Here is a 72089-nt window from a genome sequence, read left to right as displayed (position 1 = left end):
TTATTTAGGCCTACCTAAATAAGTAGATGAATTTTCAGGAGTGCCAAACAGTTCCCTTTGGGTCTCAATGGGACTAATTGTACTGCTCACCATTGTGAGTAAGGGGTTCATAATCTGCCCTGTATGACACAGAAGAATTATCTTTTAATGTATTTTTTCATCTCTAGTAGGGTTGTTGCACTAATTCTTCTATGGAGTCCTTTCCCTGAGACCACATGCAGTATCAAAATGGTACTGATCAAGCAGCTCCGGCTTCTCCCTAGGACAGAAAACAAAAGGAATAAAAATAGATACCTAATTTCAGCAGCTATAAATTCATCACTAATTAAAGACTAACTATGGAGTTTTCACTGGCTATTGTGGTGAAAAAATAGCAAGATAATTTACTAAATTTATTTATTCTTTTAGCTTTCAAAAATCTATTTAAAGATCAAGTAATACACAGTTCAGTTTAATAGGACACCATCACTATATAATTTACGCATTGCCTACGTTCATTAACTAATGAGATTATTTTTATACCACATAAAAAGGTCATAGTTTGAACGCATGAGATTAGTTTACAATATAATCCAGCCAATTGGTAGTACTATATTCCACAATGTAAGAACTGTTTTATACCACATTTTAAGTACTTTTTAAATTAAAATTTAAAACATATACTAATATAAATCTAAAACAAGTGAGTCATTTGAAGTGGCAATGGGATAAAAAACACTTAAGCTTGATACTGGTCACACAAGATTTCACTTGAGATGGAACATGATATATTCAAGAGGACAGCATGACAAGACTTATTTGGTCATCCACATGCCTTTATTACTCCTAGGGGAATTATGTGCCACTGCACATGTGCAGAATTCATGTGTCCCATTTCTCTGCAGAAAATACATTCTGTGGAGAGGCTTTGCCCACCAGGGGCTGCTGTGGCATCAGAACAGAGAGAGCCGGCTCACCAATCACCTGCCATAGCAATCAGCAGCTGATAGGGAGAGAGCAGAGGCTGAATTCCTCACAGCTCCCTGCCTGTGGGGCCAGGTGAGGAAGCATGAGATAGGGGAGAGAACAGAAAGAGCGGATACACAGGGCTGCTGGGGGGGGGGTCACATAGATGGGTTCAGAAGGACTAGTGGGGGGGACAGACAGGACTGGGGGCTGAATGAGAGTGGGGGGTGCAGGGCCACATGGGGATGGGGGCAGCTGAGTGGGAGTGCAGAGACTCCGGTGGGTAGTAGGGGCAGGGACATATGGGGACAGGGGTGCAGGGACACATGGGGTGGGGAAGGGGTGGATGAGTGGGGGTGCAGGGACACATGAGAACAGGGCCAGGGGGAGCAGGGATACATGGGGACTTGAGACGTGCATGGATATTGGGAAGGTGGGTGTAGGGACATATGGGGACACGGGGTGGCTGAGTGGGGGTGCAAAGACACATGGGGACAGGGGGAAAAGGGTGCATGGGGATGGGCGTGGGGGGTGCAGGAACACATGGGGACAGGGGGAAGGGTGGCTGAGTGGGAGTGCAGGGACACATGGATGGGGGACAGAGGGAGCAGGGACACATGGGGACAGGGTAGATGTGCCTGACTGATTGGGAGAGGCCAGGGGTCAGCCAGGGTCTGCATGGGGAAGGCTCCCCAACAATCCCTCTCCACTTCACCCCTCCCCCAGATGTTCCATATTTCTCCCACCCACACCCAACAAACCTCCAGGTTCACTCCCAGGCTCCTTCCAAGCAACTACATCCCTCTTCCTCAGCTCTTCCATGACCCTTGACTCACCCAAGCCTTTGAACAGCTTCTGAGGGGTACGGGAAATACGTTTCTGTATTGTAGTTTAAATGAATTATTACTCAAAGTTCTGTATTCATATACCTAGTAAGGAATCTATTTGTAAAAAAACATTCCCTGAATCTTTTTTGTTGTCTGTATTGTTACAGACATACTTGTTGCAAGGAATTTTGAAACAAATGACCAAAATAATTGAAACTGGTGTGACTATATTGTATTGTTTTGACAAAATATGCAGAATTTTAAAATATTGTGCACAGATTTTTTTGGGTGGGGGGGGCACAGAATTCCCTCAGGAATACTTTATGGAAGAGATGTAACTTGAAACTATTACTTAGGTGGTACACATCTTGGGAACAAGAGCTAGATCTTCCTGTGGGTTTCTTATAGGACTGATCTCACCATAGATGCTAGAGTGTCCAGGCCAAATTTAACCCTAGTGTAAACTGATATAATTCCATCCAAGTCAGTAAAGTTGCATCTATTTACACCCATTCTGAATTTGGCCCTTAATCCAGAATTTGCAGTCTCATACATCTGTTGACCAATTTCAGATCAAGACTGCCCTCCACTGGTTGCTTCTTTACAATAAAACAATATTCTCTTCTGGAGGCACTGGTTCCATCACTCCATTCACAAAAAGGTATGTGATCTTCTCGTGTATGATTTTGTGCTTGAGAATGTTGGAAGATCTGAAGGACTGCAGATTCAAGCGTGTTCTGGAGGCAGTAACAGGAGACTGAGGAGTAGAAGCTTGTCTCCTGCATAGTCTGTTACATGCTTTCCCTTTGAAAAAAGTCACTTGCTACCTGTTGTTGGCCAACCACTGATCACTAAAGCTTGTAGACTCTTTTTTGGAGGACATGGTAGTTGGAAGAGCCTCCTCCTCCCCCTCTCCCCACCTTGCTTTATCCTAGGTTTTTCTGGAATAGATAACTCCTGAGAAACTTGGAAAAGCTGAGGAGCTGTCTTGCTCACTTGTCACCTTTTCAAACTCTGACCCAGAAATGGCTTCTTATTTAGAATCTTCTCATTGAAATACCTTCAATGAGAAGATTGAAAAATACTTTAAAAACATATACGTGATGAAAATCTCATGGAATCCACGAATGTATCTGAATATAGGAAGCTGCAGTGGAGAGCTTTTGCATTACTATCCTTACTTTTTGTTCTTGATGGTCACCATTCCTAGTAAGAGAGGCTCATGGAAAGGCTTTCTGATGTGGAGTCAGTTTGTGTTTAAAATTCACAAGCTATTGAAAGCCTCCTGAACCAGAGCTATTTGGCTTACAAATACCCCACAAATGTGTCTGCAGAGTTTCTGTGTTCCTTGAAGACAAGCTATATCTTGCACAGATTAGAAGCTCTGATGACTGACAGAAGAGCTTGTAAATTCTGCAAGACTAATGAAGAACTGTGCCATCCATCAAGAGCTAACCAGCATTATCAGCTGAATAACTGAATATTCCACCTTCAATAAATGAATATTCCACCTAATCTTATCATTATGCACTAGTTCCCTTTGAGCACTATTGAATAAATCACATTTAGACTTTCTAGATAGATCAAGCCCGTTTAAAAAAAAAAAGATCTAACTTTACAAAATGTAAGGGCTTGTTTCTCCACTGCCTTGCACCTAATGTCAACATTTACGCCTGTGCAAAATGGGTGTAATACACTACCTGATCAGAATGATAATGTTTTACATTCACTCAGCACAGATCTAAATGACTACACAAGAATTTAACAAAGAAATTGATAGGTATCAGGCTTGCTATCCCAAGGGGGGACTCTGGCACACTTCAAACCAAATGCACTGCTTCAGGTAGAATAAACAAACAGATTAACTAACTATAAAGATATATTTTAAGTGATTACAAGTCAAAGCATAACAAGTCAGATTTGGTCAAATGAAATAAAAGCAAAATGCATTCTAAGCTGATCTTAACACTTTCAATGCCCTTACAAACTTAGATGCTTCTCACCACAGGCTGGTTGGTTGCTCTTCAGCCAGGCTCTCCCCTCTGATCAGCACTTCAGTCGCTTGGTGTGGTGTCTGTAGGTGTAGGTGGAAGAGTACGGCAAATGTCTCTCCCTTTTATCATATCCTTTCTTCCCTCTTGGCTTTGGCCCCCCACCTTCAGAGTCAGGTGATATTACCTCATCGCAGTCCCATACTGACCAAAGGAAGGGAGGTGACTCACTTGAACAGATCCTTTTGTTGCTGTGAGGCTGGGCTGGGTTTGTCTCATACCCGCCCTGATGAGGTGTGAACTGCCTCTCTGCTCTTGGAGAGTTTTTGCCTGGGCTTATTTTAAGCCATGAAGATACATTTTCAGCCTCATAACTATATATGTGAAATTATAACCTATAACATTACTGTAACAATTACTATAACAACAATGCTCAGTGCATCATGAGCCTTTTGAAGACACCCAACATAACAAACTTTGCATTGGATACCACACAATAATTTTACAAGGATGAATATGGGGGTCTTCTATGATGGCTCCCCGATCAGAAAACGGGATTCCGGAAGGAATGCTTTGGTTTGACCTGAGTCTAGGAGAGCTCTGATGAACTCTATCTTCTGGGTAAAGGTAGAGTTGATTTTGGCACATTCAGTATTAGTCTAAGTGCATCGAAAGTTGATCTTGTCAGGTTCATGTGCTGCTCCACCTGTGCTTTGGTACGGCCCCTGATAAGACAGTCATCTAGGTATGGGAATACTTGTACCTGTTGCCGCCTCAAGAAGGTGGCTACAACTGACATGCACTTGGTATACACCCGAGGGGTCGCCAACAGCCTGAAGGGGAGAACCGTGAACTGATAATGGGCGTTGTTGACCATGAAGCAGAGGAACCACCTGTGGGACAGTACTCTTGACATGTGGAAGTATGCATCTTTGAAGCTGAGGGTGTACCAGTCCCCTGGATCCAGGGAAGGAATAATTGAAGCTAGGGAGACCATGTGGAACTTCAGCTTTTTCATGAATCTGTTGAGGTTCCGCAGGCCTAAAATCGGCCTTAGCCCATGTTTGGCTTTCGGGATTAGGAAATATCAGGAATAGAATCCCTTGCCCCTGAATTCCTGAAGGACCTACTCTACCGCTCTGGCTTCTAGGAGTGCATGCACTTCCTGTATGAGAAGTTACTCGTGAGAAGGGTCCCTGAAGAGGGAAGGGGGTGGGCGGGAGGAAGGGAAGAGAATTGGAGAAAATATCCCAATTCTACCATGCATAAGACCCACTGGTCCGAAGTAATCTGGGCCCAGGCAAGGTAGAAATGGAATAGCTAATTCACAAAGTGGGGAGAAAGATCCAGGATTCTGCCTGGTGCTTCGCCCCCGGGCACACCTTCAGAAGTTTTGCTTGGGGGCTGAAGACTGCCTTGCCCAGCTCTGGCCCTGGTTGTAAGAGGGCTATGAAGGCTTTCGCCTATTACTCCTGCCCCGCTTCCTGTTGTAATCTTGTCTGGGCTGAGCGGGGTAGAAGCGTGGTGGAGGCTGAGACTTGAAATGCTTCCTTTGTGGGGTTGGTGTACGGAGCCCCAGGGATTTCAGTGTTGCGCGCAAGTCCTTGAGACTATTGAGCTTAGAGTCTGTTTGTTCCGAGAACAGACCTGATCCATCAAAGGGCAAGTCTTGAATTGTTTGTTGGACCTCGTGTGGGAGGCCTGAAACCTGCAGTCATGAGCTCCTTCGCATAGCTATTGCAGTGAACATTGTGTGGTTTGCCGAGTCTGCTGAGTCCAGTGCAGTTTGCAAGGAGGTCCTTGTGATAACCTGGCCCTCTTTGAGGATGGCTCCAAAGTTGGACCGAGAATCATCTGGGAGCAACTCTTTGAACTTGTGCGGCACCAGCAAGTGCGAGCGGTGCTGGGTAGCCGCACAGCCATCTTCGGTGCTGGAGAGTGGCAGCAGCCGGGACCCACAGCCTGCCATTAAAAAAAAATGGGCTCATGTGCCACCTTTGGCACGCGTGCCGTAGATTGAGGACCTCTGTTCTAGTGTATACTGTGTATACTGTACTTTATGGTAATTTTCGCTATATGCAATTTTCCTCTTACGCGCTGACCTTAGAAACTAATCCCCGCATAAGAGGTGACTCCACTGTATTCATTTTTGAAAGTCTATAATAAGCGATGCTTGGGGGGAAGGGGGGAAGCAAGCTGGAAGTTTCGCCTAGGGCGCAAAATATCCTTGCACCGGCCCTGGGTCCCATGTCTAGTATCTAAGATGCCTATCACTCTGGTGTTTAAGTGCCATAATACAACTAAAGGTAACAATAAGCTGTTGCTCAGAGCTGCCACCTCCTGTCCATACTCCCTACACTTATATCCTGACCAATTTCTAGTCAGCATCAGCCAAAATGTTCCCTTTCCCCGTTCATCTCCAGAATTAACTGCACACAGGAAGCATATTCCCATAAAAATAAGCAGACACAAATATTCAGGTGGCAAAAATAAGAATGAAATATGAAATACATGTGAAATTAAACCGTTTACAATATATTTTTTCTCTTACCAACAGTTATATTTCCATGAAATTAGACCCAATGAATATACAGAAAGAGATTTACTTCTCAAGAAATAGTATATTATGCAGATTAGTTAGTCCCAAGGTAATGATACATTTCAGATATCTGAAGCATAGTGTAGAATTTGTAAAATATTAATTAAAAGGAAAACTTGAAAAAAACATTTCTCTGGAGATTTTGTACCAACTTTAGTTTTAAGTAGCACCTAATATTGCTATAACTGAAAAGTTAGAGAAATGTCTTTTGCTATTTTTTCCACTTTGTGTATTTGACCCCCCTCTGTGCTTTTCACAGCCAGTTTAATTGTTCCCCCATGCATATCGTCAGTTAGATCAAGATGCTGTACACATTTGTTCATGTGTGTAAGTTTACTCTCATGAGTAGTCCTATTCAAGTCAGAGTGAAGTTATGCATGTGTGTGTTTTCAGGATAAGAGCCTTAGTTTCCTCCTTGCAAGGAAGCAGAAAAACACTTATAAAAATGTTTTGATTTAAAAAAAAATCAGGATATTATGTAAAAGATGATCTACTATAAACTGGATTTTGTAAAAAAATACTCAAACTTAAAAAAAATGCAAGCTGTCAATGTCCTTTTAGAGATGATCATTTTATAGGAACTTCTAAAAAAACTTCACATATGTAAACAAAAATTTATTTTGCAGAAAAATACATTTTAGCCACGTCTGGATTAGCACTGTAAATAACAAGTAGCTAAATGGCTAGAACTTCACCAAGAGACCCAAAGAAATTAATTTGGTGTTCCTTGATGACTCGGCAGATGGTAGCACAAATAGTCAGTATATTGATTCATAAAGCTCGAACATTCAATTGCCACAGTGAATTACCATTTTAATTAAAGAAGGTCAATCTATTTAGATTAAACCATGGAAGCCAAAATACAGGGTAGGATGTATACATGATTTGTAGGCAGAAAACTTCTGTCACTAAGGGTTTGATCTTGCTCCAATGAAGTCAATGGAAATTTTGTCATTGACTTCAAAAGAAGTAGGATCAAGTCCTAATGTAATTAGTATTTCATATGCGATGAGCACTAAGCTCTCCTTTCTTGCTCCTTTCTCAGACACTAATAACTTTATTTTGCTAAAGCAGTTAATGAAAATTCTGCACTACCAGAATTAAGATTAAGGAATTCTTGATTTAGAGGAACAAAACATTTTACAGATGAACAAATAATCCCATAAAACTATGATCAAGTGTTATCTTTGGAAATCTTGCTGCAAAGAGTCTAGCTGATTATATATAATAGGAGATATACCCATCTCATAGAATTGGAAGGGACCTTGAAAGGTCACTGAGTCCAGCCCCCTGCCTTCACTAGCAGGACCAAGTACTGATTTTTGCCCCAGATCCCTAAGTGGCCCCCTCAAGGATTGAACTCACAACTCTAGGTTTAGCAGGCCAATGCTCAATCCACTGAGCTATCCCTCCCCATGAGAATTTATTAATCCATTTAGAACAATGTGCAGCACATGTAGTTAAAATGCAAGAGAGGCTTGAAGATTAACAAACCAAAGGAAGGAACTCAATAGATAAGGCAAGAAATAGCTATGGTTTCTGCAGGAATTCTTGCTAGGTGTGATCCTGCAGTCCTTATTCAGGCAAAACTCCTGGGTGCCCAATGAATCTAGGTTGGGGGCAGATTCAGAAACTAGAACACTATTTACTAGAGCTAGGCAAGATTCAAGACACAATTAGGTCTTAGTTAAAACCTTTGGACAAAATCCTACAGTCCTTACTTAGGGCTGGCCTACACACAGAGTTTGTATTTGTTTTTACACTACTGGTCAGAAATAAGCTATGCTGGTATAACTGTGTTCACCCTAGGGGATTGCACCAATTTAACTATATTGGGTTTTGAGGTAATTAAATCAGTGTAAAAACTACATATAGACAAATGCTTAAACAAAACTCCCACTGGACTAGCTGAATGATGAGTCTGATTCAATATGGTAATACCTAATGGTTCCCATTTCAACAGGAGATTTGCCTGAGAAAGGACGGCTAGAACAGACATTATTAATCAGTTGTTACCCTAATGGGCATAAAGTAATTGCTGGAATTTCTGCTTAACAGAATTGTGTATTTAAAACATTTATGAATAAGTGAATCATTAACCACCTAAAAAGTGAATATTCTAAATATTAGAAAAAAGCGTGTTTAAAGGGATACATCTGCTAGCTGGCAAAGACATTACACATTAATTCAAATCAGATTCAAACATGCAAAGTGTCTGAATTTTCATACTAATGTAGACATTTATAATTTTTAAATAAAATAATTTTCTGTTACTTTATACCTGGCATACCTGTTAGCAGACGGAAAAGGGGTGGGTGAAAAGAATGTTTTTCCTTCAAGATATATGTATAACTTCCATGCTCATTTTGCCTTCTAGGTAACCTTTATGTTTAACACGTGAAAGCTGTGTTCGAAACTACTACAACTGGCACCAGTTCATTTTATTTTTGGCGTACGTTACTCCAAACTCAAACCAACAATCTCTTAATCTTTTGGTTACTCTATTCCATGTCAATAGCAAGCATAACGTGCTCAGGAATCTATGTTTTTACTCACCATGGTATCTAAGCACTCCAAGTGTCATTAAGACACTGGTGTTTAATGCGTGGCATATAATATGCAGCCTATGAAAGGTCTAATGTGTGTCTATAGGCAGTAATTCTCCTTAAACAAGATTCCCTGTAAAATTATTATTGTCTTGTATTTCAAAGGAAATATATAACACATATCTATATCTCAGCTTGTAATGTGAGGTTCCAGGAATTGTTTAGCACTCTCTTTCCAAGATAGGAACATATCCCAAGAGGCTCTCATTACTTCAAGTAAGTGACACATCCCTTTATTCTGGGCCACCATTTCCCTCTTCTAAGTCTCACCTATGGTATGCTTTCGGCTTTACTGAGTCATAGTATCATCCAAAGGTCACTTGAAGAGTGAATACATTATTTCTGTTGTGCCTCTGCAGTCTGAGCAAAAAATAATAAAAAAATAAAATCTTACTGCAGTTTTCTGGAAAAGATAGTTTAATCTTCAATAAAAGATGAACTATGATTAATAAGATTTCATGTTTTGTTATATAACAGCTCTCATTTTAGTTACATGGGGCACAATCTGCCCAGGCTTGGAAAGGCCACATGGAGCCTCCCAAAGACAATAGAACCAGAAGAGTTCTACTGTGCAAAGAAATTAGGGACCTGCAGGACTGCCTGCTGTGGACCCCCACAAAAAGGAGGTAGACCCCACATATAGATGGATCCACCAGCAAAAACTCATGTGTAGAGGCTTCTGCAACCTGCTCCCAGGCTGAGGGAGGAGACAGGATTCTTTCCTTCCCAAACTCTTCCACACAGCCTATTTACTATGTACCTGCAAGTCAACCTATCACCATTTTGGTGACACTGCCTATGTGCTCTACTTTCTTGAATCAATGTGTTCTGAAATCCTTGTCCATATCTTCATCTTCTCTTGTTCTGATTATTGAGACTCCCACTTTCCAGACTCCAATATGCACAGAATGTCTTTCTTCTCCCATGTACACAAATACATAACAACATATCTCAGCCTTAAAGCCTTCCAACAGTTCCACCATCCCCAACCCTTCTCTGTGCATGACTCTATGTGGTGCATGCAGTATGTCCTTGACCAGTAGAACCATACCAATTTTACTGTCAAGGGCCCTCTGCACTTGCAATTGTAAGGGCAGAATTTTTCCTTGATTGTCTTCACTAAAATTTATGCCAGCTCTTCTATCATATCTCTCTGGGAAGTGTTTTGGGATGCTAGTCAGCATACAATTATCATTTCACCAAAATATCCTTGCTGCTGCTGATAGAAACTTTTATCCTCCAACATCACATCCGTTTATGTATGTATGTAAGCAAGCCAGTTTGATTCTTAATGACCTCTAACTCCAGTACTTACCACATTTTTAATATAGAATAATCAAATAAATAGTAATTTTAAGGAATTAAGGTATTGTGTCCTCTGAAATGTTTTCTAAATATTCCAACAATTTTTTTAAATAAAATCAGGGATAGCCTCAAAATCAGAGATCTTATAACAATGTTTTTTTCTCCTGAATCAGAGTATTTCACATAGTTACATTTTTAGTGAAGTAAACTGTTTACAAAAATTGAATTTTAAAATCATTCTTGCATGTTGAAAAGTGAAGCAGGGCAGCAGAAGAAATGGAGCTGTTAAATGCAATGTTTATTTCTCTCAGTGGATTTTACAGTAGCACAGTGTAAATAGATTTCAAAAACCAACCCCCCCTTTTTTTTATTTGAGGAGAGAATGTAGTTCTGTTACTAGGACTCAATTATCAGTGAATCATGTTAAAATGTTGTTCTTTATATGGTGTGGATGAATTTGAAACCTCCATTCATATTTGAAAGATATCTGCTGTTATCTGGAGATTAAGGTTGGTCTTGTGGTTAAACCACAGGACTGGGGAGTCAGCTAATCCAGATTCTATTCCTGGCTCTGCTGCAGACTCCCCCTATGACTGTAGTCACTTGGGACTACATTTTCAGAAGTATCATCTTATTTTGGGTACTTCCGTTTTTCATTGCCAAACTTTAGACATTTAGGACCTGATTTTCAGAGGTTCTGAATACCCAGATGTCCCACTGACTTCAGCTAGAGTTATGGGTGCTCATTCCCCCTTCATATCAGACCTGAGGATGCCTCATTCTCCACTCCCGGCAGCTCATGTAGTTTACCCCTGTAAAAAGTGAGTGTAAAATGCTACCACTGGCAAAAGTGAGTGGAGAAATCTAATTTGGTAGCATTTTGCACAGGTCTAAATAACTAGAGTGTGCAAGGCAGTGGAGAGTCAACTCCTGAGGGCTAGAAAAGAAAGTTTTTCCCCCCTGTAACAGGGCATAGCAGGGCCCCCTTTGCTCCTGCCTCTGCTCCAAAAACCGCTCAGAGACCTGGCTCAGCAATCACTGGAGCAGTTTATTTACAGTGTGAAATCCCACCCTCTTCTTACCATACACAGCATGGGGGTTTTGGGCTAAAGGACTGCCCAGCCTCTGCGGCCACAAGAGACAAGCTTCCACTCTCTGGCTTCCCCCCTTTCTGTCTACTCCCTTTGGCCTCCTTCCTCTGAGGCTTTTATGCAGCCCCAGGCTAACCACCTGGCAGCTGTTTCCCCTTTGCCAATCAGGCACAAGTTTCTCTAGCCAGCTCCAATTTCCCTCCCTTATGACAGAGGGCTGGCTCAGCAGTTTGTGTCCAGCACCCTGTCATACCACCCCAAGAAATGTTAAAGATGTTTTCCCCCTCCACATATAAATATATATTTTATTAGAGGTCAAAGTCTCTATCTCTAGAATCATATGGTTGGATCTACAAAAGAACATTGCCATTTCCACAGAAAGGTTTTGTGTAGTTCAGCTCCTTCCAGCAGAATTAGTTAAAATAATCCAACCAGAATTAGTGTAACCGAGAAAGAAAAATGAGTTAGCTTTAGAATTCTGATCAAAGTCCTTCCCTTTATTTTTCTCATAATAGTAATTTCAGTACAAAGAAAACACATTCATCTACAACCAAAATGGCATTCGGCAAGCAAACATGAAACTATATTGGCAAAACACAATAGAGATATACCCCAATTTTACAAGTCTCACAAGATATTCAGAAACTTCAGCAAAATCAGGATTACATAACTTTTGGTTTCAACACAATTTTTGGGCCACAAACAAGTGGTTGTTAACAGGGCAATTTAGATTTTTGACATTTGAGAAACTCAGAGATGTTTTATTGTAATGAGGTGGTCATAATCTGCTAGGGCAGGAGAAGCCACCCTTTCTGTCAAATGGCTTATAAAAATTGTAAGTAGTCACACTTGCTGAACATTTCAGACTTGTTTTATATACTATTTTACAGTCCACCAAATCCTATGTAATGTTTAGTCAATTTTAGGGGTAGTTTTGTGTGGACTACAAAATGTATTGTTTAGTGAAGTTTAGATTAATGAGGTTCTTTTGTATTAATATGTTAATCTTGGCAGCAGAATAATACAGCACAGTAAAAAAAAAAGAAGATCAAAGCAATGAAGACTAGTTTGATACGGAAACATTTCCTGTTAACACTTCAGGTGCAGATTCTCTCCCCCAACTCTGCTCAAAAAGGTTAAAAAATGGCCTCAACTCCAGAGCAGGCAAAGAGCAAGTGTATGCAGCTTCCATGCACCCCTGCACCCTCAGGTGTAAAGGACATGGTGGGGAGTGGGGACAAGGGTTGGAACAGGGATGGTAGTGGTGCAGCTGCAGGGTACTGTGCTCCATTAACTCCAAGTTTACAGACAGTCTCTTAGTAACCATTACCAAATGGCAGCATTTATAACACCTTGCACACTGCTCTGAACTAGGTTGGGGCTGACCAAAATATTAAGGGAGCTGTCTGTACCCCCTTTTCATTTAGTACAGCAAAGAACTCTGGGACAGCAGATAATTTGGCCTTTAGAGTTTATTCTCCTGTTTATGTGTGCAGGTAACTCCCATTCACATTAGCATGGTTTCTGTGTGTATGCACATCAAGATAGCTCAGAGAGACCTCTTAATATGAAAGTCCATGAAAATCCATTCGTATCCATACAGATCAGGTGTAGTACATTACCTGATAAGCTTCAGCATTCTGCTTAGTCATTAGGTTTTTATTATCTTCTATTGTGAAGTCCTGTTTTCTTGCAAAAGCCACAGCACCCTTTCTAACCATCACACAGTGAGTAGTTGTCTCCATGACTTTATCAGTTACAGCAAGTGGTGTTCTGATTATTTTTCAGAATGAAAATTACCATTTTTACACTATTTTTTATGCAATGGTTCTTTTTTCTAAATCAGCGCAACAACAAAAACAAGGGCTAAAAATACCTAAAATTAAAGCCAAGACATACAAATATTAGGTTCCAAGAATAGGAAGGGTATCATTTTTATTAAAATTCCTCTTGATTTTTTTTTATATGACTTTCAAAGCAACTAGAGCTTCTATCTTGGCCTAAACATAACAAACACAGACTAGATACAGACCAAATTTACACTACACACTTAATATTTTGCCCTAACTTTATATATTCCTAGGTTTTCTCCTGCAAGATTTTTCTGCCCTAGACCCTTTGACCTCAAAAAAGATATTCTACACTATAAAGTAATGTGGAAAATACGCAGCTCTCATAAATCTTGAGTTTGGTTTTGGTGTTGTATTTTGAACCACACTACTTTATTGGTAAATGAGTTGAGTGGTCAGCCTCAGTTGCTAGTTAATATTTCAGGATTGATGGGCGTTAGGTTTCCATTAAAAAAAAAATGCTCTAAACCAGTTCCGCAAGTAGAGATGGGTGAAATTTTTCAGACAAAACTTTTTTCACCATAAAATGCACATTTGGGTCAGCCAAAACATTTTTCAAATTCATGTCAAATTCTCCCAATTGTTTTGGTAAACACTTCTCCACCAAGCAGTCCAAAAAAATTCCCCCAAAATTGCATGTTTTGACATTTTCTAAAAGAAATGTTTCAAGTTTATTTCAAAACTAAGTTTACCTCAGTTTCATTTTTAAAAAGTTAAAAAAATCAAACATTTCATTTCAGGTCAAAAACAATTTTTTTTAACTTTGTCAGTTCACCAAAAAGTACTAAAGCTTTCATTTCAAGTCAACCTGAAACTTTTTTTTAAATAAATTTCAGCTCAGCTAGCTAGCAAACCAAAAAATTAGTTATTTGCACAGTTCTAACTTTAAGGCCCTCACTTTTATCCCAAGACTTCATAAATTTTTTTAAAAGTATACATTAATATACATATATATACACATTTATAAATAAATGTACAGTCATGCCCAGTCAAAGCTGCTGCTGCTCCAAAATGGCCAGGATGTGGCCCTTCCATTATAGCTCTATCACACTGAATTATTCCATCCTACTACATAACTCCCTGTCTCTTCATCATTCTCAAAATCTGCACATAATTAGTTTAAAAACCTGTCAAGTATTAGACCCAAATTCTGTTTTTTTTTAAATCTGAATGTTCCCCAAGATTGCACTTAAAAATTTAGTATTTTAAAGGCATCAAAGAACAACACAATGGCCACTATTTATTTAGAACCCCCCAAACCCACCCCCCAAATTGTGCTTATGTGCCTTTCACTATGTTTAACTAGAAAACACTACCTCCAATTTTGGCCTGACATTTCCAGTAATACAATAGAAAAAATGAGGATCTGATACCACATTTCTTGTCCATCCAAAAATTTCATTGAAGTCAAGGGGAATTTGGGGTGTGCAAGAAAAGCAGATGTTAAGAAGCAAAGTAAGAAAACATGTTTATTTCATTCTTTATTTGGAACCCACTGAAAAATGCAAAATATTTGCCAAGCAGAAAAGCGCCAAACTGTTAGGGAAGGACATTCTATTTATAGATTTCTAAGACGATATTGAAAATATGAGAGAGTAAATATTGTACCAAAAGGGTAAGAGTACCAAAGTCCTTTTAACTATATAAAGATAGCTATTTAAAACTTGCCATTGTGTCATTTTATATTTATAAACAACAAAAATGAATAGTCTAATAAATTCATTATATGTAAAGCATCAGAAAATGAAACTGTGATGGAAACATGTTCAGTAAAATGATCATTTATCCCTCCCTTTGCCTGTATTGAGCTCAACTAAAGACTAGATTTAATACACTGATAACACCAACTATTTCTGATGATACATAAGGTACCTTGCCTCACCTAGTTCCTTGTTAGAACATGCCTGGTGACTTCATTCCATATTTTTCAAATGAGTAGAAGTGGATCTTTTAGGTTTGCAGATACCTAAATAACTCAGAGGACCTAGTCATTTCTCCTAGGTATTTGGTTCATGAGGCAGGAGTGTTGTAGAGGGACTGTTTGGATATGGGTGTGTTGTGGAACTCTGGGCCAGGGGGTGTCCATGGCGCTCTCAGGCAACGGGGGTTGGGGGAAGGTCCACAGGGGTGAGACATTGTGGAGCTCTGGGGCAGTAAGGAATTTCCATGAGGATGGATTGTGGCCCTCTAGGGCAGTAGGAGGGTGTATCTATGGGAGCACTGGGAGGGGGGGGGGGGGGAGGGGAAGAGGGGTTGTGGCACTCTGGGCCAGCGTATGTGGGGGGATTATGGAGCTGTGGGCCAAAGAGGGCATGTCCATGGGGATGGGGGTTGTGTCAGGCTGAGGTAGAGGGGTGACCGTGGGGGACAGGTGTGCCCACAGAGGTGGGGGTTGTCAGGTGGCAGGAGAGGGTATCTCTGGGGGTGCAGGGGTGACAATGGGGGCAGGGGTGCCAGCCGTGTAGGGTGCCCAAGGAGCGGGATGTCCATGGGAATGGGGGCTGTGTCAGGCTGGGGCAAGTGGGGGTACCTATGGGGGTAGAGGGGTGACCATGGGGCAGTATTGGAGCTGTGCGTGTATGGGGGTGGGAGGTGTCTATGAGGGGCGTGGTGGGGCTGTGCGTATGGGAGGGTTGGGGCAGAGCAGTGCCCGTGGGGGTAGGTGCAGTGTGTGTGCGTGTATGGGGTGGGGTAGGGGAGGCGCCCATGGGGCGGGGGTGGCTTGGGGCCGGGGGAGCAGCGGGGGCGCTGACTGTCCAGAGCAACCCCGCCGTGCCCGGCCCCGTTCATCTCTCACGGCCCCCTGGCCGCAGCCAGCAGCCCCGCGCCCCGCAGGAGGGGCCGCCGCCATGACAACCACGAAGGGAGCGGACCCGACGGAAGGCGGCGCGCCGCTAGGGGTCGGACCGCCGCGGGAACTGCAGGCGGCAGCGCCGAGCCGGGCGCTGATTGGAGGCGGCGGCGTGTCAGTCAGCGCCGAGCGGCGGCGGGTGACGCACGCGGAGCGGAGCATGGACGCGCTGGGCAGGAAGGTGGTGGTGTGCGACAACGGCACCGGGGTGAGCGGCCGGGCGGGGCACCGGGGCACCGGGCGGGGGACTGGGGCTCCGGCCCCCCGCGGGCTCCAGGGGCAGCGACGGGCCCAGCTCCCCGGGGCGCCGGCAGCGGGGCCGCCCCCAGCGCCTGTCACTCGGCACCGCTCGCTGCGGGCGGAGCGGGGAAGGGGCCGCTTGAGAGACACCCCGCCGGGCGAGATCCGGGCCCCGACCCGCCGGGCGAGATCCGCTCCCTTTTCTGGCACAGGCCCGCTGCCCGCCTCACCCAGCCGGGATCTCCTTCCTCTCCTTCCCCGCGTGGGGTCCCCTCTTCCCGCCACCGTCTAGCCGCCGGGCTCTTCCTCTCCTGCCGGCTGCTGCCCGCCCACTTCCCCGGCATTGTCAATACGACCTCGGGGCAGGATCCGCTTCCCCTTACTGCCCCCCCCCCATGAGATTTCCTTCCTTCCTGGCCTGCCGCCCGCCCCCCCACCCTGCTGGGATCTTTCTCCCCTCCCGGCCTGCCTGGTCCTACGGAGTCTTCATCCCGGCACCGGCCTGCCCTCCCCCCCGCCAGGATCTCCTTCCCCTTACTGCCCCCCATCTCCCAACCCGCCTCCCCCAGTGAGATTTCCTTCCTTCCTGGCCTTCCTTCCAGGCTGGTCCTATTGAATCTTCATCCTGGCACCGGCCTGATCCCCTCTCCCCCCCCACAGGATCTCCTCCCCTCCCCTTGGCACTGCCCCCCCCCGCAGGATCCTCTTCCCCCTCCCCCCATGATCTCCTTCCCTCTCCCTGCACCGACCTGCCTTCCTCCCAACTCCACAACCCGCCCCATAGATAAACCCTCCTACTGCCCTAGAGTTCTGTATCCTGCCCAAGTGAATTTCCTCCCATCTCACTCCCCTAAAGGACCACAACCTAGCCACATGGAAATCCCCCACTGCCCCAGAGCTCCACAACCCCATGGATCTCTCCCTCCCCACTGCCTGGGGGCTCCCCTAGATGGGATCCCTTTCCCCTCCCAGTACCAACCCACCACCCGCCCTGGCATCCCATACCAAAGCAGAAAAAGGTCTGTAACGTGGAGCTGGAGCAGCTCCCTAGGCTACTGCCAGCGCAGCAGGAGTTGGGCAGTTCTGAGATGGTAAAAAGGCTTCTGCCCCCATCAGCTGTAGCTTCTGTTGCTGCCACCGTAAGCAGGGTTTTGCTGGGGGCAAACTACCTGTCTGATTATTTTTTACAGTATAGATGCAGCCTAAGAACAACAGGGTAACTCAGTGCTCTGGGCCTCTCCACCCTTGGGAGCACATCAGTGCTCACTGTGCTGCTTTGGGGTAATGTGGATACTTGTCCACTAAGCCCAGTAGCTCACTTCTCTCATAGGCTAAAATTGACTATTGTTGGCATTTCTTGGTGTGTCTGTGTATAATATTAAATATAGTGTGTATAAAAAGAGGATAAAGAGAATGAGAATATTTAGAGTTGAAAGATTTTCTTACTGCGAGTTGTGCTTTTACAGGCAGAATGAGATATTGGAAACTAATAAAAAATTTGTTGGCTTTAGACTAAAGTAGCCTCTAATATTGGTAATTATATTAATGCCCCTGCATTGTTTGTTTTAGCATGCAGGCTAGCCTATCTTCTTGGAGTGTCTTCAAAAAATTCTGTTCAGTGATGAGGGCAGAAAACAGAGGTTGGTTTATGTTAAATGACTCTAGCTCACTAAACTATCAGTGTGGATAGAACCAGATAATCACTATGCTCTCTAATGAACTCTGACAAGAAAATGATAAAAGACAAAAACAGCATATCATTATGGCTAAACACTTTTCACAAAGTGATCACTCTGTCAGTCCTTATCCTCAGAGGAAACCTGCACAACGCTTTCAAAAGATGAGCCTGTGAGCTTAAGTTCATAACTTTGCTAAATGCTAAAAATCATGGACTGAACAGAGACACTGGTCATGTCTATGCTACAAAATTAAGTCAACCTAATTTACATTGGCATACAACTGCTGCAGTAATTACATGGTTTGTGTGTGTCACGGCACTGCTGCATGTCCCTTTTGTGTCCCATCTCATCTATACCATGAGCAATGTGTTCATAGGTGTCAAGATACTATGGCTAGATCGGAGCTGCAACTGCATAGCTTCCTCTCCCCACGCACCCAACAAATGCAGCAACTCTGGTGTACTCCAAGTGGGAGTATGAAAGCCGGCATGATCAGCTGGGAACATATGATGTGGGTTGTCCACGCAGAGCAAACAGGAAATGGAATTTCAAAAATTCCTGGGGCTTCAAAGGGAGGGGGGTGCATGCCTATGTACCTGGCTGCAGGCAGCATAATTTATGTGTGAATAATCCCCCAACCCCGAGCGACATAAATTACACTGACATAAGTGCTAGTGTGGAGAGCGCTATGTTGGCAGGAGATGTTCTCTCATGGAGGTGGTTTTATTATGCTGACAGGAGAGCTCTCTCCTGTTGGCGTAGAGTGTCTTCGCCAGAAGCACTGCCGTGGCTTTATGTGTAGACAAGCCCTATGTTGGTGTAGCTGGTGAGTTATGTCAGCGGGAGCAACAACAAATTTTTGTGTAGATAGTATGTATTTAGGTCAGTGTAAGCTGCCTTGCATCAATCTCATTCTATAGTGTAGATCAGACCACTGGATTTATGGTTTATTACAACAATCTATAACCCACTAACAACCCCTCCCCTTCCTTAACACCCCTCTAGTCATAGGGAGGAAACGGGCCATTTCACTTCGAATGGTCCCTTGAAATATATATTAACTACGTATGCTAAACAGTCTGTTCCATCTTGTGTTTAGCTGTGATACTCTGAGCTCTGGTCTACACTACAAAGTTATGTTGATATAACTATGTTACTCAGGGGTGTGGAGCAACGTAGTTGTACTGACTTAACTCCTGGTGTAGACAGTGCTAGGTCAATCCTAAGGCTTCTCCCCTAAACATAGCTACCGCCTCTGCAGGAGGTGGAGTACCTATTACGCCAACGGAGAACCTCTCCCCTTGGCGTAGATAGCGTCTTCACTAAGCTATGTCGCTGCAGCACTCTAAGTATAGGCAACCCCTTAGTAACTTTCCCAGACCAGAAGAGCTCTGTGGAGCTTGAAAGCTTGTCTGTCAGCAGCAGAAGTTGGTCCAATCAAAGATATTACCTCATGCACCTTGTCTCTCTAGATCACTAAAACACAGAGTAACTCTTTAAAACTTTTAGTTACAGACTTAGAGCTGTAAACTGCAGAGTGCCAAAAATTGGGTTTCTCTCCTCTTTTCCATTTTTTGGTAAAGAAGGCCTGAAAGGTTGTGGGGCTTTGGTTTTTCCCCTCTCATTAGAAATTCAGTTTTTGTATACCTGGGAAGACTTTATGAACCTGTCAAGATGAGGCTCTGGTCTACACTACAAACATATGGAAAACTCACACCCCTAAGCAATGCAGTTATATTGACCCAACTCCCAGCGTAGACGGCACTATGTTGACTCGAGGGCTTCTCCTGTCGACATAGCTACCGCCTCTCAGGGAAGTGGAGTACCTGTGTTGACAGGAGAAGCTGTCCTATCAGTGTAGGTAGTGTGTCTTCACTAAGCGCTAGAGCAGTGCAGTGCTGTAAGTGTAGACAAGCCCTAGGAAAAGAGGTGCTCTTTAAAAACAGATAAGGTAACTCAAGTGAGCTAACATCACTTGAAACCATCTTTAGCACATAATGTAAGTACTGTTTAGCACCTTTACCGCTATGTTGGTTGATGATATTTAGGGCCCTACCAAATTCACGGCCATGAAAAATGCATTACAGACCGTGAAATCTGGTCTTTTGTGTGCTTTTACTCTATACTATACAGATTTCACAGGGGGGACATTTCTCAAATTGAGGGTCCTCACCGAAAAGGGAGTTGCAGGAGGGTCACAAAGTTATTTTAGGGGGGTATTGCCACCCTTGCTTCTGAGCTGCCTTCAGATCTGGGTGGCTGGAGAGCAGCGGCTGTTAGCCAGGCACCCAGCTCTGAAGGCAGTGTCCTGCCAGCAGCAGAGCAGAAGTAAGGGTGGCAGTACCATGCCATACTATCCTTCTTTTTGTGCTGCTGCTGGTGATGGCTCTGCCTTCAGAGCTGAGCTCCTGGCTAGCAGCTGCTGCTCTCCAGCTGCCCAGCTCTGAAGGCAGTGCTGCCACCAGCCGGAGCACAGAAGTAAGGGTAGCAGTACCACAACCTCCCCTACAATGACCTTGTGACTCTCCCCCACCCCACCCCCCAAAAAACCAAAAACCAAAACCACAACAACAAAAAACTCCTTTATGGGTCAGTACCCCTAAAATTACAACACCATGAAATTTCATATTTAAATAGCTGAAATAATGAAATTTATGTTTTTTAAAATCCAATGATTGTGAAATTGACCAAAATGGACTTTGAACTAGTGAAACTGACATCAGCAAGAGACAAGAGCCTTTGAGTCAAGCAATTGGGAAGGAAATGACTTACAAAAAAGGAAGTCTTAACACCCACTTAATGCCAAAGACTAATGAGCATTTGAGACAAAGGATATCTTTGTTAAAGTTTCAACATCCCTGCCATGTAAATTAAAACATGATCTCGCACAATAAACATCTGAAACCTCCAAGAAAGTGCTCCAGGAAAATTAGGGAAAGAGGCCAGATTTGACAGTTCCAGTACTTCAAAGGTTAATTTTTATTTTTTTTTGGAATGGCAGGGCCTAAAACCTGTAGATCATCTCTATACATCATACAGAAATGTCAAAAGAATGCTTTGCAGGTTATCTTTATAAACCCTTAAAGCTCTTGAGGGCCTGATCCTGAGAGGTTGATCTCAATGGGAGTTTTAGATGCTCTCAGGATCTGTCTCTTTATCGTGTTTATTTGTAAATTTGTTGGAATATGTTAATTATGGAGACAATGACCATGACTTACTTATACTGCATACTTGAAAAGAACTATAGTAAAAGAGCTGCTTTTGGTTTTGGTCCAAACTTCAGTCACTTAGGCCTGGTCTAAGCACAGTTTTTGTACCAGTGTAACTATTTTGGTTAGGGATGTGATTGATTTTTGGTAAACTGAAGTAACTATCCATAGAATTCCTAGTGTGGACACCATTATACAAGTGCTGCTTATTCCCCTTTCTGTATGGGAACAGATGTACCAGTGTGAAACAGCTTTGTACTGACTATACTGGTATAATTTTTGTGTGTAGACAGTCCCTTGGGCAAATGCTTAATTTTAACACATAAGTAGTCCTAGAAACATGCTTAATTTTAGCGGGTTAGGGGAATAATTACTTGATGTCATTTAGGTCTGTAACCTAAATTATGTCAGAAAAATAATTTTTCAACATAAGAAAAACCCAGTTTTTGAGAAGAATAAACTGAGCCATAAATTGAGTTAAAGCCATAAAGTTTCACTATCAAGTCAATATTGTAATAGTAAATGTTATACTATGATAGACAAAGCTGCCTTATTTTAAATAAAATATTTTCATGATAAGATGAATGAATACACTATGATTAGCATTTATAGAATCATAGAATATCAGGTTTGGAAGGGACCTCAGGAGGTCATCTAGTCCAACCCCCTGCTCAAAGCAGGACCAAACCCAACTAAATCATCCCAGCCAGGGCTTTGTCAAGCCTGACCTTAAAAATCTCTAAAGAAGGAAATTCCACCACCTCCCTAGGTAACACATTCCAGTGCTTCACCACCCTCCTAGTGAGAGAGTTTTAACTAATATCCAACCTAAACCTGCCCCATTGCAACTTGAGACCATTACTCCTTGTTCTGTCATCAGGTACCACTGAGAACAGTCTAGATCCATCCTCTTTGGAACCCCCTTTCAGGTAGTTCAAAGCAGCTATCAAATCCCACCCCCCCATTCTTCTCTCCTGCACACTAAACAATCCCAGTTCCCTCAGCCTTTCCTCATAAGTCAATTGCTCCAGCCCCCTAATAATTTTTGTTGCCTTCCGCTGGACTCTTTCCAATTTTTCCACATCCTTATTGTAGTGTTGGGCCCAAAACTGGACACAGTACTCCAGATGAGGTCTCACCAATGGCAAATAGAAGGGAATGATCCTGTCCCTCCATCTGCGGGCAGTGCTCCTACTTATACAGCCCAAAATGCCGTTAGCCTTCTTGGCAACAAGGGCACGCTGTCTACTCATATCCAGCTTCTTGTCCACTGTAACCTCTAGGTCCTTTTCTGCAGAACTGCTGCCTAGCCACTCCGTCCCTAGTCTGTAGCAGTGCATGGGATTCCTCCGTCCTAAGTGCAGGACTCTGCACTTTGTCCTTGTTGAACCTCATCAGATTTCTTTTGGCCCAATCCTCTAATTTGTCTAGATCCCTCTGTATCCTATCCCTACCCTCCAGCGTATCTACCACTCCTCCCAGTTTAGTGTCATCTGCAAACTTGCTGAGGGTGCAGTCCATGCCATCCTCCAGGTCATTAATGAAGATATTGAACAAAATCGGCCCCAGGACCGACCCTTGGGACACTCCGCTTGATACTGGCTGCCAACTAGACATGGAGCCATTGATCACTACCCGTTGAGCTCGACGATCTAGCCGGCTTTCTATCCACCTTATAGTCCATTCATCCAGCCCATACTTTAACTTGCTGGCAAGAATACTGTGGGAGACCGTATAAAAAGCTTTGCTAAAGTCAAGGAATAACACTTCCACTGCTTTCCCCTCACCCACAGAGCCAGTTATCTCATCATAGAAGGCAGTTAGGTTAGTCAGGCATGACTTGCCCTTGGTGAATCCATGCTGACAGTTCATGATCACTTTCCTCTCTAACTGCTTCAGAATTGATTCCTTGAGGACCTGCTCCATGATTTTTCCAGGGACTGAGGTGAGGCTGACTGGCCTGTAGTTAAACTCCAGAAATATAACATAAAATGTTGTATATGAACTACCTTAGCAATTGTAGCCAAAATGCTTTAATTTTCTTCTTTAAAAATCTTGTATAAATTGATTGGAAACCTGCAGTTCTTGTAATGCTTACTGTACTATGTGATTATTGTGGATCTTATTGCAATCAGTCTTTAAGAAAAGGTAATTTAAAAATGTGTTTTCACAACACATGTAATGTAGGAGGACCTTTAATAAGGTCAGCAGCAGGGTCTTATCATCCACCTCAGACATTCTAGATTTTATGATTTTTGTTTAGAACAAATAGTAAGTTACTTTAGGTCTGGAGTGTTGTCCTAATTATATTTAAAATTCTTTTGTCCAAGAGATTTACACTACTTTAAACTACGTTAACAGTGAGACTTGATGAGGTACAAGATTGTTCAGTATAAAATTGGTCTCAAGACAGGTTTGTGAGCAGATGTAGCCTGTGTATTTATTTTTATTTGAAAGAATATTTATACACTGTACGTTCTTACCACTTGATGACTCACTGGGAAGTGAGAGCACCAATTTGAACCACAATGCTAAGAGGAGGAAACTATATATGGTAAAATTATTTCTTATACACCGGATTCTTGCACACACCAGGCAAACTAAGTAACTATTCTTAAAACACACTTGTAAGTATATGTACAATAGACATTTGTTCTGTGTATTATAATATATGACATGTACATCTTGCAAAGATGTTTTTCTATGAATAGTTCTTCACTATTTTGTAAGATGTGATGTTGCATTTAAACGTTGCTGCTGTTAAACATTTACAATATGCTAAGTTGTGCTGAACTTGGAATTTGATAACTGTCCCAAGGAACATAAGGAACATACACTTCAATTTTGGTTGCATTAGGGAGTTTGTTTGCCAGTGGAAAGAATTGCGAATATCTGGGGTCTTTGAGTTTTTTAGTAAAATGAAAAATGGATTATCCTTGACTAATTACAGTTTTTTGAGTGTATTGGTTGTATAGTTTGAATTTCTGGAAAGTTCGTAATAAGCTGCTGAAAAATAGATGTTTGTGATTTTATTTTATTTTTTTTGCTGGCGAGTATCTCACTTTTCGTTTTTACTCCTTTAGCAAGAAATCAAAAACATTCTGGGCCCTTTTCTTTGGCGACATTGTTACTCCTTGTGCTGGCTCCTAGAATATCAGCTATATGTCAGCAGTGTACATAAAGTGTTATAACTTTGTAGCCATAGTGTCAAATTGTTCAGTAGTCTGAAGCCGCTGAATTTAAATTTGATGATGAAAACTGTGCTGCGATATGAATCTCATAATTAACTTCTAGGAATCCTTTTTTAAAAAAAAGGCTGACCTCCTTCATTCACCAGATCTTCCTGTAGCCTAGGGAAAGGTTCCCTGAAATGGAGACCAGGAGTTCAGGTCTCATCTAAATGCTATTTAAATTCCTATGCGACTTGCCAAACTTATTATTGACCAAGGGGCCATGAACCCCAATCCAGAAGATGGGGGACAAGCCGCTGAAAATTCCCTTCCCCCTGTTTTTAAATAGGTTAGCAGAAGGCTTATGCAAAGGCACTGTGAACCCAGATTTCTAATGTGACAAGCCTTGCTCTTATCCACTGTTCTTCACCGCCTTTCAGAGTGACTAAATAAGTTTAGCTGTACTATAAACCCCACTCTTCTTCCGGAGCCAGGGATAGAACCCAGGATTCCTGATCATCAGTATTCTGCTGCTGACTAGTAAATAGTTGTGTAACCCTCTGGGATACCGTATGTTAAGTCCTTCTCCAGGCTGATCTAGAAAGGAACTGGCAGTTACTCCTATAGTTCAAATAATAAGGACCTAAGCTGGAGCTCTCAAGGTGCAGCAGTTCAAACCTTGCTGCTGATCAATGTGGAGGTATGGTTGTGTGTGACTTGCTCTGTGAAAAGACCACTTTAGAACAGTATTGTAAACTTAAACTATGATAATTTGTAGATTGTAAATGTATGAATCACCAAAACACACATTTCACCTTTCACTCATTTATTGGACATTTAACTTTTGTCATGCTCCTGGTAGGTGTAGCTGTGCTGTATATCATCCTCTGCCCAGTCTGCAGAGAATGAGTGTTTGTGACAGCCCTCAGCTTAAGAACTTGGCCCTGTACCCAGCACAAGCTGTAAAGACTCATGCTTTCGATTTTGGAGATCATTGTTTCAATACATAGTCTTGGCCAACATGGCATCCATCACACTTGCAGGTCTCTCGTGTTGGTGTGTTTTGAAGGTTGAGAGGTATGCTTAATACTGTCATGGGGGGTGGAGGGAAAGCAATAGGCAGATTTACTGGTATAGTGCTGCTGCTTGTGGCTGCGTGTAGTTTCTGGAGTCCATGAGAGGCTCTGATGGAGTGTTTTGGGAAGTGAGTATTTACATAGACTCCTTCATAGAAGTTCCCTACAGCCGACCACTGCTAAATCTGGAGGATTGTGAATAAGGTGTTGCAGGCACACAGTTTACTGAGGCATATCAGCCTTGAAGCTGCTTCTGAAAAATGTGCAGCTGTATAAAAAAAACTAAGACATTAGTGAACAAAAATTACATTTAGTGGCATGTAACATTTCAGCAGGGCACACTCCAGCCATCCAAAACCTTAGAAGCATGGAAATAAGTTATGGAGAAAGCACTTCTTTCTACCTGCATGTTGCAGACTGCACTTTCGATAATGCACTTCATTGCTCCATAAGGTTTCCATCTCCAACAGATTCCCAAAGTAATACATACCCCTACTTGATCAAACTTGAGTGACCTCAGCTGTGTTAAGGCAAATTGACTTTCCCACTGCTTTAAATGGGACCATTGTACTCATCTGTTCATGTAATTAATATAAAAGCATATGAGGTCACATGCATTTTTGTATTAAAGTGCATGTTTGATCAGATTGGGCTAATAGGCTTGTGAGGCTCTATTTCCTCATTAATTAGACTGGCTTCATAGCTTTCCAGACTCTCTGATACTCATGGAAATAAGTGCATTGGCAAAAAGATTTTGGGCTCCAACCTGTTCAGCCCGTTCAGAATACGGTTGGCCATTAATTGCAGTCATGAATAGGAGCAGCACTCGATGCATGTGTAGACAACATCTGTATAAGTCCTAGATATTGATAGCCTCAGAATAAGCAGAAGGGCTGACGAGCCCTTGCCTTGCCATTTCATACCATATTGCTGAAGGAGACCTTTCATCTTTGGAAAGGAGTCGGGACTTGTGGAGAGGAGTTGGTAAGCTCAAGAACACTTTTCCTAACCCTCAGACATGTCAAGTTGGCTCCACCGGCAGGGAACACATTAAAAATGGAGGTGGTTTACAAGAAGAAAAGCGAGGGTGACAAAAGTTTTCCCCTGCATCATGTTTTCCCGTTGCTGAATGCAAATTGATTTTGCTAAGTAAAAGTGTAGCAGCTACTAGGTAAGGAGCCATATTAAATGAATTGTAATTCTTGCCATTGTATTTAAGGTTCTTAACTTATATCCACATTTCCCAAACTTATGAAAGTGGAGCCTTCCTTTGGGGGAGGGTGGAAAAAAACCCAAAAGTGCCTCCTGCCCAAGCTCCTGCCCACCCCCCCCCCCCCCACCCCCCCCCCCCCCCCCCGGGAATGTTAAAGGCCTCCTGTTCCTTTTAATGTATAGATCTTCGGGCACCACCATTTCTCCTCTTCCCTCAGGGAAGTACTGGTGTATATCTTGACAATATATTTCCCCTCCTTTCTTACATGCTTTGAGCAATGTTGATATTTAAAGTATTCTAAGTGGCATTTGAGTTAATATCAGTTGACATGAATAGGACAGTTCACACTTTAGAATTCAGGCAGAAATTACTGCATCAGTTAGCTTTCAAAAAGTGATCCAAGTGTTTCTCCACAACCGTAACAGCTAGAGACTTTTTGTTTTTATAGACACAGCAGAAATGCTAGAGAAAACTTGAAATCTGTCTGCTCCCACGGCTAGCCACTCCCACCCCCCAAAATAAAACAAAAAACACCCTTTCCCAGGGTAGCATGTCCCACATCTTAGAAAATGTAGACTTACATTAAGTTCTTTCAAGTATAATTTTAATAATGCCTTATTACTCTTGGGGCCTGTCTACACTGCCCTGCAGTTTGGACTAAAGAGGTGTGAATAGCAACGCACACTAAAGTGTTGTGCTATTGCTCCCTTATGGCGACGCAAACTGAAGAGTCCCGAGTTCGCAGCAGAACTTTTCAGTTTGCACCTGCAGTATCCACACCGGGGAGTTACAGCACAGCACTTGTGCACTGCTATTCACACCCCATTAGCCCAAACTATGGGACAGTACAGACAGGCTCTAAGGGTTTGAGAGGTAACCTGCTTGCTGCCAGAGGACCCCCTGAAAGATGATCAATGTAGAGTTGTAGAATGATGGGGGAGTTGAGCCAAATACAGTATAGTTAAGGTCAGAGGTCTCACGCATATCTCTATCAAATGAAACAGGAGGTATCTCTTCAAAATTTCAGATATGTGCTTAAAAAAAGTTTCTAAAACTACTTAAAATGAGTATTGAAATTCTAGGCAGAGACTTGTAAATGTACATTTGGGCCTACAAATTTCCCCTAATTGTGACCTCAACTATAAAAAGTGAGTGTACGTTCATTAGATGTCACAGTAACCTATGACAACAAATATTGGTGGGAAAAGGTGCAAAAGTGGGACAGACTGAATTAGTTCAAGCAAAAAGGTCTACGGGTATTACTCAAGGACTACTTAAGATCATTCTTGGTAAAACAAGAAAAGTGTGGCAGCGGAAATCAGTAAACCAAAATGGGTGTATTGGAAACTAGGCCTAATTGTTGGACAAAATAATGAGAGGATGGTCTGTTCCAGCCATCACTGCCTTGTGGGGTCCTTAACGAGAGAGACTTTGGGGAGAATAATTGCTCACTGGAGTGAGCTTCACCATGATGGCTACCATCCCCACTGTCTCCTTGGAGCTCAGATCTTCTTTATCCTGTTCCTGAAAGATGTCCTGACCAAACCGGGCCAGATGACATCACTACCATCACGAGTCTCACATCCCAAACACCACCTGGGATGTGAGACTCTCTTCTCCCACCTCCCCCAATATGTCTTTTTCCTTCCTTACCTTATTTCTTCTCTTTCATGTCTCTCGCTCCTTTTTCCTTCTGTCTAAGAGGAGTCTGGCCCAGACTGCATGTTTTGCAGCATTGCTGTGAGCCTGTGACCCGAAAGAGGTAGCTAAAAGCAATGCCCTAAATAGGCCTCTGCTGGTATAAGTTTGCCAGGTCTCAGAGTGGGTAATAAGTCTCTGTTCTGTCTGTTTTTTCAGCAGTGAGGATGCATGTGAGAGTCAACACCAGAGATAGAAGCTGAATTTTCTCTCTTTGCTATTCTTTTCTTTCACCCCGTGTGTGTGTTTGTTTTTGTTTTGTCGTCTTCAGAAATGGGATCGGGCTTTAACAACAACAGCAATAATAGCTCCAGCCCATCTCAACTAATTTCTTTGTTTTTCCCCAAAAGGACAGTAGTTACCTTCTTTACCACTGAAGAGGCTTCCCCCCTCCCCAAAAAAACAACCCCCCACAAACCTCTCAAGCTATAGGGAAAGGGAACAAGCGACGTTGTTAAAACGAGAGCCCTATTTAATGCTTTACATTTCAAATGCTTTTACTGTTTTTCCTATTTCTGGGTATCTTTAATAAAAGGATTTTTAATGATCTGTTTGCCATGGAACGCAGCAGGCTGAGGTCACTGTATTCCAAACCTCGAACCTTGTTTCAGACTGTTTAAGGTTGGATAGGATCACGTTAACACCTTGAACTCTTTTGGCCCCTTTATTACATCTAAATTGATACAACATGACTTACTTGCTTAAATTCCTTACCTGCATTTGAAATTTCCCCTCTAAAGATTAAAATGTTTTTAATAGTAATAAACAAATGTGATGCATATATTAACTAATCCAATTATTCAACTTTTTTCTTTCCAGTTTGTGAAATGTGGGTATGCAGGCTCAAATTTTCCGGAGCACATCTTTCCAGCTTTGGTTGGAAGACCAATTATAAGATCAACTGCCAAAGTGGGAAACATTGAAATCAAGGTAATGTTTTTTCCTATAACAGATTAAAGCATTCAGGGTAGCCTTTCAGTTGTATACAGTAGAACCTCAGCGTTAAAAACACCAGAGTTACAAACTGATCAGTCAACCACACCCCTGATTTGGAACTGGAAGTATGCAACCAGGCCGCAGAGACAAAAAAAAGAAAAAGTAAACACCAGCGGTTCTCAAACTGTGGGTTGGGACTCCAAAGTAGGTTGCAACCCCATTTCAATGGGGTCACTGGGGCTGGTTTAGATTTGCTGGGGCCCAAGGCAGAAGCCCGAGCCCCACCTCCTAGGGCCAAACCCAAAGCCTGAGGACTTCAGCCCTGGGCAGAGGTGCTCAGGTTACAGGTCTCCTGCCTGGGGCTTCAGCTTGGTCCCCCCTACCCGGGGCAGTGGGGTTCAGACTTTGGCCCACCCAGGCAGGAGGGCTCTGGTGGGATCAGGCTTTGCTCCCCTCTCCTGGGGTCATGTAGCAATTTTTATTGTCAGAAGGGGATCACGGTGCAATGAAGCTTGAGAACCCCTGCAAATGTAAACTACTAACAAAATAAAAGGTAAGGAAACAGTTTCTGTGCTTGTTTCATTTAAATTAAGATGGTTAAAAGCATCTTTCTTCTGCATATTAAAGTTTCAAAGCTGTATTAAGTCAATGTTCAGTTGTAAATTTCTGAACGAACAACCGTAATGTTTTGTTCAGAGTTAAACGTTTCAGAGTTATGAACAACCTCCTTTAACAAGGTGTTCATAACTCTGAGGTTCTACTGTAATACATGAAAGTATTTTCTTCTTCTTTTATCACGCCCCCTCTAGCAGTCTTTCCTGTGGTTCACTGCTCACGTAATGAGCTTTAACAGCTGCACCCTTTCGGGGCATGTGGTGAGCAGAAGGGTAGATTAATGTTACTGGAAGCTGACTGTCAGGGGGCCAGTGTGCATAGGGGGCTGGGGCTCTTAGATCTTGATAAGGGATTTGGGGAAATGAGACAGCAGTTGATCAGATGGCTAATCCTTGCTGTCCAGTCTTAGTTCAAGATTCTGAGACAATGATGAGTTAATGGCTGTAGCCTATAATTTTTATTGTTCAGTATACAATTTAGTTGTAAGCAAAACCATCTGTGAACTTGCATGAGATGCCTAACTTTGCTTGTATTTATTTTTCATTATGTTTTAAGTACTGATGGTAGACATAGAGCTTTCCACAGAATAGAGAAACAATCCCTGCTCTGAGGAGCTTACAGTCTAAAAATATTGTAATATTCCAGGTTTAAAAAAAATCTAATCACCTATCATTGAGTTGAAAACCTTCCTTGAGGCATGTGGGAGCCTATGTTTCCAATCCTTCTGACTGCAAAGATACTATTTCAGATTTAAGTAGATGCAGGGCTGACTTCCTGAGTGTGCAGATAAAGTTTGTGTCTTAGCTTTGTGAGGCGGCAGCAGCAATGGGCTTCACAAAGCTATGAGTGGCAGAGTGAAATCAACAGAACTCTGGTCAGTTTCACTCTTGATGTTTGGAATCCTATATACAGCACTGAAACTGTTTCCTGCTGGTGTTTAGGGGAAAGTATGAGCATTAGTAGAAGGTGGCATTAGAATGATTCAAGGGGAAGAATGACAAAAAATGCAAAGTAAAGGTCTAGACCGGAAAGGTGTAAAGTAGCAGAGATCTTTCATTTCCTCTCCTGAATCCCTCAGCAGCCAGGAGGTTGGGTAGTAGAGGACTTTTCACCTTCACAGTAGCTGGGAGGACATAGAGGGAGAATGAGAGAGCGCTTCTCATTTCTAGAAGCTTGAGGGGGGCAATTGAAGGTTCAAATTTTTCCCGATATCTACTTGCCAGAAGCTGAAGTGAAAGCTAGATTCCCCAAGCAGAGTCCAAGTACAATGCTGGCAGAAATCCCCTCACCCTACACAGTGGTTAGAAATGTCTCACCAAGGAATTTCCCCTGGAGATTGCTGATATGGACCCATCTTCTTTCTCCTTTGTTTCTACCTTAGGCTAGAAGCTTTAGTGTTATGGGTAATGGGTCTGATACGTTTTTCAAGCCCTGACTTGGTCAGTGCTGCTAGCCCAGTTTAGGATGGCCTTTGATCATCTGAGTATTTGGCTTTGTATGAGTTGAGGCTCTGGAATGGGGTTGAGGGGAGTGTCATATATGATGTATTGATGCTTTTTGCATCTAACCTCTTGTATCATGTCTCCCATTCTAAAGATGGAATCACTCAAGGATATTTTAATGAAGAATGGGACTTGGACTCCTGATTTATTTTGTAACTACTTTACAGCACCTGTCTACTTTATTGTAGTTGCTTTAAGACAAGCCCTCCGCTCCCTTCCCCCCCCCCAAAAAAAAACCAGGTCGGGAGAGGCAAACAACCACCCTACAGATCTGTCTCAGATCTTCTTTCCTGGTGCATATGTAGGATAAATTCAGTAAGACAGCACAGTGAAACTGTCTGAGGACCATTTTTTCCCCTCTGGATGTCATTACATTTCTGCTGCTTTCCTAAAAAGATATTTTTGGCAGATAAATTATACTAACATTTGAATGGATTAATTCCAGCTACACATTAAAAAGCATTGTGGCTCATTCAGTCAACTCTTGAGCAAACGAAATTGACAAGAACATCATCAGTTTAGCTCTTTAAAAATATTCAGAAAAACTAGTCAAATTCAGGAACTGAGTGAAATGAGCCCTAAAACAGGGTTTTATAAAAGCAGCCTAACCCTCCCTTGCCCATTATTCCTGTCAGGAGAGCAAATGAGGACATAAGGAGACACAGCTACATCACAGGTATATGTATGCAAAGGTGTGGTTTTCACTGGAACAGTTTCCCCCAAAATTCCAACCAGTTTTAAAACCTGTTGCGCTAAACTGATTTAAAAACTGCTTGAAGCTGTAATGCAAACCAGGCTCCTGGCAGCTTGAACCAGTTTTACTGAACCAGCTTCTAAACTACCTTCGGCAGTTTTTGAAACTGGTTTGGTAAAAATGGTTAGTTTAAGGAGCCTAAACTACGCTGCACTTCCATCCAAAGAGATTTTGATGGATCCATTTTAAAACTAATTAGAATCTTTAGGGATACTTCCTTGGAGTAGAACAGGCCCAACTATGCACTTTATCCCATTTTTATTCCTAGTCCATGCCCCACAATTTTCTTCCTCAGTTCCTATCTCAGAAATCCATAGAGTCGGGTGGCTGTAGGCTTTGAGTGGGTGGAGAATATAGTCAGCATTCACCCTGTGCTCCTCCTGCTACTGGATGTGGATTTTCTGGCAGCTGCCTATGCAGAGTACTTGCCCTGATGTTATTGTCATGTGTAAATAGAGCAAGTAAACACGCCTTACTGGAGCTGATATTTTTCTTAATAATACGCTATTGGAAGAGTTGGTGACAGGAGACCTGGGTTTTGATCAAGTGAAAATGGCATTCTAGTCCCTGCTTGTCCACAAAAGTACGTATCTTGCAGTGTAGCACAATGTCTGTTAATTCTCCTAGCCCCTCTCCAGCATAGCAGGGTTCTGCATGGCAGAACTGAGATGCTGAGCTGTCTAGGGAAGTGTGCACAAATCTGCCTGCACTGTACCTGTTTCAGATCACTGCTATTGCTGTGTCACTTCATGAGCACTTAATTCAGTTAGAATGAATAAATAAATAAATAAACATTTATTGTTTATGCACTTTATGCACTTTATCAATTTGATTCCATTTAGTTATGTAGCTATTCCATAATTCAAAACTACAAAGGAACTCTCAAGTTTCTATTTTAGCTTAATATTTTTATAACTGTTATAATAAAAATTCAACTCCAAGGGTTGCAAGGATGAATATTTTATGGAAAAAAAGGTGGAGGAAAGCAGGGATCCTGGTAGCAATGTGCTGGCATTAGTTACTTCCAAATCCACCACACAGTTAGTCTACTCCAGATCTACCACTCACGTTGGATACAATTCAATTTCAATGGGATATCAGCATATAAAAGATTTTGCTTCTCAGAAAAGATGCAAAGACCCTAGTATATCAATAGCGTATTGTGAATAAAAATGAGATGTCCGTCACTAACCTAATGGAAACAAGTTAATCACAGACAGAAATGACTTCTGAAAAGAACAGCAATGTCGTTGACAGTGTTAGCTTGGCCCTAACTACGCTAACTCAGAACACTTGCAGCAATACATGCATCTCTTTTCTGCTTTATATCTACTGTGTACTTAAAATAATTTGAATGAGGATTTCCTTTAGGCCTTTTCTGACTCTCTTGCTTCTACCTTCTTTCTTCACCTTTCTTGACCTGTTGAAGTAGAATAACAAAAAGATGGTAAGTGAGGTGCCCCTGTACTGTTTGTTTCCCATTTTTTGCTTTATGGGACGTAGTAGCTGTTGCATTATTTTGATGCTTTTTAATGTTTTGTCTTGTCCCACATTTTACATTCGATTACTTATTTTAAACTTTGTTCATTGCTTTGATTTAGTAGCAACTAATTCCATAAGAATCTTGTATATTGCTTCTGATTGTGACATGACCTGTAGTTATGTGCAGATGCAAGAATAATTCATTTTTCTATGAGATCAACATGAATGTAATAACATTAGAAAATGCTTTATCTAACATAACAAAATAATGAAGATAGGAAAAAGATCATGGCTTTTCCTTGACCTTGTCCTGTTCTGAGATATACACCATGCACAGAACAGATTTCAGATGGTTCTTCTTTAACTAGCGATTGTTAAATACAATCAGAATGTTGTGAATTTGTTGTGATAGAACTGATGTTGTCACATGGTTACTTAGTGGTATGTTTGTTGGGGTGAGTTTAACAAATAATGATCTTCCTAAAGTTTAGGGGTTTAAGTTTCTAATTTTTACATAAATAGTCCATTCTATGAAAACTGTTCTATAAAACTAAGAAAACTGATTAGGGGACTCAAATTAAAAATCATGTTAATAAAATTATTTCTTTACCAGTTACTAGTAACTTCTTAGATTATTAAAACTAAAAATAATTTAAAAGTTCCAGTTTGCTTCTCATTATGTCTTTTTCTTGTTTCTTAGCTTAAACAGAGAATCTGAGCCACCTTCACTTCTCAGTGGCACAGTGATTGGGTTGTAAACTCTGCAGTAGACTATTTGGTCAAAAGCAACCATTTCATTGTACTTAAATATTATAATAATGGAAACACTTATTATTTTGCTAGATTGTAGAAATGCGATCTTTAAAAAGAGGATATATTGTAATTCATTTATTTAAATATGGTGGTAAATCAGGCATTAAGGCTCCTTTGGAAGAAGATGGGCTGTAGTGGGAGGCAAAGGTAACGTTTTATTGTACCCACTTGCCTCAGGAAATACCTGGGGAAAAGGAAAGGGTTTTCTTATATAATCAATTTAGAAATTGACTCTATGAATCACAACTGGGTAATACGTGTATTTTGTATAAAATATACTGGGGTAGGTTTTTTTGTTTTGTTTTTTGATGTGGAATAAATGGGATTTATATCCATTATCTGTCGATCCTCATAAAACTTTACTGGCATAGGCTTAGTTAAACCACTTTTTATTTTAATGTTTAGTGTGGTACTTCCAGTCCCTTATTTGCTTTTGCTACTTGTTCTGTATGCTTATGCAGCTCTCATTATTCCTGTTTTGGGAATGTGCACAGAAACTTGCAGCATGCATGGAAAATTGTTCTGCCAACCCCACCGACTATCTTTTATGTGCTTTTTCACATCTCAACCTATTCAAGTGAGTATTTGATGAAGTAATTTTGGAGATCTCAATGAATAAAAGTCTATACATACTAAGGTTTCTTTACTGTTCCACCGTGACAAAATGCAGGGTAGCTTCTTACTAAGGTAAGTTTGATTTAAGGTTATGAAGTCTTCCAAATATGGGTTGTCTTAAAAGATCTAGAATGGGTCTCAGCCAGATTAAATATTTTGAGCAGTAACGCCTACTTTTTATATATAAACTAATATCAGGGCATGGGTCATTAAGTACATATAATCAGATGCAAGTTGGAATATCTTTTATTCTTAACATCAAAAACTGCTAAAGAATAATGAAAATTCTTGCAATCTGACATACAAACTTCAATACTGTAACTTTGTAGGATCTTATGGTTGGTGATGAAGCAAGTGAATTACGCTCAATGCTGGAAGTTAACTACCCAATGGAAAATGGCATAGTCCGGAACTGGGATGATATGAAGCACCTCTGGGACTACACATTTGGACCAGAAAAACTTAACATCGATACGAAAAACTGTAAAATACTACTCACGGAACCTCCTATGAACCCAACGAAAAACAGGGAGAAGATTGTAGAGGTATGTTTCTTGACTTGAATAAGGAAAACGTATTTGTGGAGAGCAGGAATTGATGATGGCAGGCACTAAATTTTGTCTAAGAGGTCACTGCTTTTTTAAAATGTAAGATAACCCCTCAAGGCAACATTCTTCCTTGCAGAAAATGAGAGAATTGATTACAGCCTAGAATAGTCACCTTCCTAGTTTATCCAAGGGCAAACAAGCCTACTTAGTCCTAAAGTCTAAACAGACTAGCAGTCCCATGCAAGTTTCTGTACTAGGAAACCACTGATTCAGGCACTGAAGTTCAAGTATTCCTGCATGTCCCATCCCCATTGACACAATAAAGTGAGCTGATGCCTAATACATAGGAAAGGTCTTCCAAAACCCAGTTTATCTTCCTTCACCGCCCTTTCTCAATGACTTAATCCTGCAGTATTCTGAGCAGTGCTTTGCTTCTTTGGTCTAAAGTTCATACTTATCTTTAAGCATATGAGCAGTCCCATTGACTACTGGATATTAGATTAGTGCCAGAGTTCTCAGCACTTCTCAGGATCAAGCCCTAAATGAATTTGACTCCAACTGAGAGATTAGCAGAATTTACAAGGGAAATTAAGTTGGTGGCTTGGAAGCAAGGAGTGGTTTACCAGGCAGAGTGCACAGTGTTGCTGTAGGCACCTGAGACATGCTAAGAAAGAGTTGATTTTTGCCAACAATCCCCCCTGCCCTCCAAATCTGTAATAGGTTCTAGGGACTATCTAATGACAGCCTTTCTAGGAAGGAGGTCCTGCAACTAGCTGTTGGGTGCCACAGTGCTGTCTGGCATGGGTGAGGTATTGGAGGCTATGTCTACACTGCAGTCAAACACCATAGTTGGTCTGTGCCAGCTGACTCGGGCTCGAGGTGTGTGGCCACTTAATTGTGGTGTAGATGGTGTAGATGTTCCAGCTTTGGCTGCAGCCTGAGGTCTGGGACCCTCCCACCTCTCAGGGTCCGAGAGCCTGGCCTCCAGCCTGAAGCCAGATGTCTATACTATAGTTAAACTGCCCCTCAGCCCAAGTCAGCTGGCACAGGCCAGCTGTTGGTTTTTAATTACAATGTAGATATACCCTTAGGCTGCATCCCCAATCCAGCATTGACTTAGATGGGCAAGTGCCTCATATAAAAGAAATGTCTCCTTATACAATTCGTATTTTTAACAATTATCTGTCACAAAGGCTCACAGTTTTGAAAAGGTAGTAATGTGAGAATAGCATAAAATTTATTGGCTTTCTGTCACATTAACAGAGGTCTATGATGCTGGAGAAAAGACTAATTATTCAGTATAGTTTCAAATGTGGCAAAGAATACCTTCGTAATAACCTCTTCTTTCAAAGTCTTTGCTGCAGGAATAAATTGATTATTAAAAAGGTGATATTTTAACTGAAAACTTTCCAAGACTCTGTAGAACGTTAGTGTTAACGGATATGAAACTAGAAACTGACTAATATGGTACAATAGACAGACTGAACAGTTCTAACAAATATATGGCTGCCTTCGTGGCATGAATGATTGATTGAATTTCCTCATCAGGTTTCTCGACCATTCAGAAATCTTTCAAGATGTGGTGGTTTTTTGTTTTTCTAACTTATCCAAAGACTCTATTGTGATTATTCTAGTACAAAATGATCTTGTTCAAACTCACCATAACTTCTGAAGTGTGTTTTCTAGTCTGTTGTTTCATAGAATTCATTGGATGGGGGGGGAAATTACAGTACTTTATTACACCAATTCAGAGAATGTAAACCTTAAATATGAGCAAGGGAATTAAGAATTTTGTGTGTGTGTGGAGCATTCCAGCCTTTTTATATAAACACCTTTATAGTTTTTTGAGTGAAGTGAAAACTTTAATTCTTCTAATGCCTCAGCTTTTGTACTGGATCACAGCATGATAAATCAAATCTTTCTAGTTTTAAAAGGTAATATTATAGAAAAGAATCAAAACTTTATCCAGTTTTTTTCTATTTTTGAAGCTAGAGTTGAGAGGCCAATCCAAGATCAGATGAAAGACTTGAGTTAAGAGTTTCATGATATGCAATGAAGCTGTAATAATTCTGGTATATTTATCATGAAATCCTTGGTGCAATGCAACACAATTGCTTCTTAAAGAAATGATTAATTGAAATGAGTTTTTATGAAAAGTCATTTTAACCGTGTGCACTTAACGTATCCTGATAAATCTTAACAGTTATTTTAGTCTGCCTGGCTTTTGTTAGGGCTAGTCTACACTGGCAATGCTAAAGTGCTGCCGCAGTTTGTTTCAGAGCATAGCTAAAGAGAGACAATTTCTGCTTTGCTATTCAGTGTAATTAGCTTTATAAGTGTCTTGGTGTAACTTTTATCTCAACCTCTGCATATCCATTAAATTCTCACACCTGTAACATCCCCTCTCAGGAACAGCCCAATTGTCTGCCTTTCTGTGGTGTATTTTGTAGTGGTGGTAGAAGCATTCTCTGGCATTGTCACCCTTACAACTCCATTGTTTAGTATTCTGGATCATTCACTTTTTCTAGCTTCCAATGCTTTATTTTTGGGCTCCTGCCATTCTTGGAGAAAGACATTGGACTGGCAACAAAACAATAACTTTAATAGAAGCAAAGATTTATTTTGAGGAGAATATTCTTGTTGCTATTTGGCTATCGTATTTGTCAAATGTGGCGCGTGCCATGCATGTGGCGAGACGGCAATTATAGATGTCAAATAAAATAAGTTTAAAATGTCTGAAATAAGCATAGCTAAAAACAGAAACCGTATGCGTTTACTGTAAAAAGTATATCTTTCCAGTAATATCAGGAATATAGTGGAACGTGCGAACGCAGTAACTAATCCTGTAAGCATACTCTGGTTATGGGCAGATAGAAGTTGTTACATACCTTTCTCGCATTACAATCTTGGTTCATTTTATGAGCAATATAATTCATAGCTTGGGAACAGCAGTAATTCTGTGTCAGCTGAGGTCTAGAAGCTCAGATAGCTTCTTGTTTTGCTTGCTGTTCTTTCCCACGCTCCCTTTTGAGGTAGAACATTATTTCTGCCTTGTAACTTACTAAACTGCTATGTTTGTGCACATTAGATCATGGCAACTACAGAACCCCACCCCTAATTTGTGGTATCTTGCACATACTTTAATGTGCAAGGTAACTAGATATTCTACCAAACTGCCTTCCACGTCACTTAGTCAGTTTTTTTAAGAACCCTACAACAAGGTGCTCCACAGCCTGATCTTTGTACATTTCATACTCCTTGACTTCTGTCTTCCTGTATGTCACGCTCACGCAAATGTTTTGGGAAAATGTATGCTGGTCTTTCCAGTATTGTTTGCAGTGTACTTGAATTAGCAGGCTTTGGATAGTCAAGATCTCTGCAGCCATTCCTAAATATGTTAGTTGGATTTTAAAAATAAATTAATACCAAGTGTCACAGCATTATTACATTGCAGAATTAGCCTAGTTACTGTTAAAAAATGAGGTCAGTAAAAGTAAATTTTGCTCAGTTCCTTTTTTTGTAGTGTTGACCCTGTGAGGGACGTGTGTTGAGTTGTTCTGGGATTTTTCGAGGGTTTTTTTTTTGTTTGTTTGTTAAATGGGGTCTGTAACTCATGGAGTGTTTTACTCTCATACCATAGAACAGCAGTAGTATGGCCTGGGGGGAGATTTTTATACGGGAAAAATCTAAAGGCTTATACAGTAGAACCTTAGCGTTTCGAACACCTCGGGATGGAGGTTGTTCGTAACTCTGAACAAAACGTTACGGTTGTTCTTTCAAAAGTTTACAACTGAACATTGACTTAATACAGCTTTGAAACATTCTACTATGCAGAAGAAAAATGCTGCTTTTTATTTTTTTTAGTAGTTTATGTTTAATACAGTACTGGATTGTATCTGCCCTTCCCCTTTGTCTCTGCTGCTGCCTGATTGTGTGCTTCCGGTTCCAGATGAGGTGTGCAGTTCATTGGTCAATTTGTAACTTTGGTATTCATAACTCTGAGGTTCTACTGTATGCCAGAGAGTGGTGGGGGCAGAGGAAAGAAAATACTTTCAGAAGAATTCCCCCTTAATTTCAAACTTGTTTTAAAACATTTAGACATACTTTGCAGATCATTAAAACTATGCCCAATTCTTCAGCAAAAAAGCTGTGAAATATGATTGTAGGTCTTAAACTGCCAAGGAACAAATTTGTGAAACTGGCCAGTCTTTTAAATGGAGCCATGTTAACAGCAGACTTTTTGAAACGATGCCAAGGAGAAGTTGGAAAAAGTCAGTGCTTGATTCATTTAGATATTTTAAGAGAAGTGAAATGTCATCTTTTCCTGGAGCTGTTTGTTTTAAATAGTCAGCTGTCAGAGCATTTCTGGTTTAACCAGTCTGTAATGCTAAAAGCTACTGAATTCTTATCAGTTTCTTCTGCTCTGGTAAAAGCATATTGAGACAAGGGGAAGTGGTCAATTGCTTGTGAGTCACGGCTGTAATAAACTGCGTGTTTTGTTCACTCAGCCTTTCTTGCCTTTGCTGTAAACTTGTCAGAGAACTACTCTGTGAAGCACTGTCCTACAGTCTGTGGAGTCTGTTTCTTTAAATAGTCAAATTGTATTTAAAAGTATAAGCTAAAGGCAAATTAGCAATAAACTACGTAATTGTATTTTAATGGTTAAGGAGAGCTAGAGCACAGGATAAGAACTCTTTTTGATATTTAACTTGTGTATGTTTTGATGAGTGCTGTTTCTTAGAACGATACACGTTTGCAAGCTATAATTAAATATTGTGGTTATTTAGCCGTACGATTTCAACTGTGGCTGACTTTAACAAATTGCTTTTTTAAATCCAGGAAGTCTGTGTCATTTATACTTGCTTATAGCAGCAGGACGTTAATGTGTTTGAAAGAAAAGTTACCTTTACTTTGTATTATATGCAGTATACATTTTTCTTAAAATGTTCTATAATTTAAGAATCCTTAGCAAGGCCTCAAATTTACATTATTATTTTTAAATAGTAATTTTTGGGTTCTTTTTATTTGCTATCTGGTTTCTCAGGCTTTAGGATACATTCACTTACATTTTCAAAATTTTCTTCACAACCATGTACCTTTTTTATAATGAAACTTGAGAATCTTATGCAATCTCTTCATTCCAGCAGCTGGTGCTTTAAGAAAAACACCAAATATTGAGAGACTGATGATAAAATCATGAGTTGGCCACACTGTAGTCCATTCTATCTTCACCAAGAACAGGGAACAGGAAGGCAGAGATGTGTAAAATAGCTTCTGATACTGGCTCCGATGCCCACAATTGGTGCTGTGTATAGATTTTTTGTAAGGGGCTGCCCCTATTTCTTACATTTCAGCCCTATGTTTTATTTCTGTGTATTGCACAAAAAACAGTTGAAGGAATGAGTCAAATAGATCTTGGCAACAGAAAAAAAGTTAGTCGAGCTTCAGAAAGTGACAGGAATGTCTACCTTTAACAAACAGTACGTTCCGTGCCCTGAAGAAGAGTTCTGTGTAAGCTCAAAAGCTTGTCTTTCACCAACAGAAGTTGGTCTAATTAAAGCTATTACCTCACACGTCTCTCTAACTTCATTCCAAAGTTAAACTGCAGTAATGAAGTACATGGCTGCCTCCCACTCCTCAGTTAGGTGTGGTTGTCGTTTGTTTGTTTGTTTGTTTGTTTGTTTGAAAAACAGTTCAGTTCACTAAAGCTATGGAAAAAGTGGTGTGTGGGTTTTATTTACAAGCATTAAACCCTTCTCTTTCTCCCTCCCTTCCCCCCCCCCATTAAATGAATGTGGCATGTCTTTATTTACTTAGGGCATGGCTACACTTGCGAGTTAGAGCGCATTAAAGCAGCCCAGTGTGCTCTAACTCACGACCCGTCCACACTGACAAGGCATGTAGAGCGCTCTGACTCGCGCTCCTGGTACTCCACCTCGGCTAGTGTAATAACGTTTGATGCGCCCCCGCTGGAGCCCCACTGTGCCAGTGTGGATGCCCTGGTCTGTTAATGCGCTCTGATCGGCCTCCAGAAGTGTCCCACAATGCCTGTTCTAGCCACTCTGTCATCAGTTTGAACTCTACTGCCCTGCCCTCAGGTGACCAACTGTCAGACACGCCCTTTAAATTCTCTGGGAATTTTGAAAATCCCTTTCCTGTTTGCTCAGCCAGGCGTGGCGCGCTCTCAGCAAATCTTTCCAGATGACCATGCCTCCACGCGCCAGGCGATCCCCAGTATGGAGCAATGGTGAGGTGCTGGACCTCATCAGTGTTTTGGGGGAGGAAGCTGTCCAGTTCCAGTTGCGCTCCAGCCGTAGGAATTACAGTACTTTCGGGCAGATATCAAGGGATATGATGGAAAGGGGCCATGACCGGGACGCTCTGCAGTGCAGGGTTAAAGTGATGGAGCTGCGGAGTGCCTACAGCAAAGCCCACGAGGTAAACAGCTGCTCCGGTGCTGCCCCTGCGACCTGCCATTTTTACAAAGAGCTGGACGCGATACTTGGGGGTGACCCCACCTCCACTCCGAGTACCACCATGGACACTCAGAGCCCAGTCCAACCAGGCAGGAGGAGGAGGAGCAAAGAGGGAGCGAGAGTGCTGAGGAGGAGGAAGACACCCCGGCATCCTTAGATGCATTCAGCCAGGAGCTGTTCTCAAGCCAGAAGGAAGGTAGCCAATCATGGCGGCCAATGCTTGGGGAAGGAGAAACACCAGAGGAGGTTCCCGGTAAGCGGCTTTTATTTTGGGAAGGAAGTTATTCGGTGTGGGCTCTTGGGTCAAGGAGGGTTAGGCCCGCTAAGATGCCGAATAGGGTATTGATGTGCTCTCTTACATCGTGGTCATCGGCCTCAGTGATCTCTTCAGAGGTCTCAGCTAGAACTTGGGCAATGCGTTTGTGCAGGTTTTATGGGAGAGCCACTGTGGTCTTTGTCCCAGTCAAGCTAACATGTCCACGCCACTGTGCCTTGTGGGGCGGGGGGACCATTGCTGCACACAGACAAGCTGTATATGGGCCAGGGCAGAAGCCGCATTGTAGCAGAAGACCCTCCCTTGCTTCCCAGGTCACCCTCAGCAACGAGATATCTTCCAGGATGAACGCCTTTGGAAAATGTGGGGACAGTGTTCAGTATAGGGCCCCCACTGCAGCTGTTGGCTCTCCCCAAGGCACAGAAACCCAGAGGACAGTACAGCCATGAAAAAATCAGTCCCCCTTGACCCTGTGCTGACTCACCATTTTGAGGCACCTGTGGGTTATGTGCGATCGCTTTGGGATGGGCAAATTATGCTATTGTGTAGACTGTGCTTGCCCTCCTTAAGTACGGGGGAATAATTGCTCTGTCTGGTGTGAACAATGCTGCCTCTGTTAAGTGTTGCATTTTGCCTTTACAGATGCAACCTTGAGATCTCCGCTGTCTGTGTTATCACCGGTCGAGAGGCTGCAAAGAATCAGGAAGAGGCCACGTAGAAGCAAAGAGGGCATGGTGCATGAAGTCGTGCAGCACTCTCTTAATGAAAATCAAAAAGTGCAGGAGTGGCAGGAGAGTGAAAGGAGGGTCTGCCAGCAGAATGCGAATTGCCGGCACCAAAGCACGGAAAGTCTGATAAGCATCATGGAGCGCCAAGCGGACTTGATCCAGGCGCTCATAGCAATGCAGGCGGAGCACTACCGCGCCTGCCCCCCCCCCCCGCAGCCCTTGTCCCAAAACTCTTTCCCTTGTGCCCCCATGTCACCTCCAACCCACTTTCCTCAACATCCGGGTTTTTATCGCCACCAGCTGCCTCCAACACCTGTAGCTTCACCACCCAGCCCTGAAAACTACTGCACTCAACCCCCATCACCATGCAGTATAGCTATCCTGAAGTGCAGCACTCATTGCACAGCACTCCAAACAGGACAGCTGAGTATGATAACAGGACATATACAAATCTGTGATTGTACCATTTCCCACCCCACCCTGTAGTGGGGTGGGAAATGCCTTTCCTCTTTCCTTTCCTCTTTCCCATTGCCTTTCCTCTTTCCCAAGCAGTTGTGTTTCTTTTCAATAAATGGATTTTTTTGCTTTGAAAACGTTCTTTATTATTGCATAAAGTAAAAGATGCTTTAGCCCAGGAAAGCAACAGGCACTGCAAGTCAGTGTATCATATGTAGCAAACACAGATTTCTACTAACATTGGAACCACTGCATTTCACTCCAGTGCAGGGCACCAGACATTACTGGTGGCTTTCAGCCACAGATTGCTTCCTCAAGGCATTCCTAATCCTTGCAGCCCCCTGCTGGGCCCCTCTAATAGCTCTGCTCTCTGGCTGTTCAAATTCAGCCTCCAGGTGTTGAACCTCCGAGTTCCATGCTTCAGTGAATCTTTCACCCGTCCCTTCATAAATGTTATGGAGGGTACAGCACGCAGATATAACCGTTGGGGATGCTGTTATCGGCCAGGTCCAGCTTTCCATACAGAGAGCTCTAGTGGCCCTTTAAACGGCCAAAAGCACACTCCACAGTCATTCTGCACTGGCTCAGCCTGTTATTGAACCGCTCCTTGCAGCTGTCAAGGCTCCCTGTGTAGGGTTTCATGAGCCACGGCATTAAAGGGTAAGCGGGGTCTCCAAGGATCACAGTGGGCATTTCGACTTCCTCTACGATGATCTTCTGGTCTGGGGAAAAAGTCCTGGCTTGCAGCTTCCTGAACAGGCCAGTGTTCAGAAAGATGCGTGCGTCATGCACCTTTCCGGGCCAGCCTGCGTTAATGTCAATGAAATGCCCATGGTGATCCACAAGTGCCTGGAGAACCATAGAGAAATAGCCCTTCCAATTAACGTACTCGGAGTCTAGGTGGGCTGGTGCCAGAATTGGAATATGCGTCCCATCTATCACCCCTCTGCAGTTAGGGAAATCCATTTATGCAAAGCCAGCCACAATGTCCTGCACGTTACCCAGAGTCACGGTTCTTCAGAGCAGGATGCGATTAATGGCCCTGCAAACTTGCATCAACATGATTCCAACGGACTTCCCCACTCCAAACTGGTTAGCGACCAATCGGTAGCTGTCTGGGGTTGCCAGCTTCCAGATTGCAATAGCCACCTGCTTCTCTACTGTCAAGGCAGCTCTCAATCTCGTGTCCTTGCACCGCAGGGTGGGGGCAAGCTCATCACACAGTCCCATGAAAGTGGCTTTTCTCATCCGAAAGTTCTGCAGCCACTGCTCATCATCCCAGACTTGCATGACGATGTGATCCCACCACTCAGTGCTTGTTTCCTGAGCCCAAAAGCGCCGTTCCACGGTGGTGAGCATGTCTGTGAATGCCACAAGCAATCTTGTGTTTTATGCATTACTCGAGTCAATATCATCGTCGGAGTCCTCACTGTCACTTTGGATCTAAAGGAATAACTCGACGGCCAAACTTGATGTGCTTGCAAGACTTCAGCATATTCCTCAGCAGTTCGGGCTCTGTTCCTGCAGACTGAAAGGAAATACAGAGTGCGCAGTACAAAAAAATGTTGAAAGATGGCACCAATTGTGGACGGAAACAGAGTGTTTGCTGGGATGTGAACCAATGTATCATGGGACAGGACCCAGAATGCCCTGCCCCCTTCCCACAAGCCACAGCGTCAGAATGGGAAGAGGTGCTCTGTGGGATAGCTGCCCACAATGCACTGCTCCCAATGCCGCTGCAAGTGCCGCAAATGTGGACACGCCAGTGGGCTTGCAGCTGTCAGTGTGAACAGACTGCAGCGCTTTCCCTACTGCCCTCTGCGAAGGCTGGTTTAACTCAAAGCGCTCTTCATTTGCAAGTGTAGCCATGCCCTTACGCTGATAGGTCCTAGAGAGACAAGGTGGGTGAGGGTAATACCTTTTATTGGACCAACTTCTATTGGTAAGAAAGACAAGCTTTTGAGTTTACACACAGCTCCTCTCCAGGTTTGGGAAACTACTCAAAGTGTAATAAGTACAAGGTGGAACAGATTGTTTAGTAAACACAAGAGACCATTCAAGGTGAAGTGGCCCATTAACACCCTTCAAGTAGGGAGGGGAGAGGGCAGTTGAAGGGGGTTGTTAGTTGGCTATAGATTGTTGTAATAAGCCATAAATCCAGTGTCTCTTCAGTCCATGATTTTTTTAGTGTCTAGCAAAGTTATGAATTTAAGCTCCCAGATTTCTTTCAGGATGGGGTCCCCACTGAGTATGGGTTGTAGTTGTTTGATGATACCCTGTATGTGTGGGGTGGTAGTTAACAAGTAGAGGGGTGCGATCAGAGGGGATTTTATTTCCATACTGAAGCAGGTTCTCTTGGGGGGGGGGAGGAATGGGGTTGGGTGGCCTGTTCCATGATGTGATCTACTTCTATGGTGGAGTGTCAGAAATCTTCCCTGAACCCCCTCTTGTGGCCTTCAAACAACCTCCCTATGTTCCTCATCAGCTGCAGGCTCTCCACAGACCAGGACACACCAACTCAAAGTGTTGCTAGACCCATCTAGAACAATAGATGCAAAACCTGCAGATGTATCTCCACTGTTACAATGATCAATACCCCCCTACAACACACCTTTCTTCTTTGAGTGCTTGCTCATGTCCATTCCATGTTAAGTGCTCCCTTAGGTCAGCCACCAGCTTCGTCCTCTAGCAAGAGAGAGCATGGTGCTCCAAGCTCCTTCCTTGCACCAGGCCCTCTGGCTCCTTCTAGAGGCAAGCCCAGTCTTCTGTCCTGTATGAGGTCATTCCCAGCCCACCACCACTCACTGGATCCTCAGTACTGATTGGAGGCAGCGAGAGGTACCGTTTCCCATGGACGCCTAGGGAGGATTCTTAATCTGAGTCTGATGCAGAGTCCTGTGTTCAACCTAAGGGCCCCCCGTCGTACATGCCGCCAGACCTCGGTACAGGTCCCCCCCACTGGCATCTGGCAAGAAGAACAGTGGCCTATGCAGTGGCCGTTCTGGAGTCCTTGGTGTTTTCCCCCAGTACCAGGTCCACCTTCCCACCATTTCTACTCAGTTACTTCTGAGAGGCAGACTCCCACTCCTCCACATCCAGAACCAGACCCCAATTCCAGTACCAACCCCCATACCAGTTTATAGCACGTGGCTCTTATGGAGGTTATTCAGGCTGAAGAAGAGGAAGAAGTCTCTCCTCCAGTACAGGCCTCTTCCTTTTCCTCCCCAGATGAGGCCATCTCCAGGCTGAGCAGCTTGCTTCCCCAAGATGACTTTAGGGTTCAACAGGAACTTCTAAAGCGGATAGCAGCTAACTTGGGGCTTGAGATTGAGGAGCTCAAAGAATCACCACCTCACAGCCTTGTTGACATTCTGGCTGCCGCAGCTTCATCTAAAGTGACACCCATTAATGAGGCAGTAATTGGTCCAGTCAGAGTCCTGTGACAGACTTCATCTTCTCTGTCCCCCCCACTCCCCACTTTGAAGAGGGCAGAGAACAAATATTATGTGCTAGCCAGTGGGTATGAGTATCTGTACTCTGACCCCACTCTGGGCCGCTTGTTATATCAACGGCTAACTAAAGGGACAGATGGCAGTTGAGGGCTACCCTGAAACAGAAGGAGACACAGAAACTTGATCTGTTTGGGAGGAAAGTTTATTCAACAGGTGGTCTACAACTACATATCTTAAACCAGCAAGCCTTACTACAATTTGTGGGACTCCCTGTCCAAATTTAAGGACTTCAGGCCCCAAGACTGAAGGCAGGAATTCTCAGCCCTCTTAGAAGAGAGAGAGAGAGAGAATGTTGCCAGAGCACCTCTCCAAGCGGCACTGGACACAGCAAATGAGGTGGCCAGAACAAAGGCCTCCTCTGTCACCATGAGATGATGCTCTTGGCTTCAGTCTTCAGTACTTCCTCAGGAGGTCCACTCTATCCAATGGACCTCCAATTTGAAGGCTCAGAGCAGATGGACACAAGACTATGTAGCCTGAAGGATTCAAAGTCTACCCTTAGGATCGTAGGCCTCTATGCTTCATCTGCTTCAAGAAAGCACTTAAGGCCTCAACAGCTGCCACGCTTCTTGGCTCTGCCTCTGAGACAGGACCCCTATAAGAGAAAAAGGAGAGATTATAATCACCGTCAACTGCTTCCGTTCACTTCAACCTTCCTGCTGGGGTCTCGTAGGTACTTTGGTGGGCCCAAGCAGGCATTCTCACTAGCAACTCCTTGCCCAGGAGGTGCAGACCCTCCTATGGATTGGGGCCATGGAGGAGGTACCTTGAAACTTGAGAGGGAAGAGGTTTTACTCCCATTATTTCCTAATCCCAAAGGGGGCCTTTGTCTGATCCTGGACCTGCGTCGTCTCAACAGATCGTCTCAACAATGCCTCCATCTTTCCCTCTCTGGCTCCAGGGGACTGTACACTGCCCTTGACTTGAACACTTACTTTCACATTTCTGTTTTCCATGGCCACAGAAGAATTCTCAGGTTTATTGTAAACCAGACTCATTCTCAATTCACCGCTCTTCTCTTCTGCCTGTTCACTGTCCCTTGGGTTTTCATGAAGTGCATGGCGGTGGTAGCTGCCTTCCTCAAGCAGCAAGGCATTCAGGTCTACCCGTACCTTGATGACTGAGTAATCCAGGGTCATACAGAGGCTCGAGTAAAAAAAACAGCATCAACCCTGGTCCAAGCCACCTTTTGAGTGCTGGGCCTATTTGTAAATGAGCAAAAATTAACTCTTCTTCCCGTTCAGATAACAGAATTTGTTGGGGCAGTGCTCGACTCGACCCAAGCCAGAGCCTTTCTTCTGGAGGCCCGATTACAGACTACGATGGACCTGATATGCAAGGTCATCGTCCACCCAATCAGGACAGCCTGGGTTTGCCACAAGCTACTGGGACACATGACCATGTGCAAATACATGGTCCGGCATGCAACACTACACTGCAGGCCCTTGCAGACATGGCTAGCTTTAGTTTATTCCCCGAACAGATACTACTTGGGCTGCTCGGTGCTTACTGTTCAAACCCTGGTCCTCACCTCCCTCAGCTGGTGGAAGGATCCACAGTTTGTGATGATGGGACTCCCCTTTGTTGCACCCCAACCATCAGTGTCCCTAGCCGTGGACACGCCAGACCTAGGTTGGGGAGCCCACCGTGACAGCCTCAGGACTCAAGGCCTGTGGTCCCAGGAAGAACTCTTCCTGCATATAAACATCAGGGAGCTCAGAGCGATCCACTTAGCTTGCCAAGTGTTCTTTTCCCGGATCACAGGCAAGGTCATGCAAGTTCTGATGGACAACATTGTGGCCATGTTCTACATCAATAAGTAGGGAGGAGCTCATTCCTCCTCCCTGTGTCAGGAGGCCATCCGTCTATGGGACTTCTGCATGAAGTACTCCATCCACACAAGCAAGCACTCGAAGAAGAAAAAAATGTTTACTAACCTTTCCATAACTGTTCTTCAAGATGTGTTGCTCATCTTCTGGGACCTTTGAATGCACTGGCGGATCACCTCAGTAGATCCTTCTCCTGTCACCACGAGTGGTCTCTTCACCCAGAGGTCACCAGGTTTATCTTCCAAAGGTGGGTGTCTCCCCAACCTAGGTCTGGCGTAGAGGTGGACCTCCTTCGCGACAAAGCAGAACAGGAAATGCCAGCAGTTTTGCTCACTGAGAGGGCACAGCCAAGGCTCCCTCTCAGATGTCATCCTGCTTCCTTGAACAGAACTTCTATTCTGTGCATTCCCCCGGTTCATCTGGTTCACAAGATCCTTCTGAAAATCAAACTGGACAAGGCAAGAGTTACTCTTATAGGCTCTGTGTGGCTACGCCGACACTGATTCGGCGTGCTGCTAGATCTATCAGTAGAAAACTCACTTCTGCTCTCACTCTGCCTGGACCTGATCTCTCAAGACCACAGTTGGTTGCTCCACCCAAACCTCAGCTCCTTTCACCTAATTGCATGAATGTTACATGGCTGAACCCAGAGGAGCAGGCCTGTTTGGAACAAGTTCGACAGGTCTTGCTGGGTAGCAGGAAGCCATCCATTAGGGCTACCTGCCTCGCCAAATGGAAGTGTTTCTCAATATGGGTGTCTCAATGAGACCTATTTCTGACTCAATCTTCCCTTCAGTCTATTCTGGATTATTTGTTCCATCTTAAGCAATAGGGTCTAGCCCTTGTGTCTATCAGGGTGCATTTAGCAACAATTTTGGCCTTCCCACCCAGAGGTGAACTGCAGATTAGTGTTCTGTCATGAAATGACAGTCCACTTTCTTAAAGGTCTGTCATTTATCCTCAGGACTGCAAGCTGATCTCCCCCCCCCCCACCCCCATGGGATTTAATCCTGGTTCCGTTGAGGCTCACAGGTCCTCCCTTTGAACCGCTGGCATCGTGCCCTCTAAAATCAAAGCCCTTACATCAGAGCTACTATACACTGTGTTCCTCAAGGACAAGGTCCAACTGTGTCCTCCCGGTCTTCCTGCCAAAGTTGGTTTTGCAGTTCCATAGCAACCAGGCCATTTTCCTGGCATTCTTCTTTCTGAAGCCTCTCAAGACTTCAGAAGAGCAGCAGCATCACTCATTGGATATTAGGCATGCCTTCTGCATTGAGAGGACTAAATCCTTTCACAGATCCTTTCACAGATCCATGCAACTCTTTGTGGCAGTAGCAGGAAGGACGAAAGGCCTACCAGCGTCAGCCCAGAGACTCTCATCCTGGATAACCTCTATTTGGGCATGCTGTGAGCAGGCAGATGTCCCACCTCCGGCCATCATGATCGCTCACTCCATGAGAGCTCAGGCCTCTTCAGCAGCATTCCTCGTGAAGGTTCCAATCCAAGACATCTGCTGCTACCTGGTCATGAGTGCATAGCTTCTCATCCCACTATGCCATCACTCAACAGGCTCAAGACAATGCCAGGTTTGGGACAGCTGTGTTGTAGTTCGCATGTCCATGAATTCTGAGCCCACCTCCTTGGGTACTGCTTGTGAGTCATCTAATGTGGAATGGACACAAGCAAGCACTCGAAGAAGAAAAAAATGTTTACTAACCTTTCCATAACTGTTCTTCAAGATGTGTTGCTCATGTCCATTCCACAACACACTTTCCTGCCCCACTGTTGGAGTTGGTTGGCAAGAAAGAACTGAGATGGTGTGGGGCCGGCAGCACCCTTATGCCAGCGCATAAGCACATGACACCAGAAGGCACTAGAGCCGGCCTGACGGATACCACTGAGGTGAAAAATCTCTGGCAACAGCGCATGTGGTGCGCGCGCGCACCTGTTGTAGAATGGACATGAGCAACACATCTCGAACAACAGTTACGGAAAGATTAGTAACTGTTTTTTCAAGATCTATGAGACCTACACATGCCTATCACTACGTGTAGTATACCTCATCCAGTGCACTAGATGCCACAATAGCAACTATGTGGGTGAAACCAGACAATCATTACGCTCTTGGATGATCTCACACAGGAAAATGATAAAAGACAGAAATACCCTGTCACCTGTGAATGAAGCACTTTTCACAAAGTGATCAGTCTGTCTGACCCATCAGTCCTTCTCCTCAAAGGAAACCTGCCCAACACTGTCAAAAGACGAGCCTGGGAGCTTAAATTCATAACTTTGCTAGACACTAAATATCATGGACTGAATAGAGACACTGGATTTCTGGCTTATTACAGTCTGTAACCCGCTAACAATGCCCTGCTCAGCAGCCTCTTTTCCCCCTGTTACTGGAGTGTGTTAACCGGCCACCTCACCTTGACTGGTCCCTTGAAATATGTTAACTACTTATGCTAAATAATCTCTTCCACCTTGTATTTAGCTGTGACAATTGAGTACATTTCCCAGACCTGAAGAAGAGCTCTGTTTTAGCACGAAAAATTGTTTGCCCAACAGAAGTTGGTCCAATAAAAGATATTAACTCACCCACCTTTTCTCTCTAATGTCCTGGGACTGATATGGCTACAGCAACTCTGCGAACTGATATGTCCTCTCATTTGCATGAATGGGCAACTGTTTTGTAAGAATTTAGGTGTTGCTTATTGAAGTGAAATAAATCACTTTCTGAAGTTTATAAAAAAACGGAATGGTTGTGTAAAATCCAGTTATTACAAGAAGCTACTGCTGCGTACAAAGAATCAAAGTATGTAGTTGTTGCCCCAACATGCAACATAATGCTGCTAAATATTTGTCCAATAAAGGTAGCAAAGATGTATTATTTCAATCACCTAATAATCACAGTAGCTGTAAACTTTTCTTTTAAGCTGCTATAAATCTTTAAAGAACTTCCTTATTTGGACACTAATTTTTTTTTTCTCCCCCAGGTAATGTTTGAGACATACCAGTTTTCTGGGGTATATGTAGCCATTCAAGCTGTTCTTACTTTGTATGCCCAAGGTAGGTAAAGGTTATAACTTAGCACATTTAATATCTAAATGCTGTATCTTGCTGAAGTCTTAATATGGTATTAATAGGGCTGCCGATTAATTGCAATTAACTCAAAACATTAATTGACAGCCCCAGCTATTAATAAAGAAGAGATCTTGGTCTCACTTCACCACTAGCATAACTTAGCCTAGCTGACTGGATCTTCATCAAGAGTTTTGGGTTGATGAGCATCAGCATGAGTAGTATTCTCATGGTCCGTAGCTTATTCCGCCTTTCCCCATAAAAATAACACTGTGGATTCTTGTTTGTAAATGCTAAAACCTGGTAACATAGACCGTGACTGTCCTTGTATCTCAGATGTTTAAAATGTCATTTTCAGAAAGTCTTTAGCATGTTTTTAGTTTTCAAGAAAAGGTTCCAACAGGTCCTTTAAACTTTGATTTTATTTTATGGAAGCAAAATTATATTGACTTAAGTCGATGCCTAAAAGTTGTGAGACCATTAAGATGACTCTGCTTTATTTCTGGGGCAAGAGAAGGAAGTAGACTTCTCTGCTATGAACAAGTTGGAATAAATCACAATTTGAGTTTGAGCGTTAAGAGACTGGAGGTGAAATCCTGGCCCTGTTGAAACCAGTGAGTGTGTGCTATTGACTGCAGTGAGGCTTGGATTTCACCCTAGGACTTGAAAGAGAGTTAATTCCAAGCATATGTATATGATAACATGACTCCTTACACCTTTTATTAGTAGCATGGTGAAATTACCTTTAAATGGTAGAATGTGCACAGTCTTTTTGCAATAACATCTGTTATCGCAGCTTTTATGTCAAGAATAGTAGAAATTTGCTCTGCCACACTACATGTTAAGCGCAAGATATTAACAATTGAACATGGTTATATTTACAAATTGAAGTGCTAGCTGAAAAACCGTTGAAACAATTTTATTCAGTACCAGCTGTGGGGTTGTTTTTTTTTCTTAGAAAAGGGAAAACAAACCATCTGCAACAATTCAGAACTTATAGAAGATGACAGTAAAATTCAGCTGACACATTTATGACACTTGAGTTAAGATATTGCCCAAACTTCTCTTAAATCCCCTCTTTTATTGGGTTCATAGCCGAACAATAAAAATTCTTTCCAGGCTGAAATTTGGCGCGCACATATTCTCACTGGGAGGGATTTTTCTTTTGGTAATTTATATTCCTTCTAGGCACGAGGGAAGTGTCTTCATTCCCACTACAGGGTAGGTGATAAACCTCTCTATTCCCGATCAAGGGCCTGCATCCCAAGCTGCTGTCCTAACTTCAGGCTCTTGGACAGGACTCCAGAGGGCAGAATGGGCTGCAGACCCTCCTTCCCACTCTCAACTTCAAGGGCTGCCTGAGAGTCTCTATTGACACCGCCTAAAGTCACGCTGCTATGTCATGGCCTGATGTCAAAGAGTTTGGAAATTTAGCCTATAATTCTACACGTGCCTGCATTTCATAGCATGTGATTTTTGAGACAATTCCTATGTAAATAGTAAGTTACAAAATAATTGTAACCTTTAGAACACTTTGATGTATAGACTGTCAGCAAAATGAATGCTTAGGACAGGATGTGTGAGACTTCTAAGTATTTAATGTATCCAGTTTGCAAAGGGTTAATTCTGGGTGACACACACCCATGAACACTATTAGCAGAAGTGAAAATACTTGTATACCTTTAATATGTCATGTGTTCCTAGGAATTGCAGTGCACATGATATGCAACTTCAGTCATTGCTTTAGAGATCTTTGTAATGTCCAATCAAACTGGATGTTTGCCTTCAAATTCAAAATTAATAAGTGTTATTGACAACATTATGTCTGTAGCTACTGTTAAAACTATGTCCCCAGAAACTAGCTACTGCGTTTACCTGGTATTTTGCATATCTATTTACTCCTGAGGGAATTCTGTGCCAAAAAATTAAACAATCTGCACATGATCTTTTAAAATTCTGCAAATTTTATTTGTCAGTAAATAAATATGGAGGCGCCAGCATGGCAGTGGGGAGCACAGGCCTCTGGCTGCACAGAGGTGGGTGATAACCCTGCTACCTCTTCTCCCCATCCCCCTGCCCCCCCCCCCCCCCAGGACATGGACTCAGCGGTGAGGTTGCACCCAACCTGACACAGTCAAGGGCTGGGCCTGCCCCAGAAACATCCCCGGGCCCTGCCCCTCTGCGCCATGCACACCAAGAGTGGAGGGGCTTAGTGTGGGGCAATCCAGGTGTGGGGTGAGAGGGTTCTCTGTGGTGCATTCTGGGCGTGGGCGGCTCAGTGAAGGGTCCAGGGGGATCTGGATGCATAGGGACGCACTGGGGGGTGCAAGGCTGCAGGGGAGTCCAGGTGGTTGGGACTCAGCATGGGGGTCTGGGTGTGGGGGAATGGGGCTCAGCGGGGGTGGGTCTAAGTGCTGGGGGAGTGGGGCCTGGTGGGGTGGGGGTCCAGGTGCAGCCATTTCTTGCTGCCCCATCCCCTACTGTCTCCTCGTCCTGTCTCGTTCAGCTCACTCCCACATACCCCTGCCCCATTCCCCATCACCTTCTCTTCCCCCTGCCCTACCGTGGGCATTTACCTTTGTACAGAAAACAGGATAGTGACCATGCATAGCGCCCAGCACACATAGAAAGGGAAGATGACCGCAGCGTCCGACTTCAGAGTCAGCAAGCTGGAGCAGCCACCCTCCCGCACCTGGCAGGAGAGAAGCTGCTCCGCCCCACCTGCTTCACTCCCCACCCAGGCCTGGCTTGTGGGGAGAGGGGCTGAGTGAGCCGGAAACGTGCCGGGGGAGGGGAGGCGCAGCATGGGAATGACTGAGACCCCCCTCTCCCTGGCAGTCCAAGCAGAACAAGCCCTGGGCAGCTCGGCAATCTCAGAAATGGGGGTGGGAATGGCACATGACCCTGCATGCTCCCCCACACCTTGCCTCTGAAGGGGTAATGTCTGCTCCTGCCCTCCCCAAACTATGTGCATGGGTGTCCTCCTCCATCCCTCCCCTGTGATATACCTTTCTGCCAGCTACTCTGGGCACCGAAAATGACGAGCCTGCACTGCTGGGAAGGAGCCCCTGAGCGCTGTTGCAGCTTCCGTTTGCTTCCCCTTCAGAAAGTCATTTTTTCTGAGGGGAAGCAAAGAAATAATCAGGGGACATGAATTCTGCATGCACACAGTGGTACAGAATTCCTCCAGGAGTAATTTATTGTATTTTTAAAAGGACGATCCTTATCCATCAAAATTAAACATTCCACAACAGTCTTTTTACAGTTAGGGTAGGTCTATACTTACCTGCCAGGTCGACGCGTAGAGTTCGACTTCTCGGAGTTCGAACTATCGTGTCTAATCTAGACGCGATAGTTCGAACTCCGAACGCGCTCCCGTCGACTCCGGAACTCCACCACCGCGAACGGCGGTGGCAGAGTCGATGGGGGAGCCGCGGACTTCGATCCCGCGGCGTCTGGATGGGTAGGTAGTTCGAACTAAGGTAGTTCGAGTTCAGCTACGCTATTCGCGTAGCTGAGCTTGCGTACCTTAGTTCGACACCCCCCCCTAGTGTAGACCAGGCCTTAGTCTCCTGTAAATTGACTAGTTCTTTCCTTGCTGTGGTGATAACATTGTTCTACCTTATATTACTCTGCAGGAATGTTCCATTTATAAACTGGTTGGCAGATACTCCAATTCACTAAGATACATGAGGCTCTGTTATGACAAATGTATGTGTCCATAAGTAACCAAATCAGTATAATATCTTCAGCCTCATTCCTGATGAAGAATTAATAGTTTGAAAACTTGCTATTTAAAGTGAATTATGAAATTCATCCTCTAGTCATAAATTCCAAAACCCAGAATCCTGTTTAAAACCTCATTAAAGTGGTATTGTCATATTAAAAATCTGATATTTAAATATATTTATTTGCTTGTGGTAACACATCAGAAACTAAATCTAAAGATTCTACTTAAGCTCTGTAGCGCAGACATAGCCTATGCTAGCATAGGCCCCTAGTGTAGTTGCAGTCTACACTGACAGAGATTTTCTGCCAGGTAGGAACACCATCTCCCCAAATGACATTAGCTGTGTTGACAAGAGCACTCCTCTGTTGAGTTAGCAGTGTCTACACTGGAGAGTTTGTCGGCATAATATGTCAGTCAGGGTGTAGGTTTTTTCACAGCCCTGACCTACTTAGCTATGTTGATTATAGGTTTTAAGTATAGACCGAGCCTTACTTTTCATCATTAACTCTAACTAGTTGCTTTCTGCATTTTGCTTGCGTGACCAATTCAAGGCTGTTTCACTTTCTGGATGTTATAAATCACCACAATAATGTGTTTCTCGTAACTTGACTAAACCAAAAAACCCCCAACTTCTCACTGGAATTAGACTTCCTAAGGGCCTGGCAAACCCCTTTCAAAACCCAAATTAATCTGAGACTGTCCTTGGAAAAAACAAACTTAGAATGGCCAATTTATTGGCTCTGCTGTAATTTTAAGTGGCTTTTGTTTACATCCTACAAAATATGAAATTACAGAAGCCTCAAGTCATGCCCTCCAGCGCCAACCAACCCAAAGACCACACAATTCTACTCAGTTATTCAAATAAAGTAAATTACGTGTGTCATGAATGAGATCTCCAGGTGTTCAGCATCTTTGGAAATGAGGCTAATCTGTTTGCACATTAATACAGAAAGCAGGAATTTTATGCCCCAACCTGCATTTTACCAGTTTAAATATTCTCCATTTAATTGGAACATGATTTATTGGGATGTCAGGATGATGAGAAAACATTCCGTATGATGAAGCTGCAGTCAGTTAAGAAGGGTTGGTTAGCATTTTTTAAAAGATTGGGGTGGAGGAGTTCATCTCTGTTCATACAGAATTTTCCAAGTAAAGCTTAAAACTAATTGTTGAAATGAAGTGGAGAACTTAATTTTACTACAATATTTTATTTAAAAATGTGATCAGACTTTCCTCAGAAGGGGAAAGGGCTCTCTTATTTAGGACAGTTACTTCATCAGGGCAGTAGGCTGGCCACCCGGTTGGTCCAGTTAGGAGGGCCCTAATGTACTGTGATGTATCATTGTCCAGATCTGCTTTTAGATGTAATATTATTGTTCTTACTTAGGCTTACTGACTGGTGTTGTTGTGGACTCTGGAGATGGTGTAACTCACATTTGCCCAGTCTATGAAGGTTTCTCTCTTCCTCATCTTACCAGACGACTAGACATTGCTGGGAGGGATATTACCAGATACCTCATCAAGGTAAGCTGAAAAAAAGTTTCTTGGAGCTACAGTCCCTGTCCTAGTGATAGGCTGTTATGTGGCCTCTATCCAAGTTCAAATCAGTTGAAGCCTAGAAAGTGGAAAGCTTGCTAGTAGTGGAGAAATCTGTCCTCTTTCCTCTGTCGGGGGGGGGGGGGGGATTGTTCTTGTATGCTTTTCCCCAGGATGCCTTAAAGCAGGGTCCTGTACGTGGTATGGAATTTGCTGTGGGATCCATTCCTTACTGCAGAATGGTGCTTCAGAATCCATTTTTAAAAATACATTTCTAGTCCTTATGGGTTGCAAGAAGAACCTTCCAACTACAAACAGTGTACGTCAGTCTCTCCAAATAACCTTAAACAGCTGCTCTGTGGTGTGTGAACTGCCCATTTATCTCGGTGCCGTGATACCTGTGAAACCTGAGCAGTAATATGTAAATTGGCTGCCTATTTCACTGCTCATTATTGTGACTGAAACTTCCCAGCTGAAGTGATTATCTCACAGTTACAAACTGCCTCCCATATTCCAAAAGCCACAGCCACCAGCCCAGCCCTAAACACAAGCTCCTCTGATAATCCGGTGAATATTAAAAATGGCAAATGTGGGGATGAGTTGAATTTAATATCAAGACACACCGCCAGGGCTACTGTATTCCTACATAAACGTTCATATTTCATTTGTTAAATCCCCCTTTTAAAAATTTAAATTCAGCTGCTTGCAGCATGCATGGAATTTCCCTTTTAAAACACAGGATTTCTGTGCTGCAGAGCCCAGAGCCTTGCCCAGTGGTGTTCTGGAAAGAATGGATGGGGGGGTGGAGGGAGGCTCAGCAGTTCTAATATTTTGCATTCTTGGGGCTTGCTTTGCAGTGTGGATAGTGGGTGGTGCTTCCTGTCCTCTGGCATTGGTCAGGCAGGGAAGGACCAATCAGAAACCAAAGATTTGGAGGACTCCCTTAGACATGGCCCTCCTGGTCATTGCTTCCATTTCCAAAATGCTGGGCTTGAGATGTGCTGCACCAAATTCTGCCTCATCTCCCTCTAAAAACATTCATACCAGACTGAGTTATACTCTAAGGGTATGTCTTCACTACCGGCTGGATTGGCGGGCCGCGATCGATCTATCGAGTCTAGTCTAGACGCGATAAATCAATCCCCGAGCGCTCTCCAGTCGACTCCTGTACTCCAGCTCAGCGAGAGGCGCAGGCAGAGTCGAAGGGGGAGCGTCAGCAGTTGACTCACCGTAGTGAAGACACCGCGGTAAGTAGATCTAAGTACGTAGACTTCAGCTATGTTATTTACTTAGCTGAAGTGGCGTAACTTAGATCGATCCCCCCCAGTGTAGACCAGGCCTAAGAGTCAGACTTCAAAAGGGAGCTGTGAGTAAGTGTGACTTGCGTACCGATGAACCAGAAGGTGTAAGTATATACCTGCACAGGAGTCTAAGTAGGTAAGTAACTTACACGCCGTAATACATTATTTCTGAATTTGGTCCCACCTGATGTGGGGGAAATCCATTTGGAGAGCTTCCCATAGTGAGTTTCAGTTAATGGTTACAGTGACTGCATACCTGAAAGGATTTCACATACTATGTTTGGTAAAACTGTTAATCAATTTCACAACATCTTTGACTGGCATATCAAAAACTAACGTAGCCTGGGATTTAGCCACTCAAATTGATGAAGAATACATTCTGTGCATGTGAATCTTCAGAGCTAGATTTCAGAGTGATAGCCATGTTAATCTGTATCAGCAAAAAAACATATGCCCAAATAAATTTGTTAGTCTCTAAGTTGTCCCAAGGACTCCTTGTTTTTTTTCAGAGCTAGAGTAATTATTTTAAAGATTTTTCAAGTATGTGGGAAAACCTTTCCCAATATTCATATGGCAACGAGGAATGTATGTGTTTTCTACAGTAAAAATGACTCTGTTCAGTCAATAAAGTGGTCAGATTAAAATCAATTGTATCGTTGCTACAACCTATAAAGACCTAAAAGAAATCAGCTGGATTGAAAAATCACAATGAATCTCCAAATTTTGAAATGAAATCCCAAGAAAAAGAACAATTTGAGAGATCTTTCTTTCACTTTTTGCTTTGTAAAGATCATAGTGAAAACTGTAGTGCAGAACGTATCTTCCACTTTTCAGAGTTATACTGTCATATTCACGCTGATAGAAATAAATGCAATTTGACCCCTCCCCTTACTTTCTTAAACTTGATTCTTGTCACATTTTTCATTTAATTTGTCTTTAGAGAAGTCTCAGTTTCTTCTGAGAAATACAAAAGAAGGGGAGAAATCAATTAAATGTGCATGCATATACGCTTAATCACGGATAGTGAGAACTGAGTCATTCTTCAAATGTATTGCTAACCCAACATTCTTTTCCCATCAGCTGCTCTTGCTGCGAGGATATGCCTTCAACCATTCTGCTGACTTTGAAACTGTTCGTATGATCAAGGAAAAGTTATGTTATGTGGGATACAACATTGAACAGGAGCAGAAACTGGCCTTAGAGACCACAGTACTAGTTGAGTCCTATACGGTGAGTGTATATGAGAGATGTACATCAATTCTGAAGTTGAAAGCCCATATGATGAAGATTCTCTTCCAGTATAAGTTAACACCATTTCACGTAACAGATTCCTTGCCTTTGTAAATAGCTGCAAATTAAGTTATAAAATGACTGCAAGACTTGGAACTTTCTTTCAACAATACTAAACCATGTTTTTTGTAATGGCTTGAAACTATAGTAAAGTTTTTGGAAAAAGATTTTTTTTCCCTATTATGTACTGTTTCATAGTGAAAGATCCTGCTTTTTTGGTCTACTAAGTATTAGTATCTAAGTAATATCAGAATAAGCTTTAATTTGTGCGTTCTATTCTATAGCTCCCTGATGGCAGGATTATCAAAGTTGGTGGAGAGCGGTTTGAGGCACCAGAAGCTCTGTTTCAGCCTCACTTAATCAACGTGGAGGGGGTTGGTGTTGCTGAACTGCTGTTTAATACAATCCAGGCTGCTGACATTGACACCAGGTAAGAGCAGGACATATAGAATGCAATGGATCTTCTTCTCTAAAACTTCTATCGGGGCACAAGTGTGGACAAGGAAAAATCAATTCATCCACAAAAATGAACCTTTCATGGCAATAGGCGAAAGACATTTTCTAAATACAGGTGTAATGATAAGTGCAAGTGAGGTGTTTCCTTGTGAGGTTAGTATTCACGAGTTAACATAATCTCTCTTTGAAATGGAGCTTGTAGTGCTTAGAACTAAACAATAAAAAACATAGATTCAGGACATGCAGCGTTATTCCACTCCTAAAATCTCTGCTCTCCAAGACATATTGCCTGGAGAGTTAATATTGAGCAAGAGAATATGTAGCTATTTCAGAGTTCATTGTAAAGGCATTATGTCTGTTCAGTCACAGCTGTCTGCATTTCTCAGACTTTCACGTACCTGCTTACCTGTATATTGGAGTTTCTCTATTCGTTGTATGGAGGAGAAACTGTTGCCGCTAGAAAAAATGTTTTTTGTTTTTTTCCCCCTCCTCTATTAGATCTGAATTCTATAAGCACATTGTATTGTCTGGAGGTTCCACTATGTACCCTGGGCTGCCTTCACGACTGGAACGTGAACTTAAACAGCTGTACCTGGAACGGGTTCTGAAAGGAGATGTGGAAAAACTCTCTGTAAGTAGTGATTGATTAATTGCTTCATTTGTAGATAGATCAGATATCCTGAACTACCACTAGAGGGAGCGAGATGGTCAGTAATAGGATGGAAAAAGTAGTATGTGAAGTATTAACATCCCATCCTCTCTAACTGAAACATCAGTGTTTCAGAATGACCAATACAGATTTTGTATAGCCATCCTGGTGACATGTTTAAATACACTTGAAACAAGGCCACCGTACTAGGTTATTTCAGAAGGTTAAGCAGAGTTTCAGTGTAAATATGTGTGTTAAACTTTGGTGAGCAGTCCTGCACTCAGACTTAACTTGGCACCTTAGGAAATCAGCTACTATTGGCAAGAAAATGAGTTGCCTTTTCTAAACAGTGGCAGTGCCTGCTCCGTGTCAGTTTTGGATTTCAGCTCTTAGAGTGTGGATGGCTTACCTGCCCTTTTATCTTTGAATTTTTTATTTTTAATACCACATTCCACAATTACTCTGTGTGGCTCAGTCTTTTCCTTCCCTTTAATTCATTGGTAATTGTAGTGGGCAGACGTACCACTCACGAGAATTGCAGAACTAAGATTGCATTGTATTACTTGTCTGCCTTGTAGAAGGAAGGTCGCTCTTTAGAGAGGAAATGCTTTTTGGAATGAAGGGGGTTTTTTGTTTTTAGTTTTTTCCCTTTCAGTCTTGAATTGCATCCAGATCTTTTTCAAAATACCTTTTAACAAAATACATGTTAATAAAACATTTGCTCTCTAAATCCCCAAAGAGGACTTATTTAAAGAACATTTTCTAGATCATAATTGGACTGAGCTCATCATATAGGTAGCCAGAATATTTAAACTGTACTTATTAGTCACGAAAACACTTAACATTCTTTTATTGTTTTTAAATATTCCTAGTTTGGTGGCTTATATATTTAATAATTACACATTTAAAATGCAAAATAGTGCAGTCTATGGGATTCAATCATCTACTCTGTAAGGGAACATGGAATAGTTAAAGTAGAAACCCAGGTGTGGAATCCTTTGCATTCCCCCACCCACCTGAGACTTAGTATAACTCTGGTCAAATAAACTGTACAATATTTTGTGAATTGATGAACTGGTAACTTCCCTGGTAATCTTAGCTATCAAAGCTGAATAAATAATTTAGAATGTGATTTGAACCCCTGGACTTCTCTATAGGTACACTCAAGATGAAGTTTTGGAGAGCAAGTTAATTGTTTCTGATTTCCAATGCAAAGTAGCTATTTTATTTATTAATTGATTGTATTTTGGGATTGCACAAGCAGAAAGCTCACATGCAGTGTGCCCTCTCCTAGCATTTCATTCACTTTCTTCCCACTAAACACAATTTCAATGTTACGGTAGAAATGGGTTCTATTTTTGGTCCTAGGAATCCAAACAATACCATGTCCCTTTTCCTTCTTAGAAATTTAAGATCCGTATTGAAGACCCACCTCGTCGAAAGCACATGGTGTTTCTGGGTGGTGCAGTTCTAGCAGACATCATGAAAGACAAAGACAACTTCTGGATGACCCGACAAGAATACCAAGAAAAGGGAGTGCGTGTGCTGGAGAAGCTTGGTGTGACTGTTCGATAAACTCACAACCCTGTTCCCGTCACATGTCTAACGCTTTTATTCCTTCATTGCCAGTCTTTGAACTCATTCAGCTACATGACATGGAAAGGCCTGTCTGTGCCCTTTGACCCAAAGGTCAGGTTTTGTTCTGGCTTCTTGGGGTAGCTTTTCTTAAATGTTTGTTAATATGACTAAATTTGACCACTTCCCTGCAAACAAAACAGAGCAAGAGCAGCCTGTCTGCTGCATTGTTCCTTCTCAGGAAGGCAATTCTGGTGGGCTTTTTTCTTCTGGGTTTATTGCTGTAGTGCTGCTGGCTTTTGTCTCTAGCTCACTGGGGGTGGTGTGCCTTTCTTAGCATAAGAAAACCTGTCAGCAGCAGCTTTTACCCTCACGTTATTGTGGTGTTTACCTTTGCATCTTTGGCCTTCATCCCCATTGGCATTTATTATCACAATTAGGAATTCTGATTAAAACCACAGTCAGAAACTGGTTTAACCAACCCAAATGGCTTTCCACACGGTTCCAACATAGTTTGACTCCAAATGCACTGTCCTCTTAAACTGTGTTAAAAGGCAGTTTATCTGCAGCTGTTTGACAGAATTCCTAACCAAAACGACACAGTCAGTGGGGCTTTTCGTGGAGCGTTTCTTCAGAATGGCTGTCTAAGCAGTTATTGCCGCAAACCAACAAATATCAGAAACCTCCAGTATTCTGACAAATTTAAATTTATAGCCGTATAGTTTCTTGGTGTTGTACAGCTTCACTGCTACGGGACACTGGGGGTCACCTTTATTTAGAAATACTCTTCTTTCTATAGTTAAATTTTGGTACCATGTTGTGTCTATGTAATAGAGAGCAAGAGCTATTATGTTATCGATTCCATTTCATTGGGTTTGAGGTTTTGGCTAAGAAATTTTAGAGCAGTTGGGTCTGGAGTCTAAATCTTAACCTATTGAAAAATAACATTTTCAAAAATGCTTGTAATAATTCTAATTAGATGCAATAAAATACCCCAACAAACCGAGTTGTAAAAGCTTGTTGTTAGCGCTTTTGTGTACATCAGAAGCGCTTCTATTAAAATTTGTAAGTACGTGAATCCAGTGCCAAGTAGTTATTGCAAATGAATCTTTCATCTTAACTGACCAATGTTTGTTTAAATAAAGCAAGTAGATATTTATAACAACCACTGGCAGTAGGTTATGAAGAATGACCTATATTTGTTGCAGTTAAAAATAACATTGACATGTGAGACTTGTTGCTAGTTGGTAAATATACACAATTCACTCTGTCTAGTCTTGATTTTTGATACTTGTGGGGGGAAGGAAGTTAAACCAGCGTTGAGAATGTTGTTTCCAAAAAACACATTAAAAGCTGAGATTCATTGAAAAATAGATGTTACTGGTAATGATCAGACAGCTTTTTTTTTTTAGTCTAGTTGCCAGCATGATTTTCTTGCTGACAGGAAATACAGGTACTATCCTCAGAATAAAATCTGCTGCCTTGCAGCAGAGTGTAGCAAAAATTGCTCACGTGTGCATTTCCATCGAACTATTCATTGTGTCACTTCCCCATTCATTGAAAATATGAAATTATATCATTCTGACCTAATTTTTCTAAAACCTTACCACTGCATTTAACAGCAGAAGAGCCAGGATCTGTTGTGGGAGGAGGGACAGACTTTCCAAGTTTGGTGTCCATGATGTTGCATTCATTTGTGTATATGCTAAGACCTGACAATTACACACCTCTCTCTTTGCACAGTTAGCCCTCACAGAACACTGCAATATGTAAACCCTGCTTTGATTCCAGGAACCTTTTTTTTTTCTCCTTTTCCATTCCTAAATTGTTGGAGAGAGACCTTCCTTTTGGCTGAAAGCATAACAATGTCTACATGTCTTTAATACTAAAACAGTCACTGAAGTACTGTTAATAGTGACCATTTAATTACAGGAGAGTGTTTTCTGCAGCTGTGATTACCCTTAACTTGAACAATATGAATTTATAGGCATGCCGGTCATGCCTCAATGCATGCACTTAAAATGATTTTGGGGATAGGGTTTTAAGGGGTACTCTGAACTCCTGTAGTTTTCTGTAAGTTTAATACCTGATATGCTTTAGAAATGCTGTACAGCCTTCAGCAGTAGAAGACTTGCTTTTAGAACAAGTAGCAGTTGTGGCTTCTCACATGGTGCATGTCTCTTTGTTCTCAGTGTGTCCAAAAGCCATGGAAGTAAACCAAAGAATGACATTTTTAGAATAACAATCTGCCATTTGAACATTTGAATTTAGGGACTGACCCTGCACAACCCTTTGCTCAAGTTTATTCTCATACTGGCCTCAGGTAGGTGTGTCTGTGTGAGGAAGGATCGCAAGATCAGACCCTTAGGCTTGAGTACTTCACAGCACCATGAGCAACAGATGTTGCTCAGTTTTGCAGTATGGAGTCTCTATGGAGACTCTGTATTTATATTAAACCCGAGCGTTTAAAATTATTGCTATCCTGGGTTTGAGAGCGCGCATTTAGACATAATCCAAATGGCATGTTTTTGTGTTGAATGGGTGTTCCTGTGCTCAGTGCGGTTCCCTCTCATGTGTGTGATTTCCCACTTCAGAACTTCTGTGTTGCTGGGAAAACGATCTGGTTTTAACTTTTTTAAAACCAAATACCAAGTTAAATTTACAATTTAACGGGAGTCTAAGCATAAATACAGGGATGCCTCAGCAATTGTAAGAGTTCTTGTGAACAACCTATTTTTAAACGTACCTGCTTTGAAAACACAATGTATTTTAGGATGTTAATGTATGTAGCTATTAACGTGAATGGCTTTTTTATATGGTTCTGAGCAATGTTAAAACAGTGACCTTTGAGACTACGACTGGAAAGAGAAACATCCACTTAAACAAATTGACAGGTCTTTTCCATTTAAAAAATAAAATCGGATTTTTTGAAGTAGCTCCTGTTTGCTGTGTCTCCTTTGGGAAGTCACAATTCTGTCGTTTATTATATTTTCTCCTATAATCAGCCACTTAAATTGGAAATGTTATGGACGGTTAATCTGAGACATCAACATAACAAGCTCCCTATTGATCACTGGTACGTTTAGAAATGCACCAGCACCCCTAGCTGGATCTAGGATTAAGTACCTACGTAGAGGAGAAACACATCAATGAAAAAGAACCTTGTCAAGACTCTTCATCTCAGTTCAGAATTCAGGCTTGCAAGTGCTATGATTTTCTGTGCTCGGTACTGTGACTGGGGCTCTCAGCTCCCATTGGCTTTAGAATACACAGGTCAGTACTGGCCCAGTGACAGAGTAAAGCCTTCAAAAGTAATGTTTTCATATTGAAAACAAGTAACACTTGGCATTAAGTGGCAGGGTGCTAAATACTCTTTCTGACTTAATCGATAAAGTGAAGAATTGTGCTAGTTGTAAGGGGCTAGGTAGGTATGTTTTAAAAGCTGCACTTAATTTGAAGCAGCTTCATATAGCACAGTGTTCGTGTCTTTTTAGCACTGGGTCCTGTCTACCCCAGAGATTTCAATAGGTTTGGTAACTGGTTAGTGACATGGTTGGCTTTAACCATGGCTTGTGTCCATGCACGCTAAAGCTAATACTAGATAAACTGTGCCAGCTAATTGTTTTACACTGGCCATCAGCATTGGGTGGCGCACACAATTCTTTTCTTTTACCCCTTTTGGCGTGTAGAATACTGCCCCTGATTGAACCAAGTTTGGCCAATTTCGCTGGGCACTGCCATGACTGTATGTCCTCCGGGCACTCTGTTCCCTGCTGAGCAACTTGGGGTAATTGCCCAGGTTTACCTAGGATGAACAAAAACACCATTAGGCACCATGGTGGATGTAGATACATGTGGTTGTGTTGTGAAAAATGCTGCCGTGGATACAATTGTCTTTGTAGTTGGGTCAGATGAGGTTTGTGCTGTGTGCAGATGATTGTAACTAGGGGTACGTCTACACTATGGGATTATTCCGAATTTACATAAACCGGTTTAGCAAAACAGATTGTATAAAATCGATTGTGCGCGGCCACACTAAACACATTAAATCGGTGGTGTGCGTCCACGGTCCGAGGCTAGCGTCGATTTCTGGTGCGTTGCACTGTGGGTAGCTATCCCGTAGCTATCCCATAGTTCCCGCAGCCTCCCCCGCCCGTTGGAATTTCCGGGTTGAGATCCCAGTGCCTGATGGGGCAAAAATCATTGTCGCGGGTGGTTCTGGGTACAGCCTCACCCCTCCCTCCCTGAAAGCAGCAGACAACCGTTTCGAGCCTTTTTTGCTTGGTGAACTGTGCAGACGCCATAGCACAGCAAGCATGGACCCTGCTCAGCTCAATACCGCAATCGTGGATGTTTTAAACACCTCGCGCACTCTCATGCAGTATATGTTGAACCAGGACCTTCAAACCGAGGTGAGGAGGAGGCGGATACGGCAGCGCGGCGATGACAGTGATGAGGACGTAGACACAGAATTCTCTCAAACCGCGGGCCCCTGCGCTTTGGATGGTAATGGGGCAGATTCTATCCATTGAACGCCGAATTTGGGCCCGGGAAACAAGCACTGACTGGTGGGACCACATTGTGTTGCAGGTGTGGGACGATTCCCAGTGGCTGCGAAACTTTCGCATGCGTAAGGGCACTTTCATGGAACTTTGTGACTTGCTTGCCCCTGCCCTGAAACGCCATAATACCAAGATGAGAGCAGCCCTCACAGTAGAGAAGCGAGTGGCGATAGCCCTGTGGAAGCTTGCAACGCCAGACAGCTACCGTTCAGTCGGGAATCAATTTGGAGTCGGAAAATCTACTGTGGGGGCTGCTGTGATGCAAGTAGCCAAAGCAATCACTAAGCTGCTGCTACGAAAGGTTGTGACTCTGGGAAACGTGCAGGCCATAGTGGATGGGTTTGCTGCACTGGGATTCCCTAACTGTGGGGGGGCGATAGATGGAACCCATATCCCTATCTTGGCACCGGAGCGCCAGGGCACCCAGTACGTAAACCGGAAGGGGTACTTTTCAATGGTGCTGCAAGCACTGGTGGATCACAAGGGACGTTTCACAAACATCCACGTGGGATGGCCAGGGAGGGTTCATGACGCTCGCGTATTCAGAAGCACTACTCTGTTTAAACGGCTGCAGCAAGGGAATTACTTCCCAGACCAGAAAATAACAGTTGGGGATGTTGAAATGCCTGTCGTTATCCTGGGGGACCCAGCCTACCCCTTGATGCCATGGCTCATGAAGCCATACACAGGCAGCCTGGACAGTGGTCAGGATCTGTTCAATTACAGGCTGAGCAAGTGCAGAATGGTGGTGGAATGTGCATTTGGCCGTTTAAAGGCGCGCTGGCGCACATTACTGACTCGCTCATTCCTCAGCCAAACCAATGTCCCCTATGTTATTGCTGCTTGCTGTATTCTCCACAATCTCTGTGAGAGTAAGGGGGAGACCTTTATGGCGGGGTGGGAGGCTGAAGCAAATCACCTGGCCGCTGATTACGTGCAGCCAGACACCAGGGAGATTAGAAGAGCACACCAGGAAGCGGTGCGCATCAGAGAAGCTTTGAAAACGAGTTTCATCAATGGCCAGGGTACAGTGTGACTGCTGTGTTTGTTGATGAACACCCAACCCCCTTGATTGACTCATTCCCTGTAAGCAACTCACCCTCCCCCTTCGAGTACAGCTTACTTATGCAAATAAAGTCACTCATTTAAAAATCATGAATTCTTTATTAATTCATTATAAAAAGAGGGAGAGAAGTAAGGGTGTGGTTTGGGAGGAGGATAGGAGGGATGGAGAAGGCCATTAAAAAAATTTCACAGTAACGACAGCCTTCTGGTTGGGCTGTCCACAGGGGTGGAGTGGGCGGGTGCACGGAGCCTCCACCCATGCGTTCTTACACATCTGGGTGAGGAGGATGTGGAACATGGTGAGGGTTGAGGGTGGTTATACAGGGGCTGCAGCGGCACTCTGTGATCCTGCTGCCTTTACTGAAGCTCCACCAGACACCAGAGTATGTCAGTTTGATCACGCAGCAGCCCCAGAGTTGCATCCTGCCACCGCTGATCTTCCTGCCGCCACCTCTCATCTCGGGTGTCCCTCCTGTCCTCACGTTCACTGGCATCTTTCCTGTAATTTGATACCACGTCCTTCCACTCATTCAGATGAGCTCTTTCATTGCGTGTAACTTCCATAATATCCGAGAACATTTCATCTCGTGTCTTCTTTTTCCTCCGCCTTATCTGTGCTAGCCTTTGGGATGGAGGAGGGACGCTTGAAAAATTTGCAGCTGCATGAGGGAGAGAAATATTTTAAAAGATACATTTTACAGAACAATGGTTATACTCTTTCACAGTGAACAGCACTATTCACCTTACATAGCACATGTGATTTCCCTACAAGGTCGCATTTTTCATCTTAATACTGAGTGCCTGCAGCTCTGGAGTTACAGATCTCACAGACACAGGTCCAGGCATCAGAATTCAGCTTGCATGCGGCCATGGTAAGCCACTGTCTTTCGGCTTCTGTAGTGATTTACCCCTCCCCCCAACGCATGGCTAATATCATGCTAGCTCCCTGCTAATCAACACCCTTCCCACCCCCCCACCCACTGCGTGGCTGGTAGCTTGGGGAAGATCCCCGCTGACCAAACACAAAAAAGATCATCGGCATTTCACTCCTCCCCTCCCCCCGCTTGGCTACGTGCAGGAAAGGATTTTTTTTAAGCTGCTGCAGTCCACGAACCCAGTAGGAAAATGGCCATCCCCCTTACTTAAATTCCTGATTTTTAACCAGGTTATCCTGAACGATATCACTTTGCTGAGGATAACACAGCGAGATAAAGAACGGATGCTTCTTGAATGCCAGCAATCACCGGGACCATACGCTGCTATGCTTTGCCATGCAATGATACCGGATTACTTGCTACATGCATGGCGTGGTAAAGTGTCCTACCATGGTGGGCGGAACAAGGCTGCCTTGCCCAGAAACCTTTTGCAAAGGATTCTGGAGTACCTACAGGAGCGCTTCATCGAGATGTCCCTGGAGGATTTCCGCTCAATCCCTGGACATGTTAACAAACTTTTCTAAGTAACTATACTGTCTGCGAATGCATCCCAAGTCCTCAGGGCAAATCAATCATTAAAAAACGCTTGCTTAAAAAACAATGTTTGCTATTTGCAAAGGTACACTCACCAGAGGTCCCTTCCATGGCATCATTGTCTGGGATAGTTGCTTGGGAGGGCTGGGAGGAGGGTAATTCCGTCAGGGTGAGAAAAAGCTCCTGGCTGCTGGGGCTCACGGAGTGTTGTGTGCTCTCTGCTAGGTCATCCTCCTCTTCTTCATCTTCATCTTCCCCGTCTGCATAATCCTCAGCCATGGCAGAGATTACAACCCCCACCTTGGAATCCACGGTCAGGGGTGGGGTACTTGTGGCGCAGCCCCCTAAAATTGCATGCAGCTCAGCATAGAAGCGGCATGTTTTTCGACCTGCCCCGGACCTTCTGTTTGCTTCTTTGGTTTTCTGGTAGGCTTGTCTGAGCTCCTTAACTTTCACTCTGCACTGCACTGTGTCCCTGCTGTGGCCTTTATCCGTCATAGCCTTAGAAATTCTTTCAAATACTTTTTCATTTCGTCTTTTGGAACGCAGTTCTGTTAGCACTGAATCCTCTCCCCATGTAGCGATCAGATCCAGTATCTCCCGTGCAGTCCATGCTGGGGCTCTTTTTCGATTCTCAGGAGACTGCATTGTTACCTGTGCAGATGAGCTGTGCGTGGTCACCTGTGCTGATGAGCTCTCCACGCTGGGGAAGCAGGAAATGAATTTCAAAAGTTCGCGGGGCTTTTCCTGTCTACCTGGCCAGTGCATCAGAGTTCAGAATGCTGTCCAGAGCGGTCACAGTGGTGCACTGTGGGATACCGCCCGGAGGCCAATACCGTCGATTTGCGGCCACAATAACCCTATTCCGATATGTTAATCCCGATATTAGCGCTACTCCTCTCGTCGGGGAGGAGTACAGAAACCGATTTAAAGAGCCATTAAAATCGATATAAGGTGCCTCCTAGTGTGGACGGGTGTGGCGTTAAATCGGTTTTATGCTCCTAAAACCGGTTTAAACGCCTAGTGTAGACCAGGCTTAGGACCTTAATGGAGGAAGGGGAAAAAAAAAATCTAATATCCCATCACCATACGGAATGCTCTACCTCTGCTCATAACCATTTTCAAGGCTTCTTTTCTTTAATGTGGCCGTGTTTCTGGCCATGACACTGGATTGTGACAAAAGCACGTCTTCCTTGTGCTTACAACCCTTTCCATACTGCTCTGTTGTGGCAACATGTGCCAAGCAGCTTGAACGCTAAAAAGAATCAACCTTAAATTACGCTCATTTGCCTGGGTTCTGGCAAACATGAAAACTGCATGAAAATTTTTCAAATGGTCTTTGATGTTACTCTGCAGCCACCGTTAAAAATGTACACTGAGTAATTGTTTTGTCCGAGGCCAACTATTAGGAGTGAAATGGATGACTAAGAATGTTTTCACTGGCAGCTCACCTTGTGTTGGTTTCTGGAGTAGAGTCGCCCTGTATTGGGGAAATTTCAGCATTCTAGGCCCAACAGGCCTGAGGAAAACACATGCGACTCCCAACTTGTGTCCTCCTTTATGGGGGGAAGAGGATGGAAGAGGGGAGTGAATTTTGCTTGTCTTCAGAAGACCATGCACAATCAAAAAAGGGACGGACAAAGCTGTGACGCAGACAGTAGTACATAGCTCCACATATTACGAGTTACATTTTCAACAAATTTCTGGCAAAATACCATCACGGGAATAACTCACCTTCCAGATACCTGTATTTACATCTATTCCCTGAAGCGGGACTGCCAAGACTACTAATCATAGGCAAAGGATACATTTTTAAAACATGTCTTTGACAGTTGTAGAAATGCTCCCTGACCTTAGCTGTCTCTATCCTGAGCCTTTGAATAGGTTGGGCAGGAAGGGAATTTTAGGGAAAGAGGAAACTTTTGGCTCAGCCTATCTATTTTTTCCTCCCTTCAGAGAAATTAGACATAAACATGAGACGGTTAAGCCAGAATAGCAACTAAGCTTCCTTAGGAGGAGACAGAGCGAGGAACCTTTTTAATGGAACTTGGCTCTGACTCATCTTGCCAACCCAACTGGTGCATCCCAGCTACAAAACTGGGAAGGGAAATGGAGCCCTGGCCTTTCCCCCAGGCTACCTATAACCCCAAATCCAGGAGTGTTTACTGAAAATTTATCAATTGCCAGCAGCCAGAACAGTAGGAGAGGTGGAACCAACCCCTGTGAGAGGTGCATCCACCCCCCTGTAAAGCTGTCCCCAATTCACCTTTCCCCCGGCCAATCTCTTTATTTGCCCTGAAGCTTAGATGTTTCAGGGATCTTTCTCCTGCACCAATTTTCTCCTATAATCTGCCCAACCTAGAGAGAAACAAAGCATTTTAAATCTCTTCAGGCATTTTTTAATTGGTACTTGCTGACATCAAAGCAGAGCTTACAGCACATGCATCAGGCACGCGCTGACTTTCTAAAAGCAGTGACACTCGTG

At 43.1% G+C, this 72089-nt stretch overlaps 1 protein-coding gene across 1 annotated transcript; it reads left to right on the top strand.

Annotated features, from left to right (window-relative positions):
* Window positions 1–16048: 16048 nt before the first annotated feature.
* Window positions 16049–63881, top strand: ACTR2 (actin related protein 2). The gene is made up of 9 exons (XM_045011416.1): window positions 16049–16273; window positions 29170–29280; window positions 35397–35612; window positions 51887–51959; window positions 57089–57225; window positions 59619–59768; window positions 60113–60258; window positions 60783–60915; window positions 62338–63881. The coding sequence occupies exons 1-9, from the start codon at window positions 16064–16066 to the stop codon at window positions 62506–62508; spliced, it is 1347 nt and encodes a 448-aa protein (XP_044867351.1). The 5' UTR covers window positions 16049–16063; the 3' UTR covers window positions 62509–63881.
* Window positions 63882–72089: the final 8208 nt, after the last annotated feature.

This window comes from Mauremys mutica, chromosome 3 (genome assembly GCF_020497125.1).
Source record: "Mauremys mutica isolate MM-2020 ecotype Southern chromosome 3, ASM2049712v1, whole genome shotgun sequence".
NCBI classification, from domain to species: domain Eukaryota; kingdom Metazoa; phylum Chordata; order Testudines; family Geoemydidae; genus Mauremys; species Mauremys mutica.
This window is presented reverse-complemented; position numbering and strand designations above follow the sequence as displayed.

Coding starts and splice junctions, on each gene's coding strand:
- ACTR2 (XM_045011416.1), top strand. CDS start 16,064: ATGACAACCACGAAGGGAGCGGACCCGACGGAAGGCGGCGCGCCGCTA. Junction 16,274..29,169: donor TGTGCGACAACGGCACCGGG/GTGAGCGGCCGG, acceptor TTTTCTTTCCAG/TTTGTGAAATGTGGGTATGC. Junction 29,281..35,396: donor TGGGAAACATTGAAATCAAG/GTAATGTTTTTT, acceptor GTAACTTTGTAG/GATCTTATGGTTGGTGATGA.